Source organism: Hylobates moloch, unplaced genomic scaffold (genome assembly GCF_009828535.3).
Source record: "Hylobates moloch isolate HMO894 unplaced genomic scaffold, HMol_V3 SCAFFOLD_22, whole genome shotgun sequence".
Classification (NCBI taxonomy): Eukaryota; Metazoa; Chordata; class Mammalia; order Primates; family Hylobatidae; genus Hylobates; species Hylobates moloch.
The window spans coordinates 22,943,741-23,015,829 of record NW_026652297.1 but is presented as its reverse complement, the minus strand read 5'-3'; the positions used below and the strand labels follow the sequence as shown (position 1 = coordinate 23,015,829).

General features: G+C 39.5%; 1 long non-coding RNA gene and 2 pseudogenes across 1 annotated transcript; all 3 read left to right on the top strand.

Annotated features, from left to right (window-relative positions):
* The first annotated feature begins 29,165 nt into the window (after nucleotides 1-29,165).
* Nucleotides 29,166-29,883, top strand: LOC116461638 (phosducin-like protein 3; annotated as a pseudogene).
* Nucleotides 29,884-34,415: 4,532 nt separating this feature from the next.
* On the top strand, nucleotides 34,416-35,326 carry LOC116462092 (inorganic pyrophosphatase-like; annotated as a pseudogene).
* A 353-nt stretch (nucleotides 35,327-35,679) lies between these two features.
* LOC131382265 (uncharacterized) lies at nucleotides 35,680-53,670 on the top strand. Its single transcript, XR_009211570.1, has 3 exons — nucleotides 35,680-35,773; nucleotides 40,066-40,166; nucleotides 53,627-53,670. It is a non-coding gene; the product is annotated as an uncharacterized LOC131382265 (long non-coding RNA).
* Nucleotides 53,671-72,089: the final 18,419 nt, after the last annotated feature.

Genomic DNA, 72,089 nt, shown 5'->3' with positions numbered 1-72,089 from the left:
GTCTCTCTTCTTTCTGGGAGCATCAGGCTAACTCAGGCATGTTGTCCTTAAGGCCAAGGCAGAGGCCCAGAAGAGCAACTCCAATTGTGCAAGCATCTTTGAAATTTTTGGTCACATCATTTATGCTAACATTCAATTGGCCAAAGAAAGCTACACAGACAAACTTCAGGGGCAGGGGAATATATTCGACCTCTCTTAGTGGGAGAACTGCAAAGTCCTATGGCAAAGGGATGAAGAATTGGAGCTATTCAGATAATCCACTACAGTCTGATTTCAAGGCCTCACAATTTCTTCTATCCCAACAACCTTCCAAATAAACATTTGCTGGTAGGAGTTTAACAGCAGGAGATGGGCAAACCAAAATTCTGACATAAGAGTGGCATCCAGTGGCCAGGGGTTAATTTGCAATAAGCCACAACTGCAGGCACCCAGATACAACCGTTGCTGGCTAACCACATCCCAGTGGAAGTTCAGCAGACCACAAGAAATGGCAGAAACCAGCCTGAGGTCTGGAAAAGGAGAGAATTCAGCCAACAACAAGGACAGATGGCCACCCTCCTCCTGGAAGAACACAGATGCCTCCTGAGTTTTCTTCACTCTTGGTGTTCACATCCAATCAACTCTATAAAGTCATTATTAGCTCTGTGCCAGTCACTGTGAGATAAGAGAAGCTCAAAGCCACCACTGTTTGTTTGGGGAGATGTATCTAAGACATGTGACATAATTAGAGAATGACAAGATCGCTGAGTAGGGAATTCTGTGATGGTATTGCAAATTGCTGTGATGCTTCATTGCAGTGGTTCTGAAGGTGGACCAGCACATCAGCATTCCCTGGGAATTTGTTAAAAATGCTAGTTCTTGGGCACCACATCAGACGTCCCAAATCAGAAACTCTGAGGGTGGAACCCAGCTATCTGTGTTTTTACAAGCCCTTCAAGTGATTCTGAGAGCCTCTGTTTCCAAATACAGTGAGACCAGAGAGGACATGAGGTTCCACAAGGCAAGTACAACTTCAGCTGGACCTTGAAGGAGCTCGCTAGTGTGAGAGACTTTGCACACTGTCGACCCTGAAGGCAGAGAAGAAGCCATGAGAGTGACTCACTTAAGGACCAGTGAGTTGTATGTCTGGATGGAGGAAAGGGAGATCCTGAGTGGTGGGCAGGGGCAGAAACAAGATCAGCCAGATCAGGAGCAGTGAGGTTGAGGACAGTCTTGAAAAATGAACACAAAAATGCTTGGTCTTGTTGCAATATAAGATTGAAGATTTTTACCCTGAAGAGTGAAAAGGGTAGGGAAGATGAGAAACAGAGAGAACAATTCCCCCGACTACATCCTCCAAGGGTGGGACTTTCTTTCGAAAGGTGTTAGAGGGTATAGTATGAAAGCAAGAGCCAGATGTCCAAAGAACAATTGAAACAACAGTGGTCAGATGGTGAGACCCCAAAAGGAGTCAAAGGATGTCACCTTCCTTAAGGGTCCCATGCCCCTTCCTTGGCCCTTCGTCTCACCCCATCATCTGCCCCATGACACCCCTATCATGGTACAAATCACCAGGGAAGGAACTCAAAGAAAAAAATAAGGCAGCAATATGAAGACTGAATTGTAAGTGTGATCGACATTTCAGTTTTAGAGGAAGCTTCTAAACTTTCCTTTGAAAAAATGTCTGAAATGGCCAAGGAGAAAGAGTAAATTTTTTTTATTTAAATTAAATTTTAAAACCTTCACCAAACCTAAAACAAGGTTTATGGGTGTCAATAGGTTAAATTTCTGTCCCCTGCCCAAATTCAGAACCAACTGAAAAATAGATACAAAATCAGGTAGATGGAGATCAAAATGCCCACTTTATTAATACATATACTTTATACATAGCATTCAATGTTTTTTCTGGTTGTTGTTTGTTTATTTGTTTGTTTGAGATGGAGTCTCGCTCTGTCGCCCAGGCTGGAGTGCAGTGGCGTGATCTCGGCTCACTGCAATCTCTGCATCCCAGGTTCAAGCAATTCTCCTGCCTCAGCCTCCCGAGCAGCTGGGACTACAGACACGTGCCACCATGCCCAGCTAATTTTTGTATTTTTAGTAGAGGCGGGGTTTCACCATGTTGGCCAGGATGGTCTCGATCTCTTGACCTTGTGATCCGCCCACTTTGGCCTCCCAAAGTGCTGGGATTACAAGCATGAGCCACCGCGCCTAGCCATATTCAATCTTTAGCTACTGATAATGCATTCCAGAATTAGATACACTGGTCCACCCATGCCACAAACAGGCAAGACTGAAGAATGACAGGCCTACACAGAATGGAACAGAGAAGCAGGATAGAATGGCCAGTCTCTGCAGACAGGCCCCCAGAGAGAGAGAGAGAAAAGGCTGAGACTCTTCTATCTAGATCAGCAACTGCACTGGTCACCCTTCTCCCTGGAGAGGAATGAATGAGTGGGCAGAGGGAAGCCAGGAGAGTCTCTAATGAAAGCTGCTCCATCTAGAAACTGAAACTGGGGATAAGCATACCCCTGCATAGTGCCAACTACACAGGAATTTCTGCCAGATACAGCCACAGAGAAGACCATACATCCAAATTATTGACTATCATATTGCCATTAATAAAAATAAATGAGGGTTTTCTACTGACTTAGAAAGATTTCCACAAATTAATATTGAATAAGAAATCAAGATGCAAATATTTTATAAATGACTGAAAATCATGAGTGTGTATATTCATATATGTATATTGCTATATGTATTTGTGTAATGATAGCCCAGAAAAAAATAAGGAAGTATACATGGTAGGTTGTTATTGTGGGTTATGTTTAGGAGAAGAGAATAGGAGAGGAGGAGGACAAAGAGGAAGGAAGGAAACAAAGGAGAGAGGGAGGGAGGAAGGAATGAAATGTGCTTGCTATGAGTTCATTTATCCAATTGTTTATATGTGTAAGGAAAATGTTAAAAATAAAAATTTTTAATATTTGCATTTATATTTTCAAACATTGGCAACCAAGGACATGGTATCATGGAAACTGCTGTCTAGGATCCCCACATCCTCTCAGGTCCCTAGATAAGATCATTTTTCAGTCTTGTATCTCCTGCACATCCTCTGAGCCTCATTCCTAGGGAAGTTTAAGATGTATGTACTTGGGTGACTCAAGTAGCTCTGTATGGAGTCAACTTTGCTGCTAGAGCCTGCCTTAAATTTGTACCTCTGTAGTAGGATCAGGGTTCAGCCTTGTATTAAATATTGCCTCCCTTCCTCTTCACCAGATTTTAATAATATGGACCCTATCTTGTTTCTCCTGGGCCACATTCCCTGCCTGGAACCAGCGCCTAAGACACAAGACCCTTGCTTGGTTTAAATAGGAACCATTCCCACGGAACCAGAAAGTTAGACCAAAGTTCCAGTTGACATCAGTATGTTCCAGCCATGCATGATCCCCCAGACTCTTCAATGTCACAACCCAACCAGTGCCAAGAAATCCACCTTACCTCCTGCTGGGCCTCCCTGATGCCATCTTCCTGACAAAGACTGAGCTCTAATCAACAGTGGTGATAACTATCTTATTCACCACCATTTCCCATTCTCTAACCCAGAACTTGGCACATGGTGGACCCAAATACTAATAAACAAATGAATTAATGTATGAATAAGCTATGTAACATCCAACACTCTGAATAACATATCCAAACCCCTGAACATATTCCCCACACCTACCACTAAGCCTGCTCTCCTAAATTCTAACACTACCTCAGTAAACACATCTAGTTTTCACATCTCAGATGCTTCCGATTTGAGCTGATACTCTTTCTTCAGACTTTTCATCTTGAAAGTGAATATAATTATCAGAGAAACTGAGTTGGGGACTTCGGGTGATGGGGAAAAAATGATGGATTTTGTTTGGATCATGTCAAAATACAATAGACATCCAAGTGAAGATGTCCTCTTATCTGGTAGTGAACAGAGAAAAGATAGAAATATAGATTTGGAGGATCTCAAAGATGGCAGAAAAAGTCACAAGGAATCATTGCAATCTCTGACTAGAGACAAAGAAACAAATACTCACCTATGTCTGATTTCTGCATATAGCCCAAAGTCCCAGCTAATCTACTGACAGTGGCTTTGATAAATGCCTATGCTGTTCTCTATAGATTATCTGTTTATAGGTATCTGTTGGCTGTCCAACTCACTGGTCACTCTTCTTGAAACTAATAGAATTTTAAATCCCATGACCTGGCCTTCTTGCCAAACCAAAAGATTGCATTTGAGTATGTTTTTATTTTTGTAACGTCTACTAACATTCACCCTAACCTCTAGAAATCATATTATTTTCACTATATGTAAAAGAAAAAAAATGCATTGACACAGTTGTTAGTACCTGAAATCACACAGAAAAACAGCCTACTAAATGTAATTGCACTTTCTTTGACTCTCTCATGTCTCTTCTGACCTAGCATCTTGAATAACAGTGCTATATCTGTTTCACTTCTCTCTTTCTATACAATAAATCCCTTGCGGGCAGGAAAAACTCCTGCATTGTCTTGTATTGTTAGAGTGCCTGCTTTACTTGCGGGATGGATGAATGGATGAATTTTTTTTAAAAAGATTAGATAGTCACTGGCTTTTATCTCTCAAGCTCTAGAAGAACTACAGATAATTCAATTTTACTAGAGGCAGCAAAGTGTTATTTTAAGAAAAACTGATCTTTGGAGCAGAAGGTTTGGAAATTACACTAGTCTCTTACTAGTTATGTGAACTTGTGCATGTCACCTAATCTCACTGAGCCAAAATTAACTCATCTGTTTAAAAAGGTTAATTATACCTGTACTTTCTACCTTGCAGGGCCATTGTGGGAATAAAATGAGGTAACATGTGGGAAATCATTTTCAAACCTGTGCTATAGCTTTTCTTCCTCCTTGTCTCCCTCCTCTCCTCTCCCCTCATCTTTTGTAAATATGAAGTATTGCTATGTTGCCCAGGCTGGTCTTGAAGTCTTGAGCTCCAGAGATCTGTCCTCCTTGGTCTACCAAAGTGCTGGGATTACAGGCATGAGCCACCATCCCTGGCACATTCATACAGGGTATTGCTATGTTGCCCAGGCTGGTCTTGAATTCCTGGGCTCAAGCAATCCTCCTGCCTCAGCCTCCCAAGTATCTGGGACTTAAAGGTGCATGCCACTGCATTCAGTTCCCATTCATGATTTTAAAAACAATGTCTTCTCAAGCCAGAAAGGGCAGTTCCAAGGGAAGGGCAGTTCCTCAAAATTATAAAGGTCATCTACAAGAAAATCTATAGCTAATATCATACTTAACAATGAAAGACTCGTTTCCACCTAAGGTAAGAAACAAGACAAGGATGTCAATTCTCACCACTCCTACTCAACATTGTCCTGGAGGTCCTAGCCAATGCAATAATGTAAGAAAAAGAAATTAAAAGCATACAGTTTGGACAGAAAGAGATAAAAGTATCCCATTCACCAACAACATAATTGTCTATATAGAAAATTCCAAGAAACTTTTTTTAAAAATAAAAAATAGGCCGGGCGCGGTGGCTCACGCTTGTAATCCCAGCACTTTGGGAGGCCAAGGCGGGCGGATCACGAGGTCAGGAGATCGAGACCATGGTGAAACCCCGTCTCTACTAAAAATACAAAAAATTAGCCGGGCGTGGTGGCGGGCGCCTGTAGTCCCAGCTACTCGGAGAGGCTGAGGCAGGAGAATGGCGTGAACCCGGGAGGCGGAGGTTGCAGTGAGCCGAGATCGTGCCACCGCACTCCAGCCTAGGGGACAGAGCGAGACTCCGTCTCAAAAAAAAAAAATAAAATAAAATAAAATAAAATAAAAATAAAAAATAAAAAGTTTCTATAATTAATAAGTAAACTTAGCAGGATTGCACTATACAAGCTCTACACAAGAAAATCATATTTCTTTTTCTGTAAGCCTCAGTTTTCTCATCTGTAAATTAGAGAAAATAATAAACTTTGCCCTAAAACTTAATTTTAAGAGATAAACAGTTAGTGTATGCAAATCATTCAGCATAGTGCCTTGCATTTGTAAGTGCTTGATAAAAGCTGTCACATCACTATTATTAGATATAGGAAGGCAGATATGAAGGCCTGTGAAGTTGATGTAAACGAGAACTATGGGTTTTGTGAACTAAAATTTCAATATGAGATCAGTAGATCTAGCTAACAAAAATAGCTAAGGCAATCTTAGGACTGCATTCTGAGATCTCCAGAATAAGGACATATTAAGCACACATATAAGACCCTCAACTTGAGTTCTGTGTTCAGTTTTGAATGCCATACCTTAATAGGTACATTGAGAAAACCAGTGGCCTCCTTAAGGAATATGAGCAGGAGGATAAAGGTTTAGGAAACTATGCCATGATGACAGCAAATAAGGCTGAATGGCAATGGCTTATTTCCTTTGGCTTGACAGTTGGCTTGACAGTTACATGATAGCAGCCCACAAATATGCAAAGATCTGTCATATGGTATGAAAATAGACATTCTCCAGGAGACATTCTGTGACCAGAAGGTAGCAAGTATACACTTATTTAAATATAATACTGTAAATAAAAATGAAAGATCCTCCCAGATTGGGCTGGTTACCTTGTGGGATGGGATGAACAGAAATATGATCCCCATATTTATAAATGAGGAAAATTAAGACTAAAATTAGGGAACTTGACCAAAAGCTCAAAGCTAGCCAATATACAACCATGATTTAAATCTTGGTCTTTTGCCTCTGTATCCAAGGATTGTTACAGTCTTCAGCAAGTCAAAGAGAGGGGCTAGGATTGGAGTCCACAGTTTTTGGCTCAGCTATTTAGTTAAGTGGCCTGAGCCTCATGAGTGAGAAAGGTAGAAGCCAAAATGCAACTGTTTTGAAGCAACTTTCTAACTATGTTGGAGTTAGTCCACAGTGCTGAGTTTAAATGCAGAAAGGTGCAGAATTTAACCATCCACCTAGTTAGAGCTATCCACCAAATGAATGTGGGATAGGGTGATGGGGTGTGAGCAGATGCTATTGATGTTTTCTGCGGAGTGTTTGAAAACCCACTATGAATATTGATGCCAAGAGCTTGTTGCTGGCTTTTAAAAACAAACAGAAGATGGAACAGCCATTTTTTTTTCTCAATACAAGATACTGTTAGCCAAATTCAGAATTTCAGTTTGGTTAAGAAACACAGGTCCATCACACATTTACTCCTATTGTCAAAATGTGGTTGTTGATGCTTTGGAGAGTGAACTCTCCTGAAAGTGTCATAGTAACCTCAGCATACAGAGGCCCAGGCAGCCAGGCCATATGTGTGACGATGCTTTGTCCTGACAGCTGAATCAGCCAATGAATGAATTTTTAAATAATTATTCAATCTCTTCCAACAGAAGCTCATTAGCTGCTACCATTGTCACCCTCTATCTTGCCAATGAATTGAGTTTTCAGTTCAGTAAAAGCTTAGAATTTTCCTACTCATGCAGGCAGATTAAAGCTCTCAACTAACTCAGGTGTAACTTATTTAATTCACCATCCAACTAATTACTGCAGATGCAGATAAACCAGGCTAACGGGAAAGAATCCACCTTCTAAAACAAAACAAAGAGCAAGTAAGCATGTTTCTCAATACTCAGCAAAGGCTGTGTCAGACGGCAGACATTTTTTAAAAACAAACAAAAATATGCTCCAATGACTTTGAAAATCAATGAATTACAAAGGGAAAAAAATATAGCATGGTCTTTGTGTGCATTTAGGATCTACTTGGTTCAACTCTGAATGTCATTTAACAACAGAAGTAGAATCAACTGTTTTAGTCAAGTGAAATTTGAATTCTCACACAATTTCATTTTAAACGAAGTATTTTTTATTACCAATGAATAAACTATGCAGACTAGAATGAAGGACATTTTTTAATGTGCACTGTCTGCCCTTCAGAGAAGTTAACTTTGAAATGTGAACTTAATTGCATGTCTTTTACTCTAAGTAACATTAATTGGATGTATTTTATTTTAGTAAAAATGTATGTTTTGAAAGGAGATAACAAAAAAATCAGACTTTGTTTTGACAGGTCATTTTCTCAAAACATATATTCAGGAAATAAGTTATTTGAGCATATGCTCTGAAAACAATAGAGAACCAATCTTAAATGTCCTGTTAATTCATTTTTTCATTTACAAAAGTTATAGACTGAATAAAAGTAAATGGTGCTGGGAAAACTGGCTAGCCATATGTAGAAAGCTGAAACTGGATCCCTTCCTTACACCTTATACAAAAATTAATTCAAGATGGATTAAATACTTAAATGTTGGACTTAAAACCATAAAAACCCTAGAAGAAAACCTAGGCAATACCACTCAGGACATAGGCATGGGCAAGGACTTCATGTCTAAAACACCAAAAGCAATGGCAACAAAACCCAAAATTGACAAATGGGATCTAAGCACACTAAAGAGATTCCGCACAGCAAAAGAAACTACCATCAGTGTGAACAGGAAACCTACAGAATGGGAGAACATTTTTGCAATCTACTCATCTGACAAAGGGCTAATATCCACAATCTACAATGAACTCAAACAAATTTATAAGAAAAAAACAACCCCATCAAAAAGTGGGTGAAGGATATGAACAGACACTTCTCAAAAGAAGACATTTATGCAGCCGAAAGACACATGAAAAAATGCTCATCATCACTGACCATCAGAGAAATGCAAATCAAAACCACAATGAGATACCATCTCACACCAGTTAGAATGGCCATCATTAAAAAAATCAGGAAACAACAGGTGCTGGAGAGGATGTGGAGAAATAGGAACACTTTTACACTGTTGGTGGGACTGTAAACTAGTTCAACCATTGTGGAAGTCAGTGTGGCGATTCCTCAGGGATCTAGAACTAGAAATACCATTTGACCCAGCCATCCCATTACTGGGTATATACCCAAAGGACTATAAATCATGCTGCTATAAAGACACATGCACACGTATGTTTCTTGTGGCACTATTCACAATAGCAAAGACTTGAAACCAACCCAAATGTCTGACAACGATAGACTGGATTAAGAAAATGTGGCACATCTACACCATGGAATACTATGCAGCCATAAAAAATGATGAGTTCATGTCATTTGTAGGGACATGGATGAAGCTGGAAACCATCATTCTCAGCAAACTATTGCAAGGACAAAAAACCAAACACCGCATGTTCTCACTCATAGGTGGGAATTGAACAATGAGAACTCATGGACACAGGAATGGGAACATCACACTCCGGGGACTGTTGTGGGGCGGGGGGAGGGGGGAGGGATAGCATTAGGAGATATACCTAATTCTAAATCACGAGTTAATGGGTGCAGCACACCAACATGGCACATGTATACATATGTAACAAACCTGCACGTTGCGCACATGTACCCTAAAACTTAAAGTATAATAAAAGAAAAAAGTTTTCTAACTTAGCAGAGAATGGTATTCTTGCCTATGCAAGAAAATCTCCACAATATTATTCTATTTTGTTAGTAACTACTACACAGTAACATCACATTCATAATACTCCTAGTAACCTATCACTGTGAAATGATTTTAGAAATATTTTATAGCCTCATTGTACAATAACTACACCCCTTTTTGAGAAGTATGGCCAAGGATAACATCCATGGGCAATAGAGAAAATTTCAAGTACTCGCTCCACCATTCACTCTGTGTGTAACTTCAGAGAATCCCTAACTTTCTAAGCATCAGTTTCTTCATCTGAAAAGTAAGAATATCACTGCCCTTTTCTAACATGTAGCACAACTGAGCAGAAATAAGCCTTGATTACCCAAAATTCCATTAAAATAAGCAGGGTGTTGGAAGACTTGCCATTAAAATCTTGACTCATTATCAGATTATAGAAGCTCATTCCTTCTGGATTTCTACATACCGTAGAACAAAACAAAAGGGGATGCTTGAAATTAGCATTTTGTGATAACCTCAAAATTTTAAACCAGATATCAGCCTCCAATTCTTGAACTCTCTCTCTCTTTCTCTCTCTCTCTTCCTCTCTCTGATTCTATCTGTGTTTTCTTGTGCAGGTAAAGCCAATAGGCTCCCCAGTTATGGGCCAGTGAAAGAGGTGTGTTTTTAAACCCTCTGGTTTAAATTTGCTTCCAGCTTGGAGGAAGAAACCATCAACAACAATTCATTTCCCTGGAACATGGATGCCAGGACCCTTCCTGGAGAACCTAATTTAAAATTTCCTCAGCAACCATAACTCATGATATTTCCCTAAATGTGTTCTCCAAAGTTAAATCCCAAAAGGGAAGCTAAGAGAGAGAGAAAAAGAAAAAAACAAAATAACAGGCAAGAGGCTCAATGATTAAATTGTTTGGAAAACTTTACATTTTTAAAACTTTTTTATGCCCCTCATGGAAATTCTTAGTTCTTCTTAGTTTAAATGAACAAATATTTGCAGAAAATAAATCTGTTTAAATTTGTTTAACCTAGTATTTCCCAAACATATTTGACTTTGTCCTCATGGTAGCTATTTAGAAATCCCAATTTAGAGGAAGGCAAAGCAAGATGGCAGACTAGAAACCTAATGATCATTCCTCCCACAAAAACGCCAAGTTAACAACTGGCTACACAGAAAAAACCACCTTCACAAAAAACAAAAATCAGGTGAACACTGGCAGTACCTGGTTCTAACTTCATATCACTGAAAGAGAGAGCCACTAAAGAGATAGAAAAAAACAGTCCTGAATCGCCAGTGCCATCCCTTCCCAACCCTGGCAGCAGAGGAGTAGTGGGGAGAGTTTCTCTGGGTGCTGCGGGAGAGAGAACACAGCAATTGTGAGGCATTGAACTCAGTTTTGTCCTGTTAGAGCAGAAAGAAAAACTGGACCAAACCCAGCTGACACCTGCCCACAGGCAAGGCATTTAAATTAACTCTAGCCAGAAGGAATTGCCATCCCAGCAGTCCGAACTTGAGTGCCTGCAAACCTCGCCACAGACGGCTGCAACACTCTGTGTCTCCAAGCAAATGTGAAAGGCTGTCTAGGCCATAAAGACTGAAACTCTTAGGTTAGTCCTAGTGCTGAACTAGGCCCAGAGGAAGTGGACTGAGGGGGTACATGACATATGGAGACACCAGCTGGGGCAGCCAAGGGAGTGCTGGTATCACCCCTCCCCTAATCCCAGGCTGTACAGCTCAAGGCTCCAAAACAGACCTCTTCCTTCCACTTGAGGAGAGGAGAGGGAAGAGTAGGGAGGACTTTGTCTTGCATCTAAGATACCAGCTCAGCCACGGCAGGACAGGGCACCATTCAGAGTCTGAGGCCCCCATTCCAGGCCCTAGCTCCCAGATGACATTTCTAAACAAACTCTGGGCCAGAAGAGAACCCATTGCCTTGAAGGAAAGGACACAACCCTGGCAGCATTCATCATCTGCTAACTGAAGAGTCCTTTGTCCCTGAACAACCAGCAACAATACCCAGGTACTACATTGAGGGCCTTGGGTAAGCCTCTGAGACTTGCTGGCTTCAGCACTGTACCAACTGTGGTGGCTGTGGGGCAAAACTTCATCTGCTTGAGAAAAGCAGAGGGAAAAGTAAATGGGATTTTGTCTTGCACCTTAGGTAACAGCACAGCCACAGTGGGGTAGAACACAATGGGCTCTTGGGGTCCCCAATTCCAGGACATGGCTCTTGGATGACATTCCTTGACCTCCCATGGGCCAGAGGGGAGTCTACTGCCCTAAAGGGTGAGTAATGGGCCAGACAGCATTCATGACAAGCTGACTTACGAGACCTTGGGCCTTAAGGGAACATCAGCAGTAGTCTGGCATTACTCCTCATGGCTTAGGGTGGCAGTAGCTACAGGGTGAGGCTCCTTTGCCTATGGAAAGGGGAGGGAAGAGTGGGAAGGAATGCATCTTGTGGTTTTAGTGCCAGCTCAGCCACAATACAATAGAATACCAGGTAAACTTCTAAGTAATTTAACTCTTGTCCCCGACTCCCAGAAGGCACTTCTGGACCCACCCAGGGACTGGGGGTCCTTACCACCGTGAAAGGAAGGACACAGGCCTGGTTGACTTTGCCACCTGCTGACTGTAGAGCCCCAGGGCCTTAAGTGAATATAAGCAGTTGTCATGGAGTGGCTACAGCAGGGCTTGGGTGAGACCCAGTCCTGTGCTGGCTTCAGGTCTGACCCAGTGTAGTCATAGTAGTGGTGGCCATAGGGGTGCTTGTGTCACTTCACCTCCACCTTCAGCTAGCTCAGAACAGAAAGAGAGACTCTGTATGTTTGGGAGAAAGCAAGGGAAGAGAACAAGAGTCTCTGCCTGGTAATGCAGATCTCCCAGATCTTGTCCAAGACTAACAAGACAGTACCTCTACAAGTCTGCAAAAACCACAGTGTTACTGGGCTTGGGGCGCCCCCTAAAGCACAGCTTAGACCACAACACACAAGTCATTTCAAATATCTGGAAAGCCTTCACAAGAAAGGCAGCTATAAATAAGCCCAGACAGTAAAGACTACAATAAATACCAAACTCTTCAATACCCAAACACAAAAGAACATCTACTAGCATCAACACCATTTAGGAAAACATGACCTCATGAAATGCACTAACTAAGTCACCAGGGAACAATCCTGGAGAAACAGGGATATGTGAACTTTCAAACAGAAAATTCAAATAGCTGTCATAAGGAAACTCAGTGAAATTCAAGGTAACACAGAGAAAGAATTCAGAATCATATTAGATACATTTAACAAAGAAATGGAAATAATTAAAAAGAATCAAGTAGAAATTCTAGAGCTGAAAAATACAATTGGCATAGTAAAGAATGCATCAGAATCCTTTAACAGCAGAACTGATCAAGCAGAAGAAAGAATTAGTAAGCTTGAATACAGGCTATTTTAAAATACACAGTCAGAGGAGATAAAAAAAAAAGAATAAAACACAATGAAGCATGCCTACAGGATCTAGAAAATAGCCTCAAGAGGGCAAATCTAAGATTTATTGGCCTTAAAGAGGAGGTAGAGAACAAGATAGGGATAATAACAGAGAACTTCTCAAACCAAGAGAACGATATCAATATCCAAGTACAAGAAAGTTATAGAACACCAGGCAAATTTAATGCAACGGAGACTACCTCAAGATACTTAATAATACAATTCCCAAAGTTCAAGAATAAAGAAAGGATCCTAAAAGCAGAAAGAGAAAATAAATAAATAACATACAATGGAGCTCCAGTACATCTGGCAGCAGACTTTTCGGTGGAAAACTTATAGGCCAGGAGAGAGAGGCATGACATATTTAAAGTGCTGCAGGAAAATAACTTTTACCCTAGAATAGTGTATCGGGTGAAAATATCCTTCAAACTTGAAGGAGAATTAAAGACTTTCCCAGACAAACAAAAGCTGAGGGATTTCATCAATGCCAAGCCTGTCCTACAAGAAATGCTAAAGGGAGAACTCTAATCAGAAAGAAAATGATATCAATAAGCAATAAGTAATCACCTGAAAGTACAAAACTCACTGGTAATGGTAAATACAGAGAAAAATATAGAACATTATAACACTAACTGTGGCGTGTAAACTACTCTTATCCTAAGTAGAAAGACTAAATGAAGAACCAATCAAAAATAATAACTACAACAACTTTTCCAGACGTAGCCAGTACAAAAAGATACAAATAGAAACAATATAAAGTTGAAAAGTGAGGGAGCAAAGTTAAAGCATAGAGTTTTTATTAGTTTTCTTTTTGCTTGTTTATTTCTTTGTTTATGCAAATAGTGTTAAGTTGTTATCAGGTTAAAAAACGGGTTATAAGATAGTATTTGCAAGCCTCATGGTAACCTCAAACCAAAAAACATACAATGGATACACAAAAAATAAAAACCAGGAAGCTGAATCATATCGCCCGAGAAAAATCACCTTCACTAGGGGAAAACAGGAAGGAAAGAAGGAAGAAAGAGAAACCAGAAAACAAATAGGAGCTAAAAATAAAAACAATTGAATTCATGGACATAGACAGCAGAAGGATGGTTACCAGAGACTGGGAATGATAGTGGGGTTGGCAGCGGGCTGCCGCTGAGGAGAAGATGGGGATGGTTAGTGGGTATAAAAACATAGTTAGAATGAATAAGACCTACTATTTTATAGTACGATAGGGATAGGGTGACTATAGTCAATAATAACATAATTGTAAATTTTAAAATAACTTAAAGAGTGTAATTGGATTGTTTGTAACTCAAAGGGCAAATGCTTGAGGGGATACTCAATTCCCTACAATGTGCTTATTTCACATTATCTGTCTGTATCAAAACACTTCATGTACCCCATAAATGTATACACCTATGTACCCACAAAAATGTTAAAAATAGAAAATAAAAACAAAATTTTGAAAAAGAAGTCTCACTTTAGTATTCCACTAAACACATTTAGGAAATTCTTGTTCAATTACTTGGTGCCCAGTATTACTTGAACCACCATCACATAGCCACTATATAGATCAAATGACGGTTCCCAAGGGAAAGAGTTTTTCAAAGTTACAATGTGTTTTGGTGATGATTCAGGGAAATTTAACAAACAAAAGGAAGACAAGCAAGAAAGGAAGTCTACATCAAAATATGAAGACTCTTAGCCACTACTTGCTAAGCCATTACAAGGGATAGGAACCTACCCAAAGAGACTTAAGCAAATAAGGACATGTAGTAGTTCATGTATCTTAAAAATTCAAAGGTAGATTAAGCTTTGTAATGTAAATATTATTACCAAGGCCTCTTATTTGCCTCTGTGTTAGCTTCATTCTCAGTCAAGATCTTTTTCTATGGCAGTCTCTGACCACTTCAAACTAACAGTCTACAAGTTCAGAAGCCCCAGAAGAAAGAGCCCAACTTCCCAAAGGTCTAGCAAAAGTCCCAGATCTGACTTGAATTGAACCAATTTGGATCACCCACCCATTCCTGAATCAATTTCTGTAGCCAGAAGAGATGAAATAAGGGATGGAGGATGGGCCTGGCAAGAAATGATTCCCCAAAGGAATCTTAGGGTGATGTTACCAGAAGAAAGTGGAATAGATGCTGGGTAAACAAAACCACCTGGGTATCCAGAATATCCATCAAAGAAGGCCTACCTGTGTGTATCTCCTTGGTATATACAGACCATAAGACAATACATTATCTACTAAAGCCTCTCTGCCTCATGACGCTGTCCTGTATCCAGGACTGCCTGTGCAGACTTCCACAAGAGGAGAAGCACAGGTTTGCCTAGGATTAAAGGCCATATGAAAGATAGCTATGCCTCTTATTCCAGGCTAGGAGGCCAGAATTAGATGTGTCTATCAGGACACTCATGACGCTTAGTCGTGATTTTTAAGTAATCTGAGCCATGCTTCAGGCATGTTCTGTAGAGGTAAGTGATTTTATTGTCAAAAAAAGTAACCTGCTGACAGACATTAATGACGTGTGTGTGTGTGTGTGTGTGTATTCTTTTGTACCCTTACAATGAATTTTGAACTTCTATCATCCCATGAACCAAAAAGAAAATGACAGATGTTATTTTTTGGATAATCTACTGTTCTGCTGAATGCTTTAGAGATTCTGAAGTTTAATCTTAACGTAGCCGGGCGCGGTGGCTCACGCTTGTAATCCCAGCACTTTGGGAGGCCGAGGCGGGCGGATCACGAGGTCAGGAGATTGAGATCACGATGAAACACTGTCTCTACTAAAAACACAAAAAATTAGCCAGGCGTGGTGGTGGGCGCCTGTAGTCCCAGCTACTCGGAGAGGCTGAGGCAGGAGAATGGCGTGAACCCGGGAGGCGGAGCTTGCAGTGAGCCGAGATTGCGCCACTGCACTCCAGCCTGGGCGACAGAGCAAGACTCCGTCTCAAAAAAAAAAAAAAAAAAATCTTAACGTAAAATATTCTCTTATCATAAGTTTCCAGTAGTAGTAGGGAAGGGTAACTAAGTAATGCTGTGTGGTAAAAGAACACGGACTTTGGAACTAAATATATCTTCATCTACTCATTCAACACATATTTGTTGAGAAATTAAGAGGTGCCAGATATTATTCTGTGTACTATAGATAGATACATCAGCAAACAAAATACAAAAATGCCTGCCCTTGTGTAGATTACATACTGGTGGGACTTGCATTCAAATTTCAGGTCATCAACTTGATCATCAACTAACCATATAAATTTGAATTTTTTTCATCTGTAAAGAGGAAATGATAATCCCTTGCTTTTAGATGAACAGTAAGAACTACATGGGATGATGCAGAGCATGTCTCTAGCATGTCATCTAGGGCACGGGTCCCCAACCCTGGAGCTTCAGACCAGTACCAGTCCTAGGCCTGTTACGAACCTGGATGTACAGCACTAGGTGAGCCGCGGGCAAGCAAGCATTACTGCCTGAGCTCTGCCTCCTGTTAGATCAGCAGTGGCATTAGATTCTCATAGGAGAGTGAACCCTATTGTGAACTGCACATGAGAGGGATCTAGGCTGCACGCTCCACTCCTGATGAGAATCTAATGCTTGATTATCTGAGGTGGAACAGTTTCATCCCCAAACTATCAACCCGAGCTCACCCTGTCTGTGGAAAAATTGTCTTCACAGAACTTGTCCCTGGTGCCAAAAATGTTGGAGATCGCTGATTTAGGACATAGCAAACATGCAATAAATGGCAGCCACTCTTGTAGCTATTATTCTAGTCTGTACAAATAGTTGAGTATCCACCAAAGACCTAATGTTTTTGCAATAAAAAGAGAGTACACAAAATTAGATCTAAAAATCATAAATGAATGTTCCCAGTAGACAAAAAACATTGATAGTCATAATGTTTCTTTACGTTATTGAGATAGTAAAAACAGTGTGCAGAAACAAACGAATGAGAGGCAGAAACAAGAATCATCAGCCATCAATATTCCGGAACATTCACTTTTTAGGACAGTCCTCTGACCTCTGCTTGACCCCACCACTCTTTGCTGTCCCGTGATTTTTCCATATAGTAAATAGCCTGTTATTTTGGTTCTGCCTGGCTGTTCACATCAAGAGTAAATAATCAGAGAACTCAAGGTTTAAAAAATATGGTTACTTTAAAAGAAAAAAAGTGAGAGAGAAAAAAAAATGATACCATAAGAAAACTGTTTTTCATGGCCACATAACCCCAGCAATAGAACACTGATGGTCGTTAAATACTATCCTAATCCTACAAGTGAACAGATTATTGAAAATTTCAAAGTGGCAGCTTTGATTTGAAGATTCACCTCATTGACTATCTAATTCATTCCTAATGACATAATCATTGGTGAACAGTAAACGCAATTCAGAGGGTCAGAACTCTCCTATTAGTCATTAGCTTTTATATCCAGAGTGCTATTTTACTACTGAGCCTTGTATTTTACTATTTAAAAGAAGAAAGTATCACGATTTTTAAGGTGATGATTATTAAAGTGCCGCCACAAACTGCACATGGTTATTATAGCACAAATAGCTATTTGAGACACACACAAAATACATTTAAATCTGTTTCACATGCAAGAAAATTTCTCAAATAAAACTCAGCTAGAGATAAATTAATTACCTTATTATGTTCCACAAGGAAAACAAGTGTTAGATACCCTGCTGCATTGTTTGTGGTAAGCAATCAATATTTTACTGTCTAACCATATTTAACTTTACATGTATATTTAAATCCCTTTCTACTAGGAATTCTAATACAATACTCTAAGCATAACTCATGGCCATATTCAGGTGAATTAAAGATTCCCTGAAATACACAACACGAAGCAAGTAGTATTTCATCTGCATCTGTTTCTCTTATTTATTACCTAATCCTTCAACCCTCAATTCTCCCTACATTTCTTTGTTAATTTAAACAAAATATGTTCAATTGGACCTTTCTTAGCAAGGCACAAATCTGTACACTTACCCTATCACAAACCATTAATAAAGACCAAAAAAATTGTATATAGTGAATACTTATATCAAAATCGGTTTCTAAAATGTTATGAGACTAATTAAAGAATTGTTCTTCTTTGTACTAGGCTCCTTTGAAAGGTTTGCTTATAGATTCAAGCAGCTCAAATATTGATCTGTTTCCTGTATTCTGAAGATGGATGGGACAGAACTGTAGTGTTTGGCTTTGCTACAGTTAACCCGAAAGCCTTTTAAATGTGCCTGAGAAATTGGTAAGTGGCAAGTACAAGAGCTCTTTAAACATGGGAAATGTCATTATACCTACTGTTTGTTTTTTTTTTTTAATTTAAAATTTGTGATCAATGCCTCTATATTTCAAAATCCAATCATGGAGCTAATGCTAAAGAAAGCATAGTGGTGAAACAGAAAACACGCATAATGATGATGCTGGGCCCATATATATACATTAATGTGATGAGTCCTAGGAAAGGGGAGTAAGGGAAACCTGCCTTTTGTGTCAACTTGAAGTTACTGGACTTATTTTGCAGTTTATAAGATTAAAGAGTAATGTTCATTTTGCCCTTACATTTAATGTTTAAATTTAATAAATGTTTTCACCTTTGTGTCCATGTGTCTGCTACTTCCCTTTCTCAAAATTTCAAAGTTGAATATTCTCTTACAGCATATTTCTCAGTAAACTCTAAAATTTACACTAATATTGTATATTTCCAAGGGTTGCCCACAAATTCTCAGAGTAAATGAGTAAGTCAGTGTCCCTTACTGTATCCATCCCAGCTGTGCACAGAACCCTCCCCTATCTCATCTGGAGAGACGCCAAAGAAATGAAAGGCAAGGTTTCCATCTAACGAGGTTGAGTGGACTTGGCACCCCCATATGAATGCAAGCATTTATCCAATCCTATTAGTAAAAATGGACAAGTTATTTGATGAACAAGATAGCTCTGAGCAATGTCATCATATAATATTAATTATCATATTTTATAACCCCCAGAGGCAAAGACTGGCCCTTTTGCAGATTTTTTCCCCAAGGGTTATAAAGTTCTCAATCTAGTGCTTTTTCCAAAAAAATTAAAGATATTTTTATTGGAGGAGTAAAAGAGAAGTGTGGAGTTTAGCCAGGGCGGGAGGTTACTCTTTCTCTTTTTCCATATCTAAAAACATACAGGTACAGATTATGCCAAAAAGCCTTCAGTAATAATTCATTCTCAATCCTAACCTAGGCAATGCTCACAATTATCAGATTTCATATTCAAAAATAACTGTAACATATTACATAGAATTGAGTTCTTCTGAATTCTCAACTACCTAAAATTTTTAGGAGGAAAGTGACCCATCAGCAGTGTTTTTTCACGGCACTTGAAATAATTTCTCAGTCCTTTATCCTTTATTTACAGTAAATTTTTCTTTGTTTGCAATAACTTCAGCAATGAAGATCATGAATAAGGGAAAATGCATACCTTAAATTGGAATCTCTCATCATCTTTTGCCAAAAAGCCTCTAATATCTGACCATATTCTATGGACTTCTCACTTCCCACTGTAACTTTCCCACCATAACTCTCCATCTCTCTATAACTCACCATCTCACTATAGGCTCTCTAATCTATACATAATGGCAACTCTTAATATTTCCTCACCTTGAATTAATCCAATTAACTTTAACCCTTTTGCTGCCCCATCTGGTTTAATCCCACTTTGCTAATAAGTGAGACCCAGATATTGCCTGAAAAGTTATAATGAGTCCCAAGAAATGTCCAGGTAGGGTTCTAACAAATTTAAAATGAGATGAAACTCATTTGAACCATTTTCATAGGGCTCAATAAAAAAAAAATCACATCACAGTCAAAATTGTATCGGTAAGTTATTACTTCAATGCTCCATCCATATCTCTTGGGATCGTTTTTGAAGAAATGCTCTCGAACTACTGAAACACACTTTTGTGCATTCTAATGACCGAGATGTTCTGGAGTATGAAAGTCCAGCTCTTTTGCCATAAGTTTTGGAAAAGCTGCAGTTGTAAAACAAAAATTGGTTGTCATAAAAAGGAATAATCAGAAATAAGAAATTTTGGCAATTAAAAATATAATTGCCATAAAAAATTTGATAGAAAATATGGGGGGTGGAAGAAGAGAAAATATCCAAAAACACTGAGAAAAAAAAAAAAAAAGAAATGGGAAACAAACAAAGAATCAGTTGAGGAGATCCATGAATGAGATACAAGAAAAAACTAAGAAAATAAAGGAAAGAAAACATTGGAGGCAAATTTCCACAGCTGAAAAATGACAGAAGCCATGAGATTAAAGGCAACCACAAAGTGCCTAACAGGATGACTTTAAAAAGAGCCATCTCTAGGGATAATTTGACATTTCAGATCACTGAGGACAATACGAACATCCAAAAATAGTCACCTAAAAAGAACAGGTTGTCTATATAGGAAGGAGAAGCACAAAGGCATCAGACCTCTCATCAGCAACATTAGCTGCTAAAAGACAATGTAGTAACCCTTTAAAGTTATGCGTAGAAATTATTTTGAACATAGAATTCTATTCATGCCAAAATATCAAGTAAAGGCAAAACAAATACATTTTTAGACAAAAACTTTACCTCCATCAGTCCTTTGTAAAAAGTAACTTGCGGCTGTAAACAGAAACACAAGAAACAAGAAGACATGGAATCTAAGAAATATTATTTCTAAAGCAAAAATTCAGTGAACTTATATCCCAGATGGAGAGCTATACAACAGGACTAGAGTACGGTTGTTTCAAAGTAGAATGGGAGGCCAGAAGTATCCAAGAAAAATGTCTTCAAAAAGAAAGTATATTTCATTGCAGTCATTTTAAAATAAAGAAGCAGGTTGAGCTTAGCAATTAAATTCAAACATATGTTTATTTTCTCATGGTGAAGAGGGGGAATGTCAATGGAAGCTCCAAGAAAAATTACTAGTATCAGAAAAAAAATTATTCAAATATTAAACAAGTAAAATATGGCATGAGTTTGAACAATTAAGCTGGGTAAGGACATTAGAGAGAAAATATGTGTAGTGGATATTTTCACTGAGTGGACATTCACTGTATTGGATATTTTCACTAATATTTTCAAGGCTGACTCACTTATCGCCCGGCTGCTGGTAATAGCAGATGCTGACTGCTCACATCTTTGTTCTTGACTGGGAATTTCTCTCAGCCTCAGGGAACCATCTAGCCCCAAGGTTTTGTTCCCTGTAGGATTGTCTAAGATCTCAGTTGCAACCACCTTGCACATCAGCTCCTTCCTCTGCCCAATCCTGCCTTCCTTACAATGTCTCCTTCCTCAATTCCTTACAATCTTTCCTTTATCACTTCTTTGTGAGTGAATCTCCCAAGAGCACTCCCCATGCAATTCTCCATCTCAGAGTCTGTTTTCAGGGAACCCAATCTAAGACACATGTGTAAAGTCACAAAGGTGGAAGGGGCACGGGCATTCATAAGATTGCACACAATTCTCTATGACTGGGCAAAGGATACATGTGGAGAGCTAGAAAGAGAGGAAATTAAAAGACATGTTATTTTTGAAGCAAAAATTCAATGAACACGTATCCCAGGTGGAGAGCTATGCAACAGGACTAGAGAGTAGTTGTTCCAAAATAGAATGGGAGGTCAGGAGGATCCAAGAAAAATATCTTCAAAAAGAAAATATATTCTTTCCTTTTACCAGTGAGTGAAGGCCAGTGAGTGGTGAAGTATGAATACCACACTATGGAATCTGCATGCAAACCTAAGCTGTATGACCCTGATTAGTTAATCTCTCTGAACCTCAGTGTCCTCCTCTGTAAAATGTCCAAAAAATCATCAGCTCTTGTGCGAAAAATGAGATAGTGTCTATAAAAATGCTTTGTGATGAGTTTCAGATGTAAATTATTATTAACAGACATCAGCCTATAATGTTTGAGCATGGTTTCAGGCCTGATAAAGTAGGCTGACTATGAGTGTATTTATAAGAACTAAGAGACCTTTATTCCAAGCGAAAAGGGAATCAGATATGCATGACAGTCTGATAACAGTGGTTATTGGAGGAGGGAGTGATTCTGAGTTATGAGTTGTCACCTGGATTTGCTTACCCTACCCTCACTTTTCTCCACCCCCAGTCTCCATGAAATTCATTTGCGTTTATGGTGATGGGGGATACGGAGAAGGGGAGGGAAAGGAGAAAGAATCGGGGAGGGAAAGGAGAAAGGATCAGGGAGGGAAAGCTATGGATGAGAAAAGGGAGAACTATTGCAGTAGAGCTCTTTAAAACAATTGGCACAAATAGCTCTGCTTCATGGTATAACCCAAAACTGGGAGAGAAACATTCTATCTACTTCTGCCAGGAATATGATGTGGCTCTGGCACCCTAAGGACTTCAGAAAGTATGAGGCCCCATTGCCACCTAAGAACTCCCACGCATCAATGGTAGTGATGCTTAGCAACAAAGGCGGAATCCATAAAGGGCAGCTTGGCTGTGGGCCCAGTGAAACGTCAGAGGGGTGGAGGCCTAAGCAGAAGGAGGCAACGGAAGAAATGGTAAGAATATGGGGGACATATGTAGTACTCATCAGAAACTATGTGAGACTCTCAACAATAAATGCAGGACCTTTTCCAGAAGTGAAGTTCTTGCAATTACAGATGAGAGGAAAACCAAAGAAATATGTGTTGTTACTGTTAATGTCATGCCATTCCAACCAGGACTTATGTCGCCTAGGGAAACATAATAATTACTATTATTATTTACCAGATAATAGCAATCTGTATAAGAAAATGCCCTTCATTTCTTACTTATCATTGCCTAGCCTAATCCCCTGCAAAAATAAATTTATGACTATTTCATTATACCAGGTTTTCCTAAAATTAGAACATAAAAGATATTACATTAAGGCCTCACTAATGGCACATCAGGTTCACTATCAAAGGATGACTAGTGAATTAAGTGAAAGTCCAAAGATGCTGGAATGTCCCAGAAGCACTCAGACATCCATATGTATCATCTATAAATGTATCTAAAAATTCCTCTGGAATTGATAATATTTCCCATCTGCAACATCTCCTTGCGGGGATAAATGTCATATGCTACTACCCTTTGGGTAAACAGCATATCTCTCCCTGAGCCTGTCTGTCTAAAACTCTAAAGAGTGTTATTTATCATCAAGTGTGTCTTTCCACAAGGCATACTGGGTATCCACATTTGCTAATCATTCACAGAATGCCCTGAGCTGCACTAAAACCTGGATCAGTTTCTCCTGTTCAGCTGTAGTGGGTTACAGCTGATGTGGTACTTCCTTCTTACTGATGTTGCTGACAACAATGCGCATTGACCTCTGTTATTAAAAAAAACCAACAAATAAAATGTTGTAATCTAACCATATTCCCTGCAGATTCAGAGAACACATCGAATTATTTATCTCCTTATCAATAAAGTATTTGTCTGTCCCAAGCAGAACTTCTGCCAGTGAAGTCTCATCTGTATTGTTCTTGACTAGACATCAGGATTCACTTGAGTTTGCGGTCACTCTTTTCGAAAGTTCAGATTGAAAAGTAAATAAATAAATCATAAATTTAAGGTTTGGAGGATTGTTTTTGTTTTTAAGGTCTAAGGGGAGCTTTCAAATAATTACATAAACCAAAAATATTTTTTAAAATAACATTTTCTACGTCTTTTCTTTTTAGCTGAGAAAAGTCCTAATTATTAGTTCCCCTTTAACACGTCTTTGCAAAAATATCCGAACTAATTTCTTGCAATAAACACAGCTAAACTCACGGTTTTTTTCAGATTTTTTTTCTCTTGCTAAAAATTTTCTTAAATGTGGAACAATATTATTGTCCTCAACTGTAACACGATCTATTTCTCTGGTGTCTTTTAAGCTGTTTATCATTTGCTTCTCTATTTCAGATGGAATTAACCTTCTAAAAACAGATTACGCTCTAAGGTGTTTTACAGCTAAAAGCTCCATCAAGACTTTTTCACAACTTGTTAATGGAACAGAAAGCAACCAGGTAACTGCATTCCAGGTGCTGTAATAAATGCTTACCACTGCATGCGTTGAAGCCATCAGTGCTGTTTCACAGACATCTAGGAAGCCTTTTTGTTTAATATATCATTGAAATATTCAGGACCTTTTGTATGAGCCAGAGATATTCTTAGAGTGTTTAGCATCAATAACAATGAAAACTGGCATGACAACATCTTAAGCAATCTAAAATATTGTATGGGAGTTCCTGCCTCCCTTTCATTGTAGGGCTACTAAAAATAAATTCATTTCATCGTTCGTCAACCAACACACACACACACACACACACACACACAACCACCACACACACTAATTGCCACCGCTTAGGCAATTTATTACTTTTAGGGCTAAATTCTGCCTTTTTCTTTGACAGAGATACTATAACTAGATTTAATGCATAATGAAAATTTTAAATTTCAATTGACTTACACCCAGTGGATCTAAAACATAAATTAATTGAACATATTATGCATTATGTGTGACTTCAACTCAGAATATTCTACAATGGAGATCCTGCTCAGCGACAGCTTCTTATTGGCAAAATAGGTAAGTTCCTATCAAAAGAAATGAACTTGGCCTTAGTGAGACTCATTTCTCTACTTCAAGTTGATCAGGCCAAGACTCTTGAAATCATCCATAAGTTCTCTCTTTCTTTCACACCAACAGCCCTAGTTTAATATAACCAGACTCCATTGTCTCCCTATCTCAACAGCCGCCATCTGATCCTAGAGTCTTCAAGCTGGTCTCCCACCTTTCCCCTTTACCCCTCCATAAACTATCCTCTACCAAAAGCCAGAATGTTCCTTTAATAACTAAGTCAGAGCCGGATGCAGTGGCTCATGCCTGTAATCCCGGCACCTTGGGAGGCCGAGGTGGGTGGACTGCTTATGGTCAGGAGTTTCGGGCCAGCCTGATCAACACGGTAAAACCCCATCTCTTCTAAAAATACAAAAATTAGCCCAGCATGGGTGGCGTGTGCCTGTAATCCCAGTTACTCAGGAGGCTGAGGCAGGAGAATCGCTTGAACCTGGGAGGCAGAGGTTGCAGTGAGCTGAGATCACTCCACTGCACTCCAGCCTCAGTGACAAAAAGAGAGAGACTCTAGCAAAAAAAAAAAAAAAAAAAAAGGCATACCATGTCACACTTCTGCTTCAATATCTCCAGTGGCTTCCACCTCACTATGAATAAAAAGCCAAAGACCTTATTATGGCCCAGAAAGCCCTTCATGGACTAGGACCCCATTGCCTTTCTGACCTCATCTTCTATCACCCTTTCCCTAATTGATTCCAATGTATCCACACTGGCTTTCTTTCTGCTCCTCAAATACTCTATGATACCGCCTCCTATTCTTTCCTCACAATCTTTGCACTTGAGATACCCTCTGCCAAGAATAAATTTCTGCCAGATATCCATTTGGTTGGCCTTCTCACTTACTTCAGAACTCTGCTCAAGTAGCACCTTATCCGAGAGGTCTGACCACCATAGAAAAGAGCTTATATACCAGATCCAATTTATGTGCCTCCTCAGATTCATTTGTCCTACCTGTTCCCAGACATCAGCCATTTGCCCTACTTCCTAGATGGAGTAGCTCCACCAAATGCAATTAAAGCTCTGCAATTCTTGTGATCAAACCCCTGGCTGACACCTTCATCTGCTTATCTCTTAGCTCTGCTGGCTGAGTCGGCTTTCCCCGTGCAGAGAGAGTCAGCCCTCTATAGCTCCTGAGTCCAGGTCCAAACCAACTTGGCCCATGAAGGTTCTGGCCTCCCCAGTAGCTTCCCAGAGAGACCAGATAACACAAACCAGAAGTGGAACATTGTGTTAGGAAAGCTTTGATCGGTGAGAAACAAAAGATGGGAAGAAAGCAATATAAACTGCCCTCCTTTCCTCCCTCCAGCAGACAGTTTTAAAGCATAAAGCTCCATATAGCCTCTCTTGAAATGTCCTTAGTGACCAAGCAGCCAACTATGCCTTCTGGGGCTGTGACCAAATGCGCCACCTTTTATTTGCTTCTCTGATTTCACTGCTTTATGTTCCCTTTTCCTCTACTTTTGCTGCCCTGGAACCGCATCTCCTAAGATTTTTAGGACATAAGGTGTATCTCAGGCTCTGTGTTTTAGGGAATCTAAGATATGCATACACACACACACACACACACACACACACAATCGAGCTATACTCAAAACCCTGATCCTGCTTTATTTCTCTTCTCTGTTTATCACTTATCTTTGTGTCTATTGCCACCAGTAGAATGTAAACTCCATGAGAGCAGAGACTATTTGTTTTGCTCACTGCTGTTTTCCAATGCCTATAACAGTGACTTGCACATAGTGGGCATTTAATAAATATGTGTTTAGGGTCAGGCACGGTGGCTCACACCAGTAATCCCAGCACCTTGGGAAGCAGAGGCAGGGGGCTTGCTTGAGGCCAGAAGTTTGAGACCAGCCTGAGAAACATAGTGAGACCTCATCTCTACAAAGAAAATTATTTTTAATTAGCTGGGCAGAGTGGCATGCACCTGTAGTCTTAGTTACTCAGGAGGCTGAGATGGGAGCATCACTTGAGCCTGGGAGTTCGAGGCTGTAGTGCGCTATGATCACGTGACTGCACTCTAGCCTTGGTGACAGAGGGAGACCCTGTCTTTAAATGTGTGTGTGTGTGTGTGTGTGTGTGTGTGTGTGTGTGTGTGTGTTTAGACAATGAATAAATGAGAATTTTGTTTGCCTGTGTGGAATTAGGTACCATTTTACATTAAAAAAAAAAAAACAGAAACTTAAGGAGTTCAGGCTTTTATTCATGATCTACTTTTTTATGTCAATGTTTCTACATGGAATATTTCCTGATCTTCTCACTCTCCTGAATTTCACCTAACTTCATTGGTTATCTCTCAACTCAAAGTTCAACTCCTCTTAAAACCCACTTTCCCTAATTAGGCTCCCTAGTGACATAAGTATTTCCTTCCATAACAGTCATTTTTTTCAATCCCCCTAGATAGTGCACGTATACCCTTAGGAGTATACTTTATGCACTTTACCCATTCTCACAGAACTGCATAATATCCTAAAATAGATTCAGAATGTCTTCAGCCCTTTCTCTACCACACACCTCCTCAGAGATACACACAAGGCTGTTCCCTCCCATATCCAAACCCCTCCTGCTAATCCTGTCAATAATACCTACTAATTGTTGAGCACATACAATATAATAGGCAATGTGGTAGGCATTTGATCCTCACAAAAACCCTGAAAAGTATAAAATACCTTAAAACTCACTCATATTAAAGTGTTTGGGTCTTACTATATTCTCCTCTGAGTTATTAGGCTGGATGAAGCTGACTTAGTCAACAGAAATGAGTCAGTCTGGCACAACTTTATTCAACAAGGAGCAAGTGATTCCACGGGAAAAGCAAGCCTGCCTCCTTCCTCATACTCCTCAGTTTACAGTCCTGCCCAAATCAGTGATCCATGGCTTTGTAAGTCTCCTGGAATGGCTTCACGAGAATACATCCTGGCTCTTTATGTAATTTAAAGCTCCTTGAGATCAGACATGTATTTTATTTCTTGGCTGTTTCTGGAAAACTGTATTGTTTCTTGAATCTATTTACTACTCAATCTATTTAGTACCCCTAGTATAAACTCTTGATCAAACGCATTATAAGATAAAGTCAGTAATAAGAAATTGGCCTTAAAAATTCAAAATTGTCTAGAAGACCATTTAAAATATGGATTTAGATATATTTTCATTAACAGTTTCATCCTATGTGTATATTGCATCTTGACATATTGGTTAATGATTATGGTATGCATATACAGAACTGTGCTTTAAAATAATGGTAATGATAACATGAACCAATCACAATTAACAAACTACTTCAAAAATAAGAAAAAAGAGAAATAATGTACCCTAAAACATAGACACAAGCCTGTGCAATTTTTCAAAGATGTTTAAATTAAGTAAAACTCAACCCTTTACTTTAAAAGCTTTCACTAAACACATAAAGTTTCTTTTTTTTTTTTTTTCAGACGAAGTCTCGCTCTTGTCCCCCAGGCTGGAGTGCAATGGCGTAATCTTGGCTGACTGCAACCTCCGCCTCCCAGGTTCAAGCAATTCTCCCGCGTCAGCCTCCTGAGTAGCTGCGATTACAGGCGCCTGCCACCACGCCCGGCTAATTTTTGTATTTTTTAAAGTAGAGACGGGGTTTCACCATGTTGGCCAGGCTGGTCTCAAACTTCTGACCTCAGGTGATCTGCCCACCTTGGCCTCCCAAAGTGCTGGGATTACAGGCATGAGCCACTGCGCCCAACCTTAAAGTTTCCTTTTTACAGTGAAAATCAAAAGGCTACATTTTATTATGAAATTCTAATTTTTTGCTTTGGTGAATGTTAAAATAATACATGCAAAATAATTTGGTACAAACTAAAATGGACACCTTTGTCAACAAATACGGGACTTTTTAACCAGTTTAAAATCTTTCAAACAAGGAAGTTCAGTGGAATTTGAATCCGTTTTCATAAGATTTATAGAAACCATTCCTGAGATTTTATTTTGAATCAAGAATTTGGACAAATTCTACTGTTTTACAAAGTTTGTTATGTAATTTGAATGGGTCCAAATATTTCTTTTTTACCAAGTCTCAGCATATGATTTTCACTAGGTTGTGTTTCAATAATAAAATGTATGAAGAATTGCACTTTTTTCAAACCGCCAAAGGTAAAATATGCAGATAAGATGTATTCCCAGGAGTAAATAACTTCTTTAACAGTAAAGCTGTGTAAGTAACAGAGTGACTCCTTTGACCAAAATTTTAAAAGGATTTGGCTAAGTTTCCTGAGAAAGATCACATGTGACATCCTGCTATATACAGGCAAGCATTTGCAGCTAAGGAATTGGAGCCAGAAGTGCACAAAATACTGCAAGATGTCATCAGTTTAGTTAATTTTATGTTTAAAAAAACTTTAAAATATAGTTAATTTAATTGTTTAGAATAAATTGAGAGAATAAATTAAACTCAATTTATATTTACTTACGGATGTATTTTCTACAGCACAGAGGTTTGCTTGTGGCAAAGTATTAAAAATTAGAACTAAAAACATATATTTACAAAATAGACAAGTGTTCCAAATATGCTAACCTTGTCTGTGATGATAACGGGGCTATCCATAGCATGCATGCTACCTCTCAAGTATTTTTTTAATATTAATAAACATGGTGGAGCAACTGGCTTGAGTGATTGGAAACAAGATGCAGGACCCCAACGCAGACACTGAGTGGAATGACATCTTACCAAAAAGGGTATCTTGCCCCCCAAGGAAAGTCTGAAAGAATTGGAAAAGGAGGTGGAAGAGGAGCAACGCATCCTCCAGCAGTCAGTGGTGATAACATATAAAGATAGAACTTTGAAAGAGCTGGAGGATCATGAAGATGAGTTTAATGAGGAGGATGAATGTGCTATTGAAATGTACACATGGCAGAGACTGGTTGAGTGGAAGCATCTAAACGGAAGAATATATTTGGAGAAGTTTTCGAGATCTCATGGAAGGATCATGTTCAAGAAGTTGCCAAAGCTGATGAGGGCTCGTGGGTCATCTTGCACCTTTACAAACAAGGAATTCCTCTCAGTGCCCTGATAAACCAGCACCTCAGTGGACTTGCCAGGAAGTTTCCTGATGTCAAATTTATCAAAGCCATTTCAACAACCTGCATACCCAATTATCCTGACAGGAATCTGCCCACGATATTTGTTTTCCTGGAAGGAAATATTAAGGCTCAGTTTTATTGTCCTCTGGTGTTTGGCGGCACACACCTGACAAGAGATGAGTTGGAGCGGAAACTGTCTGAATCTGGAGCAATTAAGATGGACCTGGAGGAAAACCCTAAGAAGCCGATTGAAGACATGTTGCTGTCCTCACTGCGGCGCTCTGTCCCCATGAGGAGGGACAGCGATTCCAAGGGTGACTGAGGCTGCAGCTGCTATCACATGCCGAACTGTCTTGTAACAAATTGTCTGGATTTTTTAAAAAAGGAAAAAGCAAGAATGAATCCTTCTGGTTTTTAGCTTTGTATAAATTATGTTTCAAATCTTTACATTTTAGAAATAATCATTGCTGGAACTGTTAAATATTTTGGAACTCTTTTAATTATAGTATTTCCTCTAAAAAATTAAAAACAGCTATTGGTATGGCAAAAATAAAAAATAAAAAATAACTTATCCCTTCAAGGTGAAAGTTAATGTTTCAATAATGAATTAGAAACAATTTTTTTTTTTTTTTTTTTTTTGAGACGGAGTCTCGCTCTGTCGCCCAGGCTGGAGTGCAGTGGCGCAATCTCGGCTCACTGCAACCTCCGTCTCCCGGGTTCATGCCATTCTCCTGCCTCAGCCTCCCGAGTAGCTGGGACTACAGATATGATTTAGATGCAAAAACAAGATAAATGCAATCATCATCAATTTTTTTAAATCTCCTATTAGCACATTCTAAAACGTTGGAAACGATTTTTAAACCAGTTTAAAATTCTTCTAAACAAAAAATTTCAGTGGAATTTGAACCCATTTTGATAACAATAAAACAACCGTAATATTGCCTAATTGTCTGTAAGAACTACTGATTGACATCAAAGAAGATGGAAATCTACTAGCCAAATTTTAACATAAGCATTTTCAAATTTGGTGAATGGGAATTACTTAAAACAGCCAGTAAGGAAATTCTTCCATTTGGATTTATGCGTCTTTGTAAGACATGTTTTTTAGTTGCAAAAACCATTACAACAAAGTGCTGAAAAGCTGAATTGAGAAACACATTTGAATGTTTTAACAGAAGTTAAAGAATTTTTTTAACAAAAGTTTGTAAAATAGTGATGCATACTCAAATATAATTATAATTTTAGTGACAGCAAAAACTTCTGTACTATTAATAATTTAAATAAAAATAAAGCAATGATTATCATTAGCATAGCTTTTTGTTTTGTTTTGTTTTTGTTTGAGACCGAGTCTCGCTCTGTCACCAGGCTGGAGTGCAGTGGCACGATCTCGGCTCACTGCAACCTCCGCCTCCCAGGTTCAAGCAATTCTCCTGCCTCAGCCTCCCGAGTAGCTGGGATTACAGGTGCATGACACAACACCCAGCTAATTTTTGTATTTTTAGTAAAGATGGGGTTTCACCGTGGTGGCCATGATGGTCGCGATCTCTTGACCTCATGATTGGCCCGCCTTGGCCTCCCAAAGTGCTGGGTTCTAGGCATGAGCCACCACACCCAGCCAGCTCAGCCTTTAGGGTTATAATTGGTATAGGTTTTATGATATACATAATAGATATTGACATTGTAGCTTGTCTATAACTTACAAATGAGTAAAAATACATATAGTGAGGATACACACTCAAAATTCTTCTACTAATGGGACATGCAAACAAAACTTTTGGAAGGCAGTGCTATTTGTGATGTATTTTGTGAATCCACAGCATCAGTGTAACATGTGACATTGTTGGAAATGCAAATTCTGGGGCTCCACCCTAAACCTACTGAATCAGAATCTCTGGGAGAGGGGGACAGGAATATGGTTTTTAACAACATCTCAAAGTGATTATCTAAAGCATGATACAGATCTAATCAAGACATTCCTCTTTAAAAGCTGCCTGCTGCTTATGAAATTGAAGCAGCCTTCTCACCATATGATTTAAAGGCTTTCCAAATACAGCGAAGCCTCCCTTAATGGCCTGTGTCTATGACTCCTCACCACTTTGGAAGCCCCAGGTATTCTTGGGTGTACCCTTCTCTTCTCTCCTCTTTTCTTCACCTGGAATTTCTCCCCAGTCCAATTACGTCTGCTTAACCAAAACCTTTACAATATTCAATGCCTACCTCAAAAGTTACCTATTCTAAGAAAATTTGCAGAATCTTAGTAAAAAAAAAAAAAAAACCTACATATTTTTCCCCCTATTCTTTTTTATAATGCCCATGGCATCTTGTTTGTTCATCTCTCCTTGGCCCATATTGCATCATGCATTATAACCATTTGCGTACTTATCTAATTCCTTCTAAAGATTGTAGGCTCCTAGAGAGAGACTTGCTTAATCTTTCTTTATACCCTAGCTTAGCACAGGCCTGGAAGGCTCTAATTGCTAGATACAGAATTGAAATAAAATTCCACAACTGAGCTCAGCCCACACTGTCTTCTTCCTTTATCACTCTACTGGGGACACTACCTCATCATGAAGAACCTGAATTTCTCAAGAACTTTCCACATACTTGGGTAACTCACTGGCTTTCTCTTCCCCTCAGATTGCATTTCTGAGTTGCACAATCTCTTCTGATCACTTAGTCATGATTGCAATTTAAACACTAGAAAGCAAATGATGATTAAAAAAAAAAAAAAGGTTGTCATGTTTGAGGTCTTACCAGTGCCAGGTACTGTACAAAGTGCTTTAGATGATCGCCTCATTCAGTCCTGACAAAACCTCTGCTTGGTGGATATATTACCACTCCCATTTTACCAGATGAGGAAACTGAGGTGCAGAAAGGGCTACTAGAGTAGTAAGGCCAGGATTGGAATCCCGGCTGGCTGACTGCAGAACCTGCAAAATCAACCTCTCCATTACCCTGCTGAGAATAGAAGATACTATTCCACAGCCATCCTTATATTAAATCCAATCCCTAGCCCTCCTAACCACATGAAAAAGCACATGCATTAGAGTCAATCTTGATGACAATATAAAAACTATGATTTTACTATGTAAATTCAATTTAAATCTAGATCAAAGAAATCTAAATTACTCTTCATTTAGGCTGTAATCTTATATTCCAAAGCTTAAATGCTTATAAGAAAGCTTTATCTAATTTAAGATTACTAGCTCAAATATAAGTACAGACTTAATACTACTTTTCCTCTAAAGTAATCAGTACAAAGAGTTCTATTCTTCCCATAGTAAAATATGTCATAGAACTTGAACTACTAGGCAATCACTATCTTTTCTTTATAAGAAAAAAAAAGCTTTTGAAATATGTACCATAACCTCTGAAAAATACAATTATCCTCCCAAAGAAATTAGGCATTTTTTTCTGACAAAAACTATGGGCAATTGATCTATAGTTCTTTTCTTCGTCAAAAAATTATTGTATATTGTGTAATGATCATTATAATTAAAAATTAAGATGGCTTGCAATAATTCCACCATTATTTGATTCAAAATCTTTATAAAATATTGGCATTTTCCAACATTTATTTTTCCTGTCTATGTTCCATTTAAGGCCAAATTTTCAAACCCAGCTGCCAAATTACACATATAATTACTGCATTTGCGCACAAAAATGTGATAATTGCTTACACAATTTCAGAGGCCAGCTTGAGGCTCCTTTCCAAATTTGTTTTACATGTACAGTGCGGTGTATGTAGTTTTATATGAAAATTGGAAAAGTAAAATTCATGGTTTGTCTGGGTGATGTGTGAAAATGGATACAAAATAAAGCCTTTCTATAAATGCCTGGGCCTGTCTTCATATTTTCTCCCAATAGACCTTTATAAAAGTCTTATAGAGCAGCTCAAACTTCAGCTAGTGTTGGAACAATGGCAATGAAAGGGGATTATGCCTGGTATAACGCCTTAAATAGTTCAGGTGCCCATTTTGTTGATCGACATATTGTCATGAGGCATTCTTCTGTCTATAAACTGCTCCCATCAACCTGGGCAAGAAAGATAAAGGTAATATAAGGCCCGCAATCATACAGTTAGCCCAGATGACACCAGCCTCAATAGGGCAGAGTAGTTGAGCACTGGTGGCTGGGGATTTACCCTTCCAGCCTTGCCTGACAGTTGATTTTACAGTTTGGCAAGCATGCACTATGGATATAGCTCACAATGGGTATTCCTAGTGGAAGCTTTGTTTCAAGAAAAGGCAAAGAAACAAGACCTAGCTAGTCATACACATTAGTGAGATGATCTAAGATATTTTTGTTTCAAAACAAAAGTGGGCGGAAAATTATGGCCAGTTGCACATGAACCAATACCTATCCTCAAAAGATCTACTTTCCAGACTCAAGGATTATGAATCTGATCTCTGACTATTACCAAATACCTGACTACAGAACTGACCAGAAGCAATTAGGTCAGAAGCCTATTAAATACTGAAGGAAGTTCTATTTGAGAAATCTCCAGCTATCTTCCATAGAGGTTATACTAATCTACATTCTCACCAACAGTGTAGAAGTATTCCCTTTTCTCAAATAACGAACAACCCCCATCAACACCCCCCACCCGCCACTGGGCATCTACCCAAAGGAAGAGAAATTGTTATATCCAAAAAAATCCTTCACTCTTATGTTTATTGTAGCACTACTCACAATAGCAAAGTCATGGAATCAACCTGTGTATCCATCAACAAATGATTGGATTAAAAAAAAAAAAAAACATGCTATAGAGTGCTCGCAGTGCGCAGGCGCAGGGCTCTCTCCTTGTCAGTCGGCAACGCCTGTGGGCCGGTGGCTCTGTGACAGCGGCGGTGGCTGGACTCTGGCACCATGAGCGGCTTCAGCACCGAGGTGCACGCCACGCCCTTCTCCCTGTAGTACCGAGTCTTCCTCAAAAATGAGAAAGGACAATATATATCTCCATTTCATAATATTCCAATTTATGCAGATAAGGATGTGTTCCACATGGTAGTTGGAAGTACCACGCTGTCTAATGCAAAAATGGAGATTGCTACAAAGGACCCTTTAAACCCCATTAAACAAGATGTGAAAAAAGAAAAACTTCATTATGTTGCGAATTTATTCCCGTATAAAGGATATATCTGGAACTGTGGTGCCATCCCTCAGACTTGGGAAGACCCGGGGCACAATGATGAACATACTGGCTGTTGTGGTGACAATGACCCAATTGATGTGTGTGAAATTGGAAGCAAGGTATGTGCAAGAGATGAAATAATTGGCATGAAAGTTCTAGGCATATTGGCTATGATTGACAAAGGGGAAACCGACTGGAAAATCATTGCCATTAATGTGGATGATCCTAATGCAGCCAATTACAATGATATCAATGATGTCAAATGGCTGAAACCTGGCTACTTAGAAGCTACTGTGGACTGGGTTAGAAGGTATAAGGTTCCTGATGGAAAACCAGAAATGAGTTTGCTTTTAATGCAGAATTTAAAGATAAGGACTTTGCAATTGATATTATTAAAAGCACTCATGACCACTGGAAAGCATTAGTGACTAAGAAAATGAATGGAAAAGGAATCAGTTGCATGAATACAACTGTGTCTGAGAGCCCCTTCAAGTGTGATCCTGATGCTGCCAGAGCCATTGTGGATGCTTTACCACCACCCTGTGAATCTGCCTGCACAGTACCAACAAATGTGGATAAGTGGTTCCATCACCAGAAAAACTTAAGGAGATTTCTCTGGAATACAAGCTGATATTGCTGCATCGTATTCATCTGGATGGGAAAAGTAGTAGATTTTCAAAGCTTTAAATTTGTAGAACTCATCTAACTAAAGTAAATTCTGCTGTGACCAACCCAATATACTCAGAATGTTATCTGTTTAAAGCATTTTTCAAATCTCAACTAAGATAACTTTGAGCACATGCTTAAATATCAAAGCAGTTGTCATTTGGAAGTCATTTGTGAATAGATGTGCAAGGTGAGCACATATTGGATGTATATGTTACCATATGTTAGGAAATAAAATTATTTTGCTGGAAAAAAAGTGGCATATATACATCATGGAATATTATTCATCCATAAAAAATAATAAAATAATGTCTTTTGCAGCAACATGGATGGAGCTGGAGACCACTATCCTAAGCGAAAGAACTCAGAAACAGAAAATCAAGTACCACATGTTCTCACTTATAAGTGGAAGGTAAACAGAGGGTACACATGGGCACAAAGATGGAAATAATAGACACTGGTGAATCCAAAAGAGGGGAGAGTGGGAGGAGGGTGATGGTCAAAAAATTACCTGTTTGATATAATGTCCACTATTCAGGTAATGGCTACACTAGAAGCCCAGACCCTACCATATGCAATACGTCCATGCAACAAACATGCACATGTACCCCCTGAATCTCTAAAAACAAAAAGTAATTGAAGGATGTTCTCCTGCCAAAGGCACCCTGAAAGTATCATATTATCCTCCTCAATGGCTAGTTGAAATAATCATAACTAACATTTCCTGAGCACTCAATATATGTTAAATAATGTTCTAAGAATTTTGCATGCATTCATTTCCTCTTTGCATGCTTACTAATTTTAAGAGGTAAGTACTATTAATGTTTTCGTTTTACATCTGAGAAGACTGAAGCACAAAGAGTTTAAGAAACTTGTTGAATGTCATACAATTAAAAAGTCCCAAATCCAGTATCAGAACCCAGGCATACAATTAAAAAGTAGCAAATCCAGTATTAGAACCCAAGTATACAATTAAAAAGTAGCAAATCCAGCCAGGCACGGTGGCTCACGCCTGTAATCCCAGCACTTTGGGAGGCTGAGGCGAGTGGATCACTTGAGGTCAGGAGTTTGAGACCAGCCTGGCCAATATGGTGAAATCCTGTCTCTACTAAAAATACAAAAATCAGCTGGACATAGTGGCACGTGCCTGTAATCTCAGCTGCTCCGGAGGCTGAGGCAGGGGAATCGCATGAACCTGGGAGGCAGAGGCTGCAGTGAACCGAGACTGTGCCAGTGCACTCCAGCCTGGGTGACAGAGCAAGACTCTGTCTCACAAAAAAAAAAAAAAAAAATAGCAAATCCAGCATTAGAACCTAGGCATTCTGACTCCAAAGCCTTTACTCTTAGCCCTAATAACATACTGCCTCTCAGACGGAGCCAAGGAAAAGAGTGGCCAAAGGATAGCCTCCTAAATAGAAGACCTTGAGCAGCCAGCATGACCATCCAAAGAATTCACTACTGGAATGTAGTCCCCATCGCTTCTGTCCAGCAGGAATGATACTGTCATAGACTAATGGCCACTGTGGGTTGTTTCCCACTCTTCTTTTTTCCAAATGGGATTCTTTTTTTAATTAAAGTTATCCTGTTCTTTCTTCATCCGTTTATATGGATTGTGTTATAGATGGATAACATATTATTAACAAAAGTCCCTAGACTATGAGAAGTTTCAGCCAGACATGAAAAAGAGGATCCCAAGTTACCCAGAGAATCAAAACTTGGAGCTAACACACTAAATCTTGAGTTGTTTCTAGTAGGAAAACATAGATGTTTCTGAGAGTATGGACAGGAAGAAGGATTTGCATGGGTACTGGCCAGCCAGTACCCATTGGTAAATTGGTAATTTATCCAGCAACCTATTCCCCCTTTCTAAAAATATCTACCTCTGTCTCAGATGGTTCATTGGCTTTGGGCACCTGAACCTCATGGCCAGTCCAAGAAATGAATGAGTCCTGATTAGTATGCGAATCAGAATAATCTTACCTTATCCTCACATCGACCTTGACATGACAACTAGCTTAAGAATGGTCAGTAACCCAATCCTACACCAATCAGTACATAGTACCTATTCACCATGATTGGTTCAGTTTAGTCCAAACAATGCAATGAACAAGGATTTTGTTCATTGGTCGGGGGAAAAGGTACCACAAAATCAGTCATGGAATGAAGGTGGACCTGGGTAGTAGAGTGAAAGAGAGAAGAAAAAAATACTAAAACTCGGTCCTTGGTGATATCACTGAACTAGATCAACCAATAATGAAACTCTTCCAACTCCTGGACTTCTGACGATATGAGCCAATAAGTCTCCTTTTCCACTTAAGCTAGTCTGAGTTTCGCTTTGTGTTAATTAATGGGTCCCTGAGTTCAGCAGAGGGTCTCAGGGGCTGAAACCAGACTCCTGAGGGAGCTCCAGCCTCTTCCTAGAGGTGAGTGTCTCTGCAGATGGAGCAACGGAGCACTTCTACAAGTGCTAGAGAAACTATAAACTAAATTTAGTTGCTGCTATAGAAAGGAATTTCTCCTGCCGAGATGAAGTAGCATCATTGGAGTGACGTTCAAAGGAACAAGCAGCAAAACTAGAACAGTAAGAAACAAATCTCTTTTTCCTCCTCCAACCTTGGAGTCACCCTGAAGTGCCTCCTTATTAGCAAAGCTTAACTGGGATCAGCTTGCAAAGCAGAAATGTGGTTTGTAGAGTCCCAATTCTACCATCACAAAGCAAGGGGAAGATTTGGAGCTTAGAGATAATAACCTAAATACTATCACAGAGCAATTCATTTTTACTGTGTGGAGGAGGAACGCATAGTCAGACTCTCAGAGAAGATAAAAATAAAAATAATCCAGTTCCTACGAGACATCTCCCATGCTTCTTACACCACCACCTATAAAAGCTTTTTGAACACTGTGAAGTATCATTTAAGGAAAAGTGCTATGGTTATTATTTCTTCTGGATGACAGATTTGAATAGGTCTTCCCTAACAGCTTGGGTGTGAAGAGCTGACCTGTTGACATCTCAGCAGCCATATTTGTATCTGAACTCTTACTTGCCAGAAACATCATAGTATTTCTGTTCCGACAGAAATGTGAGAATGCTTTTTCATCAAGAAACATCCTAGGCATTGTGATTTTTCTCCATAGATACTTATGGAGCCATCATTTGAACATCTCTATTTTCTCATGGTGCTGAAGGAGAAAATGTTGATTATAGAATATTCTGAAAATCACCCAGTGTGTATAAAGCTAATAAAAAGACATATTGTCATCATAGTAGGAGTTTCAAAGAGGTAATAATTGTGGCTTCACTGTGCCTATATGTTTGGCAGTCTTTCTTTTGTATAAAATGTCTGTTCGCTCCATTGTCCACATCTTTGTTGACTGAGTTAGGACAGATTTAATAAGAAAATTTATATTCTTATACCAATTTTGGCAGCTCTAATGACATAAAAGTCTTTCTGATGTTTTTCCTAGGGCAGTCAAAAGCAGTAGTCAACCAGAAACAGCATTCAGAAACTTCTTTTAACTGCCAGATTGGAAGATCAGCCTTAGACCAGTGATTCAAACTCCAGTATTTCTAAATGAGACGTAAAGGATAGGTATATCATTTAGCATATAACTTGATGGCTTATTCTGGAAAAATTCTTCAGGATCATTGGGGATGTGCAAATCAGAGGGGAAAAGTGACAATCATCTTAGCCTCTCACAAGCCTAGAAGTGACATAAAAGGCAAAAAGAAAAAGAAAGAAGCAAACCTATTTCTAGATCTAAGGGTTAACCTAAACATCTCCCCAAAAAGGAGGGATAATTTAAAGTGGTAAATGCAACTCAGTCACTAAGCAAAGTCATATCACATCCATTCAATGTCCTACACATGTGTAGTTCACAGAATGCAAACATATAATAAACGCCTGAGAATTTAAATTGCTTACATCACAACTATTGCCCAAGTGGCCCATGTTTGGTTGAGAGGTCATTAAACAGGGAGTAATAATTAAAAGTGTGGGCTCTTGGACCGAGTTGCATAAATGCAAAACTGGGTGTTTCTTATTAATAAACTCTATGATATTGGGTAAATTATTCAATTGTTTGTGCCTCAGTTTCTAATTTGTAAAATGGGAGGATAATATGCCTACCTCAAATTAATTGGGGAAAATAGAATGCCACAAAAATACAGTGGCTTAAAGATGATACAAGTTTCTTTCTCATGTGGCAGCCCCCAGTGGATCCAGTAGTGGAGAGGTTCTGCTCTACTCATCCATTCACACACCCAGGTGCCCTCCATCTTGCTACTCTACCTTCCCCTAGGTCATTGTCCTCATCTTCTTTGTGGAGGTTGGGTCATAGAATTCCAGCTCGAAGGAATGGAAGTAGAACACTGGCCCAGGACAAAGGGATTTTCTTTTAAGGAGGTGACCTATAGTTGCACTCACCATTTACACTCACATATTGGCCCTAGCATATTCATGTGCTTCAAAGGAAGCTGGGAAATATAGTGGCTAGTTGGAAGGCCATGTGTCCAGCTGTATTGTTTTGGGAAAAGGGAGAAATGGATTTTAATGGGCAAGGAGAGTCTGTCATCCTACCTCATAAGGTTGCTATGAAATAAATGAGATAAAGCACTTAGAAGAACTTAGACATTTAGTGAGTGTTCTATAATAGCTAAATATTGGTATTGCCAGGTTAACAAGCTCCTCTTTCTCCTTGTTTCAGGTGCAATTCCCTTTTTAATGTTAGCCATTTGACTTTCTTTGGCCAATGAAATGTTCATGGCAGCGACAAGTATCATTTCCGGACAGAAGGATTAATAGTTGGTATGCCATTCACCCTGTTTTTGTGTTTGTTTTGTTTTGCTTTCCCCTGCCATGGTAATCATGGAAGCACTTGTCAGCCTGGATCCCTGAGTAAATATCATGAGAGGGGCCACCTGAAAACTCACAGATATGTAACATGAACAAGAAGTCACTGAGATTCTAGGACTGTTTGTTACTGCAGTATAACCTAGCTCATCTTGACTAATACATGAAGGCTCTGGGACATTTGTCAGAGAAGGAATTTTAGAAGGCTCCTTCACCTTAGAGTTTTGGAACGTCAATTAATATCATTAAAAGTAAACATGAAAACTGGCTGATAAGCTTATGCATCCCTTAGCTACTGTGAAATCATAGTTGATTAAACTGAGATACCATAGGTGTTAATGACTATGTATGCAAGACAAACCAGTCTACATGGGCTTGATATTATACTATAGAAACATGTTCACTGATTGCAAAGGTCTTCCTTCCAAGACTGCATCTGAAAGCAAACTGACATTTAGAATCTTCTGATTCACCTCCCCTGAAATAGAGAAGATTGCCATCTGGCCACAGCTGTGAAAATGCCAACATCAAGGGATAGGTCCTGAATGGAAATTCGGGCCCTGTGAAATTTTTTCACTTCCTTAAATTTGGATTTTAGTATTTCTTCCAGATGAATCCAGTATTAGCAATTCAAAGAATATCATGTAGCTGTTAAAGATTGTATTCACCTGCAAGAACCTACAGAGCAGATAGTGTAAGTGGCTTGTTAGGATGATAGACATAAAACCATTGCAGCTATTACTTATGATCATTTACCACATTAATTAGCGAGGTATTAAGTGTTCTACCCACATAATCTCATTTAATCTTCACATCAGTCTTTTTAAGGCAGATACTACTAGTAGTCCCATTTTACAATTGAGGAAACATGAGCTTAGAAAAGTTACATAGACATTTATTTTCTTGCTCATGTTACATGCCCATGGGTTATGTAAAATGACTAAAGTCAGCAGTCCATGAAAGATGTAATTGGAATGTGAACTCAAGCATGTGACTCCAAAGCCCGTTTGTTGAGCCAATAAGCTGTACCTCCAAGTGAACATAACAAGTGTTAGAACTGAGATTCGTACAAAGATCTGTGGGAGCAAAGAAACAGCAAAGTACGTAGATTAATCAAGGAAAGATTCATTGACAGTTAGATTCCTAGTTGATAGGAATTGGCCACATAGAAAAGGGGGAAGGACATTCTAGCAAAAGAAAAAGTTGTACTTCTTCTAAACAGCTGATTTATTATTAGTATTATAGTCACAGTGACTCTTAAAACTAACCAAGTTTCCACCTTTACATTGGCTGCCAGGGAACTCACGGTCACATTTATAATACTTCTTCAGCAACTATATGGAACCTAATGATATAAGAATTTGTATAGTGACCAAACTTTTATCAGCATTCCACACCCACTTTTTCTCTTTACCCAATTTTTTTATCTTTTTATGTTTTATCCTATATTATTATAAATCTTTTATAAGTATCCTCAGATTCAGATTTTTTTTGGAACAATGAGGCATATAGATAAATAAATTCATTAATAAAAAAATAAATGTTTTTATTTTTCTAACGTCTTCCTCAGATTCATTTTGTAACAATAAAGCAAAAACATAAATAAATACGGACAGACAGACAGACAGTGCTTTTCCCATAACAAGGCCATGAATTCCTAAAATATAGAGCATCCATGTATCAGGCTAGCAAAACTTCAAAATTTAATAATATCCTCTGTTGGTAAGGCTATGGGGAAATAGTCAATCTCATACAGTGCTGGTAGAAATGTAAGTTAATAAACCTATGGAAAGCAATTTGGTAATAGCTATCAAAATTAAAAATTCATAGGACCACTGACCTGGCATTTTCTCATCTAGATATTTATCCTAGAGATACACTGGTAACCATACAAAATGACTATGTACAAAGTTACTCTCTTCAGCCTCATATCTAATAACAAGAGACTGGGAAGCAAAATTAACATCCAATAAAGGAATGGTTAAATAAATTACTTTTTTCAGTTCTCAAACGTTTTTAGATCTTTGAAATGCTCATGGTATATAGACACTGGCCTACAATGTACAATGATCAAATTGGCCCTAACAGAGCCAATAAGCTCCATCTTCATGCCACTTTACCACAGTGCCTTATTATACTGCCAGGTCATTTTCTGCTGCATATAAGGAAAGAAAATAACTTGCCAGTAAATAAATAGCTGCATTGTTTTCATTCATTCAATGCATTCATTCATTATCTATCAAATATTTACAGCACCTACTCTGTGCCAAGTACTCTAGTAGGCATTTTTTAGGTCAGAGATCCAATATGCACATATTTACAGACCACAGTGATTACTGACTGGTAAGAAATGAATCAGAAAATCCATGCTGAGTCAGAGCAAGATGGCCAAATAGAAGCCTCTACCGATTGTCCCCCTTGCAAGAACATCAAATTTAACAACTATCTATACATCATAAGATGTGTAGATGTGTAGCACCATCATAAGAATCAAAAACCAGTTGAACAATCACAGTACCTGGTTTTAACTTGATATCACTGAAAGAGACACTGAAGATGGTAGGAAAAATAATCCTGTATACCAACAACACCACTCCCCCATCTCCCAGTAGCAGCCACATGGCATAGAGAATCTTCTGCACTTGTGGGAGGGAGAGCACAGTGACTGTGGGACTTTGCAATAGAACTCAGTTGGGCCCAGTCACAGCAGAAAGCAACACCAGGCAGAACTCTGCAGACACCTACAGAGGGAGCATTTAGGCTAGCCCTAGCCAGAGGAGAATCGTCCATCCCAGTGGTCAAAACTTAAGTTCTGGCAAGCCTCAACACGATGGGCTAAATGGCTCTAGGGTTCTAAATAAACTTGAAGTCTAGGTCACAAGAACTGCAACTCCTGGGGAGGTCCTAGTGCTGTGCTAGGCTTGGAGTCAGTGGACTTAGGGGGCACATAACCTAGTGAAATACCAGGTGAGGCAGCCAAGAGAGTGCTTGTGCCACCTTTTCTCCAGCCTCAGGTAGTGTAGCTGGCAGTTCCAAAAGATTTTTTCTTCTGCTCGAGGGAAGGAGAGGGAAGAATAGAGAAGATTTTGTCTTTCAACTTGGATACAAGCTCAGTCACAGTAGGATAGGGCATCAGGCAGAGTCCTGAGGCACCCATTCCAGGCCCTCACTCCCAGATGACATTTCTAGACACACCCTAGGCAAGAACGGAACCTGCTGCTTTGAAGGGAAGGACCTAGTCCTGGCAAGATCAATTACCTGCTGACTAAAGAGTCAGCAATGGTAGCTAGGACTCACCATGGGCCTTGGATGAGACTCAGAGATGTGCTGGCTTCAGGTGTGACCCAGCACATTCCCAGTGTGGTGGCTACAGAAAGAGACTCCTGCTGGAGAAAAGCAAAGAGAAGAGTAAAGGGGACCTTGTCTTGCAGCTTAGGTATCAGCTCAGCCACAGTGGGATAGAGCATCAAGTGGGCTCTTGGGGTCCCTGATTCCATGCCTTGGCTCTTGGATGGTATTTCTAGACCTGCCTTGGGCCAGAGGGGAGCCCACTACCCTGAAGAGTGAGTCTGTTAGGCCTGAAAGCATTTACAACAAGATGACCAAAGAGCCCTTGGGCCCTAAGTGATATTCAGTGGTAGCCTGGCAATACTCCCCACAGACCTGTAGTGGTGGTGGCCATAGGGTAAGACTCCACTGCTAATGGAAAGAGGGAGCAAGAGTGGGAAGGACTTCATCTTAGGACTTGTGTGCCAGCTCAGCTGCAATAGAATAGAGCACCAGGTAGATTCTTAAGGTTTCCAACTCCAGGCCCTAGGTCCCAGACAGCATTTCTGGACCCACCTGGGGCCAGGGGGAAGTTTCTACCCTGAAGGGAAGGACACAAGACTGACTGGCTTCGCCACCTGCTGATTGTAGAGACCTAGGGCCTTGAGCAAACACGAGCAGTAGCCATATAGTGGCTACAACGGCCTTTAGTGAGATCCAGTGCTATGCTGGCTTCAGGTATGACCTAGCAGAGTTGCAGTGGTGGTGGCCACAGGGGTGCTTGTGTCGCCCCTCCCCCTAGCTCCAAGAAGCTCAGCACAGAAAGAGACAGACTCTGGTTATTTGGGAAAAACTTAGGGAAGAGAATAAGAGTCTCTGCCTAGTAATCCAGAGAATTCTTCTGGATCTTATCCAAGATCACCAAGGTGGTACCTATGTAAGACTGCAAGAAACATAGCATTACTGGACTTGGGGAGTCCCCTAATGAGGATATGGCTGCAGTGACCAAAAAGATCACAACACCAAACTCCCTTCAAATACCTGGAAAGCCTTCCCAATAAGGATGGGTACAAACAAGCCCAGACTGTGAAGACTACAATAAATATCTAACTCTTCAATGCCCAGACACAGATGAACATCCACAAGCATCAAGATCATTTAGGAAAACATAACCTCACAAAATGAACTAAATAAGTCACCAGGGAACAATCTAGAGAGACAGAGATATGTGACCTTTCAGATAATTCAAAAAAGATGTTTTGAGGAAACACAAAGAAATTCAAGATGACCCAGAGAAGGAATGCAGAATTCTATCAGATAAATTTAACAAAGAGATTGAAATAATTAAAAAGAATAAATCAGAAATTCTGGAGTTAAAAATGCAATTGACATCTTGAAGAATGCATCAGAGTCTCTTAATAGCAGAATTGATGAAGCAGAAAAAAATTAGTGAGCTTGAATACAAGCTATTTGAAAATACACAGACAGAGGAGAGAAGAGAAAATAAAAAAAATAAAAAACAATGAAGCATGCCTACAAACTCTAGAAAATAGCCCCAAAAGGGCAAATCTAACAGATACTGGCCTTAAAGAGGAGGGAGAGAGAGAGAGATAGGGAAAGAAATTTCATCCAAAGGGATAAAAACAAAGAACTTTCCAAATCTAGAGAAAGATATCAATAGCCAAGTACAAGAAAGTTATAGAACACCAAACAGATTTAGCCCAAAGAAAACCACCTCAAGGTATTTAATAATCAATCTCCCAAAGGTCAAGGATAAAGAAAGGATCCTAAAAGCAGGTAGAGAAAAAAAAAAAAACAAATAACATACAATGGAGCTTTAATACATCTGGCAGCAGGCTTTTTAATAGAAACCATACAGGCCAGGAGAGAGTGGTATGACATATTTAAAGTGCTGAAGATAAATAATTTTACCCTACAATAGTATAGTGGGTGAAAATATCCTTCAAACATGAAAGGGAAATACAGACTTCCCAGACAAACAAAAGCTGAGGGATTTCAACAACACCAAACCTGTCCTACAAGAAATACTAAAGAGAATTCTTTAATCTGGAAAAAAAAAAAAAAAAAAGGATTTTATTGAGCAATAAGAAATTATCTAAAGGTAGAAAACTCACTGGTAATAGTAAGTACACAGAAAAACACAGAATAGTATAACACTGTAATTGTGGTGTAAAAACTACATATAGGTAGAATAGAAAGACTAAAAGATGAACTGATAAAAATTAAAGAAGTTAAAACATACAACCGAAGACAATCACCTTCCCCAAAAGGAAGACAGGAATGTAAGAAGGAAGAGGAGACTACAAAACAACCAGAAAACAAATGACAAAAGGGCAAGAGTAAGTCCTTACTTATCAATAATAACATTGAATATAAATGAACTAAACTCTCCAAAGGACATAGAGTACCTAAATGAATTTTTAAAACACTGAGTGATCTGTTGCCGACAAGAAATACATTTCACTTATAAAGACACACATAGGCTGAAAATAAGGGGATGGAAAATAATATTTCATGCGAATGGAAACCAAAAATGAGCAGGAGTAGCTATAGAGTAGCTATACTTATATCATACTAAATAGATTTCAAGACAAAAAATGTAAAAACAGGCAAAGAAGTTCATAATGATAAACTGGTCAATTCAGCAAGAAGATATAATGATTGTAAATATATATTCATCCAACACTGGAGCACCCAGATAGATAAAGCAAATATTATTAGAGTTAAAAAGAGAGATATGCCCAAATACAGTAACAGCTGGAGACTTCAACACCCCACTTTCAGCATTGAACAGATATCCCAGACAGAAAATCAACAAAGAAACATCAGTCTTAATCTGCACTATTGACCAGATGGACCTAATAGATATTTACAGAACATTTCATCCAACTGCTGCAGAATACACATTCTTCTCCTCAGCACATGGATTGTTCTCAAGTATAGACCATATGTTAGGCCACAAAACAAGTCTTACAACATTCAAAAATTTGAAATAATATCAAGTATCTTCTCTGACCACATGGAATAAAAATAGAAATCAATAATAGGAGGAATTTTGAAAACTATACAAATACATGGAAATTAAATAATATGCTCCTGAATGACCAGTGGGTCAATGAATAAATTAAAAAGAAAATTGAAAAATTTCTTGAAACAAATATTAATGGAAATACAACATATCAAAACCTGTGGGATATAGCAAAAGGACTACTAAGAAGTGAGTTTATAACTATTAAGTGCCTACATCAAAAAAAGTAGTAAAACTTCAAATAAACAACCTAATAATGCATCTTAAAGAATTAGAAGAGCAAGAGAAAAATCAAACATCAGTAGAAGAAGATAAATAATATACATCAGAGCAGGAATAAATGAAATTGAAATGAAGAAAATACAAAAGATCAATGAAATGAAAAGTTGGTTATTTGAAAAGATAAAATTGACAAATCTTTAGCCAGAATAACTAAGAAAAAAAGAGAGAAGACCCAAATAAATAAAATCAGAAATGAAAAAGGAGACATTACAGTTGATATTGCAGAAATTCAAAAGACTGTTAAAGGTTACTACGAGCAATTATATGCCAATAAGAAAAACCTAAAAGAAATGGGTAAATTCCTAGACACATACAACTTACCAAGATTGGGCCATGAAGAAATCCAACATGTGAACAGACTAATAACAAGTAAGGAAATCAAAGCTGTAATAAACAAAAATATCCCAGTAAAAAAAAGCCCAGGACCTGATAGCTTCACGGTTGAATTGTACCAAACATTTAATGAAGAACTAATATCAATCCTACTCAAACTATTCCAAAAAATAGAGCAGGAGAGAATACTTCCAAACTCATTCTATGAGGCCAGTATTATACTGATAGAAAAAACAAAGACACATTGAAAAAAGAAAATGAAAGGCCATTATCCACAAATATTGATGCAAAAATCCTCAACAAAATACCAGCAAACTGAATTTAACAACGTATTAAAATGATCATTCATTGTAGCCAAGTGGGATTGATCCCAGGGATGCAAGGATGGTTCAACATATGCAAATCAATCAATGTGATGCATCATATAGGCAGAATGAAGGACAAAAACCACCATGTGATCATTTGAATTGATGCTGAAAAAGCATTTGATAAAGTTCAACATCCGTTCGTGATAAAAAACTGTCAAAAAACTGGATGTAGAAAGAACATGTCTTAACATAATAAAAGCCATATATGACAGACTCACACCTAGTATCATGCCGAATGGGGAAAAGCTGAAAGCCTTTCCTGTAAGATCTGGAACCAACAGGGATGCCTTTTTTCACCACTGTTATTCAACATAGTACTAGAAGTCTTAGCTACAGCAATCAGACAAGAGAAAGAAATAAAGGCATCCAAATTGGAAAGGAAGAAGTCAAATTATCATTGTTTGCAGATGACATGACCTTATATTTGGAAAATCCTAAAGAATCTACAGGAAAACTATTAGAACTAATAAACAAATTCAGTAAAGTTGCAGAATACAGAATCAATGTGCAAAAACCAATAGCATGTCTATATGCCAATGGGAAACAATCTGAAAAAGAAATCAAGAAAGTAATACCAGTAAAATAAAATTAAGTACCTAGGAATTAATTTAACCAAAGAAGTGAAAGATCTCTACAATGAAAACTACAAAGCATTGATGAAAGAAATTGAAGAGAACACCCCAAAAATGAAAAGATATTCTATATTCATAGATTGGAAGAATCAATATTGCTAAAATGTCCATATTACCCAAAACTATCAACAGATTCAATCCAATCCCTATTTTAAAAATGACATTCTTCACAGAAATGGAAAAAACAATCCTAAAATGTATATTAAACCACTGAAGACCCAGAATAGCCAAAGCTATCCTATGCAAAAAGAACAAAACTGGAGAAATCATATTACCTGACTTTAAGGTATACTACAGAGCTATAGTAACCAAAATAGCATGGTACTGGCATAAAAATAGACATATAGACTAGTGGAACAGAATAGAAAACCCAGAAGCAAATCCACACATCCATAGTGCATTCATTCTTTACAAAGGTGCCGAAAACTTACATTGGGCAAAAGGCAATCTCTTCAATAAATGGTGCTAGGAAAACTGGATATCTACATGCTGAAGAATGAAACTGGATCCCTTTCTTTCATCATATACAAAAATAAAATGAAAATGAACTAAAGACATAAATATAAGACCTCAAATCATGAAACTACTACTACAAAAAAAATTTGAGAAAACTCTCCAGGACATTGCACTGGGCAAAGATTTTGTGAGTAATACTCCACAAGCACAGGAAACCAAAGCAAAAATTGACAAATGGGATTACATCAAGTTAAAAAGCTTCTGCACAGCAAAAGAAACATCAACAAAGTGAAGAAACAACCCACAGAATGGGAGAAAATATATGCAAACTATTCATCTGACAAGGGACTAATAGCCAGAATATATAAGGAGTTCAAACAATTCTATCAGAGAAAAATTTAATAATCTGATCAAAAAATGGGCAAAAGATCTAAATAGACATTTCTCAAAAGAAGACATACAAATGGCAAACAGGTATATCAAAAGGTACTCAACATCATTTATCATCAGAGAAATGCAAATCAAAACTGCAATGAGATATCATCTTGCCTCAGTTAAAATGGCTTATATCCAAAAGACAGGCAATAACAAATGCTGGCAAGGAAGTGGTGAAAAGGGAATCCTTGTACACTATTCATGGGAATGTAAATTCATCCAACCCCTATGGAGAACAGATGGGAGGTTCCTCAAAAAACTAAAAATAGAGCTACCATATGATCCAGCAATTCCACTCCTAGGTATATACCCCAAAGAAAGGAAATCAGTATATTGAAGAGATATCAGCACTCCCATGTTTATTGCAGCACTATTCACAATAGCCAAGATTCAGAAGCAACCTAGCTGTCCATCAACAGATGAATGGATGAGAAAAATGTGGCACATATACGCAATAGAGTACTATGCAGCCATAAAAAAAAAGAATGAGATCCTATCATTTGCAACAGCATGGATGAACTGGAGCTCATTAAGTGAAATAAGCCAGGCACAGAAAGACAAACTCCGCATGTTCTCACTTAACTTGTGGGAGCTAAAAATTAAGACAAGTAAAATAATGTGGACAGAAAATAGAGGGATTGTTACCAGAGGCTGGGAAAGATAGTTGGGGGAGGGGAGTAGAGATGGTTAATGGGTTCAAAAATAGAAAGAACGACTAAGATCTGATATTTGATAGCACAACAGAAGGACTACAGTTAATAATTTAATTGTACATTTTAAGATAACTAAAATGATATAATTGGATTGTTTATCACACAAAAGAAAGGGTAATTGCTTAAGGTGATAGATACCCGATTTGCCAGTGATGTGATTATTACACACTGTACGCGTGTATCAAAATATCTCATGTACTCCATGAATATATATATCTATTATGTACCCATAAAAATTAAAAATAAAAAAACATTTTTAAAGAAAATCTGTGGTGTGTACAACTACTAGGCATAAGTTTCAGATGTAAGTCAAGCAAAGGCAGAGAATTAATTCAATCCTTTATTCCTTTCATAAGACTGATGATGTAACTTGAGAAGAATTCAATTTAAACAGTTCAAAATTATGTAATTAATTACATTTGTTTTCAATTTCTATTACCAAGTGATCCAATACCATTATCATAATATTTGGAAGACATGACAATAGTGGGTTTTTGGAAGCTATGTTCCTGATGCTCTATCAGCTCATGGCCCTAGTATAAATTCAACTGATATTGGACAGGAGGTGATTAAACGGAATGTCCCAGTCTACCACTCCCTGCAGAATGTTTGACAGTGTTACAGAAGTGACATGCTTTCCAAATCGAAAAAATTTGTATTCAGTTTATACTCCAGTAAGAAGAGATCTGTTCCTGCAGTAACAATGGTATGTTGCAGAAAGAATACAACCACCAAAGAGTACAGTTTGTAGAGATAGTACATAAGTATCTCTATGAGTGCCTAGGTGGGATTTTGATAGTATTTTGGTGGTATTATCATCTGGCACTCAGGAACTCATTTATTCAGCAAACATTATTGAGTTCCTATTATGTGCCAGGTACTGTGTTTGGCATTAGATCCTACGGGAGTAAACAAAACAAGCATGATCCTTGCCCTTAAGAGTGTGGGAGTCTAATAGCCTGACTCTTTCCCTGCTGGGTGCCCCTACCATGCTGTGATATGCCTGCATCAGCTACACAAAGAAGCAGCCTGTTATTAGCACCTTATTGGTGCCTGATGTCCCAATGCACAGCCTTATAAATGTGGGTTGGACTGCTCAAATGCTGAGATTCTGCCCTGCTTCCAATATGTCTAAGCATTGTACATAACACAATCAAAAACAATAAGGACTACCACAATACTCTGCACTCTATGATAAACCAAAAACAACAGGCTCGTATTATTAGTTATCTACATTATAAATTAACCTGAAATTAAGTAGCTTAACAGAAAACATTTATTTTCTCACAGTTTCTTGGATTTCTCAGAAATCCAAGAGTAGCTTAGGTGAGTGGTTCTGGATCAGGGTCTCTCATGAGGTTGCACTTACATTTTTGTCTGGGGCTGGAGGATCCACTTTCAAGGTGGCTCACTCACATGCCTGATGAGTTAGTGCTGGTTGTAGGAGGTTTCAGTTTCTCACCACATGATCTTCCCATAGGGCTGCTTGAGTGCCCCCTTGACTTGACAGCTGGCTTCCTCCAGAGGTAATGATCCAAGAGCAAACAAGGTGGAAGCTACAATGTTTGTAATGACCTAACATCAAAAGTCACTCACCATCTCTTCTGCCACATTCTATTATTCAGAAGCAATTCATTAAGTCTGGCCCACAATCAATTGAAGAAAAATGAGGCTCCACCATTTGAAAGGATGTTTCAAAGAATTTGTAGACAGATTTTTTTTTTTTTTTTTTTTTGAGACAGGGTCTCACTCTGTCACCCAGGCTGGAGTGCAGTGGCGCAATCTCAGTTCACTGCAACCTCCACCTCCCAGGTTCAAGCGATTCTCCTGCCTCAGCCTCCCAAGCAGCTGGGATCACAGGCATGAACCACCACGTTCAGCTAATTTTTGTATTTTCTTAGCGGAGATGGGATTTCACCATGTTGGCCAGGCCTGGTCTCGAACTCCTGACCTCAAGTGATCCGCCCACCTCAGCCTCCCAAAGTGCTGGGATTATAGGAGTGAGCCACCACGCCCGGCCTGTAGACAGATTTTAAAACCACCATGATCATCTTGTATGCTTCTAGTCCCTAAAATAATAAAGTCTTTAATGGTTCCTGTAAACACGTAACTCTAACAAAAATAATTTTATCTCTAACTTTGCCTAAGCTGGTGTCTAAAGATGTATCATGACCTTTGTGGATATAACCATGTGAGCAAATTGCTTTTTTTGTCATAGATTAATAAATTATTGGTAACTGATAATTTAGCAGTCTTTCCTCTAAGTAATAGTTATGTTTTTCTTATCATTGACTAGTCAGCCAGTCCTTCTGAACTCTGACTCCTTGCACTCTTTGCAAGTTAATTTTCTTTCATTTTCTAAATATCTTGATCTCTGAGCATTCCTTTGGCAATGTGTGAGTAGAGCCTTCCATCTCTAACTTCCATTTCTTCCTACCAGCCACACAGAGGAAGAAAGTTATGAGAAATGAAAAATGAGATGGTCCAAGCGAGAGCAGAGAGTGGCAGGAGTCTTCAGAGGGCAATCTAGGCTGGCCCAGTTCAGAGACTCTTCTAATCACACTGATTTCTCTTAGTGAAGGGAAACTGGGAATTGGACTTAGAACCTATAGTATATACTTTATCATGCATTGGATAAAACAGGATGAGAAAGACATCTATAGTTCTCATTACAAAATTCTCAACAAATCCTCTTGTTGCCTTCAAAGTTAAAAATGCTTCCAAGAAATATTATCTACTGTTGTACATCCCTGGTAGTCCTTCCCCAAGCTAAGATTTTGGCGGTCAGAGGGGGCAAACCACAGGTGATAAATACCAATCATATTCACATATTCATATTCATCTTTTAATAGTCTTTCTGTATTTGGAGGAATTCCCATGTTATGAGTCCCACTTCCCCGATGGAGTCAGAATTCAAATTCCAAGCCTCCCTGCAGTTAAGACACAGGCAAACAACCCAGGCTCCCCCAAGGGTCCACTCAACAGACACTACAACCTTAGATTTCAACTCAGAAGCATTCATGAGGACAGAGGCTCAGTGTGAAACTTCAATTTTGCTGGTACAGTGGTGCTGGAAGCATCTGGTTTTCAGTGGTGGCAGCAGCAGTTTCTAAGTTTTGCAAGATTTAGTGCCTGGCCCAGAAGTAACCTCTATGGAATGGCAGCAGTGATGAAGATGTAGATTCCTCTTTTGCAAATGAGGCAGCAGCAATGGAAGCAGTTTCCTTATCAGGCATATCCTGCAGCATAGTTTTTGTCATTGCTCAATGCTGGCCTAGCCTCAGTCCTGACTCTCCAGCTATCCCAACAATTCTTGGGCAATCCAATCATCTTTTGTTAAGTCACCCTCTAATTGCTTGCAGCTAAGATTTTTAAATGACATACCAGTTGAACAGCCCCTTCAGAATACTTTGCACTCAAAGTATTGTGTAGGTTAATCACTGTCATTTTTCTGAAGGGTCATACTCTGTCAGGTAGGCATTCAGGCTATAACAATGCTGCCCATGTAAAGATTTTTCCCAAGGGAGGAAGCATTTTCTCCACAGGCCATTTACAAGTCTAATTAAATAACTACAAATTCTCTGGATCAATTTGACATTCTTTATTAGCGACATTACAGTTGATACTTTATAATACTTTAATAAGCCCTAAAGAAAGTCTGATATGGTTTGGCTCTGTATCCCCACCCAAATCTCATCTTGAATTGTACTCCCATAATTCCCACGTGTTGTGGGAGGGACCTGGTGGAAGATAAGTGAGCCATGGAAGCAGTTTCTCCCATGCTGTTCTCGTGGATAAGTCTCACAAGATCTGATGGTTTGATAAAGGGATACTTGTTTAACTTGGCTCTCTTTCTCTCTCTTGCCTGCTGCGATGTAAGATATGCCTTTCACCTTCCGCCATGATTGTGAGGCCTCTCCAGCCATGTGGAACAGTAAGTCCAATTAAACCTCTTTCTTTTATAAATTGCTCAGTCTCAGGTATGTCTTTATCAGCAGCATGAAAACAGACTCATACAAAGTCCCAAAGCCTTGAGTGTGAGCCTAAAAAGTACTGGCCAGGTGCTTTCCTCTCCCAACCAGCCCTATCCCCGAGTCCAGAGCACCAATTCCCCAAGTCCCCAGTGGCAAGGGAGGGGACTTTAGTAAGAGTAAAGAGATGGAGTGGGCCCTGCCATGACACTCATCCAGGCAGATATTCAAAATACTTAACCACTGGCATAACTCAGGAACATCCCATTGACACACACCAGAAGTTTTTTGGTTTTGTTTGTTTGTTTGTTTGAGACAGAGTCTTGCTCTGTCACCCAGGCTGGAGTGCAGTGGCGTGATTTTAGCTCACTGCAAGCTCCACCTCCTGGGTTCACGCCATTCTCCTGCCTCAGCCTTCAGAGTAGCTGGGACAGGTGTCCGCCACAACACCCGGCTAATTTTTTGTATTTTTAGTAGAGATGGGGTTTCATCATGTTAGCCAGGATGGTCTCGATCTCCTGACCTCGTGATCCGCCCGCCTTGGCCTCCCAAAGTGCTGGGATTGCAGGTGTGAGCCACCACTCCCAGCCGACTCACACCAGTAGTTTTTAATCCTAAACTCATTTCTTTACCTTATTTATTTGTTTATGGTCTGCTCCTCTCTAGAGTGTAAGCTCCATAAAGGCAGGAATCATGTCCAATACTTGACATAATTCCTGACATATTTATACACCTAATATATAGTTGCTGAATGTATGCATGGATAAATGAATGATTCATTTGTTAACATAATGCTTAAAGTATACAAAACATCTTCCCACCTACAGTTTTCTTTGATCCTCACAGCCTCTCTATGATCCAGAATTATCTTCCCTAATATGCAGAGAACAAACAGAGCCTCTGGGAGGCAAAAAGGTCAGTCTAAGATTATTCAACTACTTAGTGACAGCCCAGCTCTTCTAATTCCCAGCCCCGATCTCTTTTCATTACCATCCTGCCTTTCATTTCAGTTTCCCTTCAGGTTTCTTTTTCCAGCCCAAATGATCTTCTGAAGGGATACCCCAGATTCTTCTGGCTGCAGGCATGTGCTTTCAGCCAAAAGACTTAATAATTTATACAACATGCAGTGGGAAGAGAAGAGGATGGTCAACTGTAAAAATACACATACAGGAGTCATGCATATTTGTCATAGAAATCACTACATAGTCTAAAAACAACTCTCTTCATATCTAATTGCTATGGAGACCCAGAGTGTACGTATTAGTCTGGAAATGATTTGTTTCTGAGTAATAGAAGTTAATCAAACTAATATAGGCAACAACAAAAAAGTTGGTTTTGGATGGACATTGGACATATAATCCATGGAAGGGTTGACCAATCAAGTCACAGATGGGCAGGGGAGTAGGAGCAGCTGAGCCACAGGAAGAAATAAACCAGAGACTCAAGGGCCACCTGGAATCTCTTTTTCTCTTTCTTGTCTCTGCCACTTTCCATTGGCCACCGTCAATCACTGTCACTGTAAAAAGCCTCCCTCTGTATGGCAAGTAACATGGCAATAAAAGCTCCTGTGCTTTCTATTTAAACACCAAGACATTCCATAAGGGTTGGCTCTTGTCCTCAGCCCCAATGTGAAAAATACCAGGGAATTATTCACAGTAATGGATTGAACTTGTTGGCTTCCATTTTTGTTGCCATGGTCTCACAGAGGTAGAGTATAACATCCCCTACTCCCAAGTGATGTTGGGTACTCAGTCATGTATTTGCAGTGGCCAATGAAATGTGGGTGAATGTGACAGTATATGATTGCCAAACCTAAACCTTAAGAATCACCGTGTGTTTCTACTTGCCCTCTTACAGTTCTGCCACTGCTTGGAGAGATGCTTTTCCCAGGTAGCTGCTGCTTCTCCAGCCTGGACCCCAGAATAAGTATGCATTGAACAGAGCCACCTCAGCCATCTGCAGACCTGCAGCATGAAGTAGAGCCAGCCCAACTGACCATCAGACCCATGAGTGAGAATAATTGATTATTATGTTAAGCCACCAAGTTTTATTATAGTTTCGTTAGACTGCAAGATCTAGCTGATAGGCCAAGTTTTGTTAAATGACCACCACCCCACCAATAATCTATGACCAGGCATGTGGTCATGAAAGAAAACTACGTCTTCTGCACAAATCTGGTGTTAAAAAAAAGAAGAAAATGGTTCTTAGAACAAAGTCATGGCAGAAGCAGGGAGGAGAGTGGGCACACAAATCAACAGGGATGTAGAGTCTAGAATTTCTGACCTGCATCTGTTTTTGTCCTTGTATTCAATATACACGCCATCTATGGATCTTTATTTTTTTTCTCACCTGAAATTCTCCTGCTACAATTTGACAAAATGCTTTTCTGCAGTTGTTGAGATTCAAAGAAGACTTCGAGGAGGAGAAAGACTGTGTGGTTTCAAGCAAAGAGTTAATTATCATGAGTGGGAAAATGGAACAAAGAGGTGAGATGGAGGTTGGAAAGGACCGGAAGCCACGAGACTGGGGTAGAGTGACAAGTCATGCATAAACACCTGACCTGAGGCAGCACCCATGCAGTGGTCTAGTCTTTTTCACCTTTGCTGCATCCTGTGGCATACCCTGGAAGAGTTCTTTAAGGAAGAACATTGGAGAACCCATTGAAAATTGTACCAAGAGAAAGCAAGAGGACTGGGGAGCACAAAATGGCAGCATTCACTGATGTTTTTCCTTTTTCTTATAAAACACTTGTATGTCTTTCCTTTCTTCTCACATCACCACTGACAGAACTGAATGGAAATAACAAAAAGAATATCTGGAGATTATATATGTTCTACCCCTCAGTTATAATAGCTTGTTCTTTAAACCAGAAATTTACTGCAACATATTACTAATCATTTGGGGGTTTGAGTCCTCTATTTGAAGTGTGCCACATGTCCTGTCAAAATAACTTCTTATAGCTGTGTAACAATTGTGGGTGGCCTGTGATCACCTTGTCAGGGTGCCTTTACACTCAGAGCCGGTTGCCAGATTCCACATTACTTACTTCCCGGCCCTCCCTCCCCACAACTTATGCTCCTTCTATCATCTCTTTTCTCTCTCATTTTTTTTTTCTGGCAGTTGCTGGGCCGAACAGCAATTTGCAGTTATTTATGCAGCTTAAACCCTATTGTCAACATCCTTATTCTCAATACACAACCATTCCAGTGGTGTGAGTCTAGCTTTTGGGGAGGGAGCTGGGCTGAGGTTAACAGAAGCAAGGCTTCCTGGGCTCCTCAGCCAAAGCACACATTGTTGCTGAGCTGCTTTTTCTCCTTCTTGCCTCTATTTGGGGTGGATTTTCATTTGGAATTAAAAACAGATCACAGCTTGCTGTTTGTTTGCTATTGTCAGGTCAGATCCAGTACTCAGGGAGAGGGTGGTATTACTGTGTGCATAGAATTTTCTTGGCAATTTAATAAAGATGATGGAATTTGTCTGCGTTTGTACAGCACCTTCCCTCCTGGTCTCTCAAAGGCCTCCCAAAACAGAAGTTAATCCTCACAGCAGCTGGAGAGGAAGTCAGGTATGGCATGGGACATTGTCCCCCTCATTGCCTCAAGCCCATTTTGGAGGGTACAGTTCAGGTAGAGCAGGTGAAAGCAAACAAGAGGAGGGAGATGGAGGTTGACACTTCCCTAGAGGATCACAGATGGGATGTGCTGCTTATAAAAAAAGTATCCCCTCTGGGTAGATAAATTTCAAAAACATACCCCTTCCTCTAGACTGACACAGCCCTGTGCCAGGGGACACAGCTTGGTGAGTGGAGTGGAATATGGACTGGATTTAAGTACCCATTCATACCAGGCACTTTTATACATGGCACAGCTGCACAAGTTGGCTCTTATATCCAACGAAGTGAACTAGGTTTTTGTACTTAAGGTCAGAATTTTGTCAAAGCAGCTAGGTATTTCCCCCATTAAACTGCTGACCAACTGAGCAGACCATCGGTGTGTTAACATCTAAGTCTAAATAATGCTTTAGACCTCTAATAGTCTTTGCAAACATCCTCTCATTTTTTAAACAAATATTTATTAAGCCCTTTTATTATGAACAAATCACTAGCCCCCTCTCAGAGGTTAAAGCCCTTTGGGAAGACAATAAAAATTGCAATGAATATCTGTCGATGTGGTAGGCAGCTTTTGACATGGTACCCATTGATCCTCACCCCCTGGTATTGACACTATTGTATAATCTCCTCCCTTTGGGTGTGGACCGGACCTAGTGACTAACACATTCTAGCACATTCTAATGAAGAATACAGCAAAGGTAGTGGGACATCATTTCTGTGATAAGGTTACAAAAAACTGGGTAATTCCATCTTGCTAGTACTCTCTCTCGGTAGAACTTTTCTATCTTGTCTTCTCACTCGCTTGCTCTGATATATCAGTCTGCCATAGTGTGACAGACTCTATGGAGAGGCTCACATAGCGAAGAACCAAGGGAAGCCTCTGGCCAATGGCTTGTGAGACACAGGGGCCTCAGTCCAAGCACCCACGGAGGATTAAATTCTGCCAACAACCACATGAGGAGACTAGGATGTGGATCCTTCCCAATCAAGCCTTGATATGACTGCTGTCTCCTCACAGAGCCAGAAGACCCAGCCAAGCCACACCCAGATTTCCCACTCACAGAAACTTGTGAAATAATAAAATGTGTGTTGAGTCACGACATTTTAGGGTAATTTATTATGCAGCACAAGGCTATAATCACAAGGTTGTAATCGAGGAATTGGCCAGGACTGCAGTCATCTCAAGGCTCCACTTCCTTGAGTGAGGAACTTGAGCACTTCTAAGTTCATTCACTGGTTTATTGGTAGAATTCAGCTCTTTAAAGGTTGTTGAACTGAAAACCTCAGTTTCTTGCTGACTATTGGCCAGGGGAAACCCTCAGTCCTTTTACCACGTGAGCCTCCCTGTAGGACAATCCACAGCATGGAATTTGTCTTCCTTGACAGTGAACAAGTGAGAGTGCGAAAGAGGATGCACAAGACAGAAACCAGGGTCTTTTTGTAACCTAATCTCAAAAATATTATCACATCCCATCACTTTTGCCAAGTAACTAGGTCCAGCCCACGCAATGGGAGAGGATTATACAAAGGCATGAACACCAAGAGGCAAGGATCATTGGAGGCTATCTTTGAAGCTGCCTACCACACCATCTCTACGACTCCTCACCATCCTTCTCCAGGGCCTCACCAGGCCTTGGGGATTCTCTTGGTTCCACCTCCTCCCTGTACACTGTGCTTATCTGTACACAGCCTTTGTAATTCATACTTGAACTGTGGCAAAGCCTCCTAATGAGCCACCTACCTCTTTCTGTTCTCCTAGCTGATACCCAGAAAACTGGTTGATATTTCTAATCACATTGTATTATGTCATTTTCCTATTCAAAAATGCCCACTGGCTCTCAAGTTCCTCTTCTATTTCTCAGTCTAATGGTGTTAGGTCATTTTTGCATTGCTATTAAGAAATACCTAAAGGCTGGGCGTGGCAGCTCACACCTGTAATCCCAGCACTTTGGGAGGCCGAGGCGGGCAGATCACCTAAGGTTGGGAGTTCGAGACCAGCCTGGCCAATGTGGTGAAACCCCATCTCTGCTACAAATACAAAGTTAGCCGGGCGTGGTGGCGCATGTCTGGAATTCCAGCTACTCCGGAGGCTGAGGCAGCAGAATGGCGTGAACTTGGGAGGCGGAGCTTGCAGTGAGCTGAGATTGCGCTGCTGCACTCCAGCATGGGCAACAGAGCGAGGATCCGTCTCAAAAAAAAAGAAAGAAAAAGAAATACCTAAAGACTGGGTAATTTATAAAGAAAAGAAATAATTGAATTGGCTCATGGTTCTGCAGGCTATGAAAGCATGACACCAACATCTGCTTCTGGTGAGGACCTCAAGAAGCTTCCACTCATGGCAGAAGGCAAAGAGGGAGCAGGTACATCACACAACAAGATCAAGAGCAAGAGCAAGAGAGGGAGAAGGGAGCAGTCCCAGACTCTTAAACAACCAGATCTCACATGAACTAACTGACCAGAAACTCATTTATCACCAAGGGAATGGTGCTTAACCATTCATGAGGGATCTGCTCCTATGATCCTATCATCTCCCACCAGACCCCACCTTCAACACTGGGAATCACATTTCAACATAAGATTTGGAGGGGAAAACATCCAAACCATATCAAACTCAATGTACTTTTGCTACGATACTTATCTTACCACTCCCCTCCCAGCCAAACAGGTATACTCACTGTCCCTCAGTCATAGCTAGTTGATATGCATTTCCATGGCTTTGCTCGTGATGTTTCTACCTGGAATATTCTCCCCTTTCATTCCACCTATCAGAATTCTCCCCAGTTGTTATGACCTAACAAGTCCTGTCTCCTTCCTAAAATTTATGATAACAGTGTCCTTGGTATAGTGGTCCTGGGTATAGCTGATAGCTTTGTTTGATTACTCTGGGCCCAAATGTCCTCTTCCTCCTACTGACCCTTTTTTTTTTTTTTTTTTCTTTTTGAGACAGAGTCTTGCTCTATGACCCAGGCTGGAGTGCAGTAGCTCGATCTCAGCTCACCGCAACCTCTGCCTCCCAGGTTCAAGCGAATCTCCTGCCTCAGCCTCCGGAGTAGCTGGGACTACTGGTGCCTGCCACCATGCCCTGCTAATTTTCATCTTTTTTTTTTTTTTTTTTTTTTTTTTTTAGCAGAGACGTGGTTTCACCATGTTGGCCAGGCTGGTCTTGAACTCCTGACCTCACATGTCCACCCACCTCAGCCTCCCAAAGTGCTAGGACTACAAGCATGAGCCACCTCGCCCGGCCCCTACTGATTGTTGAACCACCCCCTACTCATCAAATCCCTGATATGACACTTACCGTAAACTATCATATATCATCTCACATCATAGTTTGCAGTACTAATTTTAAAAATAATGTCATCAATATATGCATATTGAGAGAAAGAATAAAGCAAGTTTAGAGTGAAGGTCCACACTGAGTTGTCTAGTTTGGGGAGAGTAGAATCTACCATAAATCTTGACCACAGTCATGGTATATTCTAGAGGTGTCCTACTAACATTTCCAGGGTTCCATTTCTTATTATCCTGTCTTCAGTGACTCATCATTATTAGCCCAATGAAAGTACTACAATGTACGTTATAAGCATGGAATTCTTAGGCTTCTCAGACACTATTTCTTAGCTTAATGTAGAATGTAGTGGAAAGAGAGCTCCTTTTGAAGTTTAAAAAGAGGGAGGGGTAGGGAAGATTCTAATCCCATCATGATTCTCTGAGACACAAGAGAAAGATGTTAAGAATGGCCATGAATACAGATATGTGTGTGGGTGGACAGTTGTGGCACATGGTAAAGTTGCTGATGGCCTACATATTCTCTGTGATATATATACACTACACACGGAGTCATATAAGAATGAAATAAGAGCTCAAGAAAAGGGGGAATATTTTTGATAAGTTAAATTGGTAAGTAATTAGAGAAATATTCAAAGGCTGAAGTTTCGACCACATACTAACAGACAACAAAAATTAATAATTACTGATCTTCTCCTAAGTACCTTAGATTATGTTATTCTATCTAATCATCATAACAACACATTTTACAAAAGAGAAGATGAAGGCCCAGAGAGGTTAAGTAATATGCCAAAAGTCACACAACCACTGACTGGTGAGACCAAGATTCCAACCCCACCCTGGATGATTCCAAATCCGATGCAATCCCATCTTTGGGGCGTTCAACCTGGGAGATATGGCCTTGCTCATGTTTCGGAGACATCATACTATTTTGAATTTTTATCATTGGATGTAAGGCAGCCTATGCCACTCTCCCTAAAATGATTCTATGATCTTTTAGCAGCTATGCCAATCCAATCTGTACTGGTAGGAAAATCATCCTTCAATACATCTCCAAATGAAATGAAGTGCAGATTAGCCAAACCACCAGGAAAATTTAATTGTAAAGAGAGGTATGGGTGGTAGGATTTGATGGAATCATCCCATACCAGGTGTTCTAATGTCACATTCTTCATTGTCTTGAAGAAAAAGCCTTCAAATAGGTTCTTTTTTTAGACAGGTTGCCTTAAGACCCTGAAAGAGATTTTCAGGAGAAATTTCAGTATTCTATATCAAAAAAGCATGTTTTCTGGAAATGCAAGAGGATATAAGGAACAGCTTCATCTCAAAATTTGCAAAGTTTGCCTCAAAGCTATCTCAAGGCAACTGCTTAATTGGTGCTCTTTCTTGGGCTTTCTAGAACATCCATTAAAAGAATGTCCAATGATAGTGTCTAACTCATGTAATATATTGACAGTAGCCAAGCCTACCTGTCTGACAAAGCTAAGGGTCCAAAGTCAGGATAATGCTGAAACTGCACCAATCAAGGACTGGGAAGTGTGGGCTGGGGAACCGTGAGTGCGGCCTGTGGACAGAGGGGGGCAGCAGAGAGCTGTTGGAGAGGTGCGCATCAGGCAGCTTCCTAGGGGGCAAGTGTTTCTGGTCAACTTGGAGACATTGACAGGAAGATCCAGCTCCAGCGTCAGTAACACAGCTGAGGCATTAGCCCTGCTGAGCTGTCTATCTGGAATCCACAAACAGAACCTACCATTTTCCACACCGTGGTCAGAAGCTTTTATAAACCTGCCCCCGATATGTCATCCCCCTGCTAAAAAGGCTAATCAATGGCTCGCCATTGCTTGAAACAATTTTTCAAGCTTTGATGCGCATCAGCATTACTTGGAAGGCTTGGTAAAACACAGCTCATTGGGCTCACTCCCGGAGTTTCTGATAGGTTAGGTCTTAGGTGGTCCTGAGACTTTGCATTTCTGACATTCCTGGGTGATGCTGATGCTGCCAGTTCCCGCTGGTCCAGAAACCACACCTGACAATCCACTAGCTTAGGTCATACTTAAGCTGCCCACTCTCGCCCTCTCCAGCTTCTCTTCTAGGCACTCACTCCCACGAGCATCCCCCACTCCCTCACACCCTCTGCTGCACCCGGAAACTTCCTTCAGCCCCGCAAGGCAGTTGTGTTTACCTGCGCCCCTCGGCCTATTCACACGTGCTGTCTCTGCTGATACACTCTTACTCCATCTCTTCACCTGGCCAATGATTACTTATCTTTAGGTCCCAAGTAAGAAGCCTCCCTCCTCTGAACTCTCATCATGCCCTGTACCTCTCATCTCACACTGTGTTGTAAATGACCCTTGTGTGTTTGTGTCCCAGCTAGTCTATCAGCCTGGGGAGCAGGGGCTGACACACATCTATACCTTTGGAAATTCAGTCGCTAGGCTCATCTGGATTCTTGACTGTGCACAATAACCATGTTACATTTCTCTGCTTGCCTCCCTCTTCCGCTCTCAAAGACTATTTCAAACCATCTTCATTTTCCTCAAATCTCTAACCTTCACGCCTCCTCTATCACACTCAACAGATGGCCTTGCCTACTCCTTCACAGAGAAAATAGAAGCCACCAGACAGAAACCTCTCAACTTCCCACACCAAACCTACAAACCCACCAGCATCTGCACCCACCCCATCCCCCGACCTCCTGTTACAATAGAGGAGCTGCCTGTACTTTCTATGGCTGTCTGAAGCCAAACTCTCCAGCTATGCCATGGTTTCCTCCTCCTGCTTCCTCAAAATCTCCCACCATCAACACACCCTCTTCACGGTAACTTCTACTTCTTTCTCTCCCCTGATTTTCTCCATCATTTTTTAAACATGTGCAACTCTCTCTTCTATAAATAACCACTCCCCTTAAGCCCTATGTCACCCTGTAACTATCCTCTTATTTCTACTTTGCTAGTGCGCAGCCAAATATGTTTAACCTCACGATTTCCATTTCCTTATTTTCTACTCATTCCACAAGCCACATTTCCTCAAAAACTATTCTCACAAGGGTCAACAAACACCCTTCTTTAGCCAAGTCAAATGGACACCTTTCAGTTCCCATTCTGTTTGATGTAGTTGGCCCCCTCCTACATCTGGACTCTCCCTCTTTCCTTACCTTTTGTGACTTCCCAGCCTGGTCCATCTGGCCAGTCTTCCTTTAAGGCCTGGTCCTCCTATGACTTATAAATGCTGGTGGTTTGTGGGGCTCAATCCTAGACCTTCTTGTCTAAAGTCAGCCTGGATAACTGTATCCACTTCCTTCAGTTCAGTTACTATATGCTTACCAAGCAGTCCTTTTATTGGAGAGGTCTGTCTCTTGCTCTCTGCTGTCCATGTTTATATGACCAACTGCCCAATCTATGTATTTTATTTGACATCCCACAGGTCCCTCATACTCCATTGAACTTAAGATCTTCCCCCAAAACTGCTGCTTCTAGATGCTCTTTATTGAAGCAAACTGCCTCAGAGGACACATCCTTGACATTTCCCTCTGTCTCCTGCCCCATATCTCACCAAGTCCACAATTCTTTAGTTTCACCAGCCTCTCTCCATGTCTTCCAGTACCATAACCCAAGCCACCATTCCATCTCTCCCAGACTGCGGCTACAACTACCGGCCTCCTTGCAGCATCTCTGGTGCCCTCCAATCCATTCCCCCCTCCTTATGCTAGAGGAATCTTTCCTTAAAAAACAACTCACTTCCCATTCTTGCTTAAACCCCTCAGTGGCTGTCCAATACCCCTGGGATAAAGTTCAGTCTTGTCTTGCCCCCTCACCCACACTGGTCTTCTTTCAGCACCTTCAAAGCACCAAGCCCTCACCCATCATGGTATTTACACATGCTCTTCTCTCTCCTATAACATTTGCCCTCACCTTCTTGTTTGGCAACCCCCACTCATCCTTCAGGGCTCAGCTTCAGATTTTCTGGGGGAAATTTCACTGACCCTCTGACGCTCATCACAATTGTGGCTAATTAATTACTTGAAAATCTTTTTATGCCTTTCTCTCCCTCTAAGCATCATATAGGCAAAGAGCAGATCTTCACCTGAACCCCAGAAGTCAAGGCTGCAGTGAGCCACGATCATGCCACTTCACTCCAGCCTGGGCAACAGAGTGAGACTCGGTCTCAAAAAAAAAGATTGGATCTTCTCCTCATTCTCCGCTCTCTGTCATATCTCCACTACATTTCACAATGCCTGGCTTGTAGTTAGCTGACGACGAATCTTTGTTGAAAAAAATAAAGAATAATTGAAGGAAAAAATATACCATAATTTGAGATTTGACATTTCTTAGATTGGATAATAACATAATAACTAATATTTCTCTAATGCTTTCTATTTGTCTGGCACTGTGTCTAGTGTGTTACATTATCACAAAAATCCTGTGAAGTATGATACTATTATTATCCCCCATTCTACAGTAGAGGAAACTGAGGCACAGAGAGTTTACAAATCTTGCCCAAGACACAGACAGAGATAGTAAGTAATAAACTGGGATATAAGTCAAAATAGTTTGATCTACCTACTGTGTTCTTAAACACTGTGATATACTATCTCCAAGATCTCTTTAGTATGTACAAGGAAGACAGCTGTAGGTGTTGGGATGTGTGTTATATTAAGGTTGCTGTTACAGAGAAAAGAAGACCAAAAAAAAAAAAAAAAAAACCCAAACCTCAACACATTAATGGTTCTCAAAATTTAATGCGCATCACAATCACCTACAGAGATTATTAAAGCTCACATTATGGGACCCCACCACCAGACTCAGGAGCTGCGAGGGGTGAAGCCCAAGAATTTTTATTTCTAACAGGCTCCCCAATGATGCTGATGCTGTCAGTCCAGAGACCACACTTTGAGGAGCACTGCAATAAATCGATAAAGGATTTCCACAAGTTTTTTCAATCTTTAAAAATACAAAATACACTTCCCCTGAAATCTGCCCTTCTATAATAATTAAATAGAAAGGAGAACGTGCTCAAGAGAAAATTTTAAAATGCACACAAAATGGAATAGGGTTAAAGTGATGTTTCAGGTTCCTCATCCACTGGACTCGCCTCTTTTTCTCCTTCAGCCCTCTTTACCCACATGCTGTGATATGCACCTCCTTTTGAAGAGATAAAAGTATTTGCCTCTCACGGGTGTGTTACCTAGCTTATCTTGCTTAATGCTCACGACAACTCTGTGAGATCGCTATTATTATGCCCATGTTAGAGATGAAAAAACTGAGACTCCAAGAAAAAAGTTAAATCACTAACCTCCTAACATCCAAAAGAGAAAGTGGCTGAGCCGCAGCTCAAATTTAAGTTGGTGTGACTCCAAATTCCTTATCTTTTCCATTAATTGACACTGCCCTTCATATTTTCACCTACCTTTTCAGTTCTGCTAAACATGCAAATAACAAAAAGCAATTTCTCCCACACTCATATAGAAAATGTCAACTGAAAAACACAGATCTAAATTCATCTTTCCCAAACAATATGCTTTTAATGTCTCTTTTTTCGTTTACTTTTCCTTGGAAGCTGATTGTTATTTATTTCAAATGTAGAGTGAAAAAAAACCTCAAGATCTTAAAGAATTATTAGAACCTCTCTAAGAAGCAGATAGCACCCCAAAACAACCACGGCATGGTTTGTCTTTCTCTAACCACCTGACAGTACTGAATTTTATCACCTTCCTGGCGTGGCTGAAGAAGCCTTTTAAAATTCCACTGCAATGCTGTGAGGCCATACATCCCCCAGGATTAATCACAAATATTTTATAAAGATGAAGTTTCGTTATATCTTTGTTCTTTGTATCTTGGCTTTTGTCAGCGCATTTTAATTAGGATCTGGTATCTGCAATAAACAGTAAACATAAAGAGCTTTGCAAAAATGTATTAGACTGTTTGTTTTCACACTCTAATGCATATTTGCACAATTTTACCATGAAAAAAGGAAAACATGCTAAGCTCTTGGGCTCTATCCCAAATGTCCTGGAATAGAATTCGGAAATTACTAAAAATGCAACCAAACCTCATCATATTCCAGCAATTAACCTAAGAAACAAGGGTCCATTCTCTGTATGAAAAAAACATTTTTGAGGGGAGAAATCTGTGGCGGAGAATGCTTCTCAATAACACACGTATCGCATTCTCCAAACCTGTTTTGAAATTTGGACTATTTCCCTTTCAGGCTAAAAAAGCTTAATAAACAAATTAAGTTGGGTAATGTTTTATTTTTCTCTTTCAGAGTGTTAAGAGAGCCTCTTCTACTAAAAGAAGACAAGAAGGACTGCTAAGCATAAAACAAGGGATAAAATAATCACATGTGGTCTCATTTTTAAAAGTACCTGGGGATTAATAATCTTCCTGCTAAATAGTTGTATGGTAGAATGAATTATTATTACAACAGTAGAATCTCAGAGAATGCTGATGACAAAGAACAGTTTGGGGGGTTTTATTTGAACATATCCTCATCAAAAAGTGGCAAAAACTTTAAAAATCTCCAAATGTGGCTCTTGTGTACAATTATTATTGATGACACCTTGATAGTGTTTGAATGCGACACAAAATCATAAAAGTGCGAGCAATTCCGAGGCATAAAGTGATTTTTCCTTCTGTATCTATCCCTTAATATGTTTCCAAATAAAACATAGGATTAAGTAATTTATTTTGTTGCATGATTTATTTATGGACTGAAACACAGCAAACAACAGATAAAAGGCAAAGTCCCCGGCATCAACTTAAAGGATAAAAATCATTACACTTTATTAGAGGGAGACATATAAAAATGCCAACATGAACTGTAAAGAAAGGAAAAGTGTTAGCTCAGAGGTCCCAAGTCTAAGTTATGCTTGGGGTTTCTAACTCCCCCTTTGGGGGAATAATACGCCTGAATTTAATTAGAAATCTGTTTTTTTAAGATTAAAGTTGTGAAAAAGTTAAAAGGTTGGATCACACAAAAATAAAAATGACTCTGAGGATCTTAGGGAATTTGAACTGGTAAACTTAGATTCTATTTCCTGCCAACTGTTTGCAGGAGGATTAAGAGATGTACAAGAATTATTAGTTTTAGATAAAAGCCAGCATTTTATAAAGCAATTAATTTTTCATTAGTTCCACATAATTTTGGCAAAAATAGTTTTGTTCCAATAAAAGTATTAAATTCCAAGAGGTTAATCTAAAATATAGCCATTAACTTCACATTAATTTAATCAAATTTATAGTAGGCTAAACTACAGGCAGGAAAGCAGTTAAGTTTTTTACAGAATATATTATAATTAAAAGGAAGAAATTATGATGAGAAATAATTTTTTAAAAACAGGTAATAAAACTTCTAAGTTTCTAAGTATGGTTATGCATTTATTTAAAATCATTTTTCTATAATGTTTCTTAAGTATATACAATGAATAAAATAAAGTCTACATTAAATTTTTGCGTAGGGTTATCTTGGAAATACCAGGATGTTGTTTTTATCATAATAAATTTCTCTTAGGCCAGCTGCAGTGGCTCACACGTATAATTCCAACACTTTGGGAGGCCAAAGCAAGAGCATCACTCGAGGCCAAGAGTCCAGGACAAGCCTGGGCAATATAGCAAGACCCAGACTCTATAGAAAACTTACACAATTAGCCATGTCTGGTGGTGAATGGCTGTAGTCTCAGCTACTTGGGAGCCTGAGGCAGGTGGATTACTTGAGCCCAGGACTTGGAGGTTGTAGTGAGCTATGATTGCCCAGCCTGGGCAACAACAGAGCAAGACCCTATCTCTTTTAAAAAGAAAATTTTATTTTATGTTGCAATAAATAAAATATACCACAAAGGTTCAAAAAAACTTACTAGTGGCCTGGCGCAGTGGCTCACGCCTGTAATCCCAGCACTTTGGGAGACTGAGGCAAGTGGATTACCTGAGGTCAGGAGTTTGAGACCAGCCTGACCAACATGGTGAAACCCTGTCTCTACTAAAAATGCAAACATTAGCCTGGTGTGGTGGCAGGCACCTGTAATCCCAGCTAGTCGGGAGGCCGAGGCAGGAGAATCGCTTAAACATGGGAGGTGGAGGTTGCAGTGAGCTGAGATTGTGCCACTGCACTCCAGCCTGGGCAACAAGCGCGAAACTCTGTCTGAAAAAAAAAAAAAAAGAAAAACAAAGACACTTACTAGCACTAAAAACTTTATTCACAGAGTAATAAACCATCTTTCCCAATGCTAGAAGTACCTTTCATGCATCCACAAAATTCCATGCAGATAGATAGTCCATTCACCCAGATTGCTGGAATGTCCTCACTTCCATTTTGAGGACTTCAATCCTTGTCAGAACAACAAAGACATCCAGTTGATTCAGGATAAGGGATGTCAAAGTTCTGGCCAGAATATATTTCTTGTCTAGTCCACCTCCAAATACACCTCAATGGATACCAGTCCCCATCTCCATCATCACCACCCTGCTCCAGCCCAGGATTACCTCTCTCCTGCTCACTGCAATTTCTCCTACCAGTTCTCTCAACTTTCATACTTGTCCCTCAGCCTAATTCAGTTACCAATCTGTGGACAGAAAGTGCTTGTTAAAAATGTATATTGAAACCAGGCACTGTGGCTCACACCTGTGATCCCAGCAGTTTGAGAGGCCAAGGTGGGAGGATTGAGATCAGCCTGGGCAACATAGTGAGATCCCATCTCTGCAAAAATAATTTTTAAATTAGCTGAGTATAGTGGTGCATGCTTGTAGCAGCTTGGGAGGCTGAGGAGGGAGGATCCCTTGAGCCTAGGAATTGGAGGCAGCAGTGAGCTATCATGGCACCACTGCATTCCAATAAACCAGTATATCGGTTCATGTCACTCCAAAGCTGAAAACGTTCCATTGTCTCCCTGGCACCTTGAATAAAATTTAGCTCTGTATCTTGGCCTACAGAATCATGACTTCTATTCTGAGTAACTCTCCTCCTTGCAATCAGATTAGCCCAGCCCTGCAAAGTTCCTTCAAGCATTCTGCAGCTGCTTCCACCCTGAGTCATGCACCAGGCACCAGGTAAATACTGAATTCCTATATCACTACCACTTTGGTTAACACATTTGCCCATGTTCTTGACAAGACTTTCTGTCCATCTTGTTTTCAGATTTACTGTCTGGTTGTATGCCACTCTTTGCCCTTTGGATTGAGTACCTGATTCTCTCTTTATGTAGGATCCTGACTTCCCCTCAAGCACCATCTTATTACATACCCTGCCTGGCTCAGCACAGGCCAGAATACTCTACATGGAGCACTGCTCAAATGGAAGGTACATTTTCCTAGTTTATACTAGCCCCATGTGAGCCCAGGGAAGTAATACACCATCTCTAGCACTAATCTATTCTGTAAAGATTACCTGTAAACTTATATTGCCTCCCCCAGCAGGTCATTAGGTCTTCTGGGGTAAGTAATTTACTTATTTAGATTGTGTTCATGGAGTGCTGAGGACACAGCAGATGTCATATCCAACATGGGTTCAGCTCAGGACATGGTGGAACCTCATGAAGAGTTGGCTCAGAGAGAGATGTTGAAGCAGGACGAGGGAAACAAACTAGAAGGCAGGTAGGTCATTCATTTATTCAATTACTATACACACAGCATCTTCTATATTTTGAGGGCTGTGCTAAATGATGCAAAGACAGAAATGAAGAAAACATAGCTATTTACTATTTATTTCTTTCCAAATTCTTGGCTTCACATCATCCCCTCATTGTACACAGTATGTGCACACACACATAAACACTTTTGTTTCTCTGCTCAGTATCTTTAAGTTTGTTGTAAAAAGAATACTGGATCATTGTCTCTACAGAAAACCCAAGAGACACAATGGAAAACAATGAGAACTAATAATAGAATTCAATTAAGTGGTAGATTCCTGGGAAAATGTACAAAAACCAATTAATTCCCTGCATACAAACAATAATCAAATAGAAATTATTTCCATTCATAACACCAATGAAATGTATACAATGGCTAAGAATAAACCTAATAAGAAATACGTATAAAGAAAACTCAATGAGGCACATAAAAGAAGTCTTGTGTGATTTGAATGGAACACAATGTTGTGGTATCAGAAAACTCATTATTGAGGTATCAAGCGGCCCCAAAATGATTTAGAAATATTATGTAATGCCAAATAAAATTCTCTAAAACTTTTTGGAGTGAGACAAAATCATGGCCATGTCAAAGGATAACTAGAGAACACCCAAAAAAGAACTGAAAAGAAAACTTCTGTTAGTTATCTATTGCTGCGTAATAAATTACCACAAGATTTAGCAGCTTAAAGTAACAAACTTTTATTATTTCAGTTTCCGTGAATCAGAAATACAAGCATCGTTTAGCTTGCTACCTCTAGCTCAAGTTCTCTCACAAGGCTGCAGTCAAAGTATTGGCTTAGGACTGTTGTCTCACCTAAAAGTTCACCTGAGGTAAGATCCATTTCCAAGCTGAAGCTCACATGCATGGTTGTTGGAAGGATTCAATTCCTCCCAAGCTGTTAGACTGAATGCCTCAGTTCCTCACTGGCTGTTGTCACGAGGCCTCCCTTACTTAGCTCCTTGCCACGTGGACTTCTCCACAAAGCAGCTCACAAGGCAGCTGGATTCCCTCAAAGCAAGTGAGAAAATACGAAAGAATAACCAAGATAGAAGCCCTAGTCTCTTTTGTAACTTAACCTCAGGAGTGACATACCATCACCTTTACCACACTTTATTCACTAGAGAGTCACTAAATCCAGCCCACACTTAAGGGAAGATTACCCAAGGACATGAATACCAAGAGTCAGGGATCATACGAGGCTGTTTTAGAGACTGTCTACCCAATAATATAGGGGAATTTGTCCTGGAAGCATCAGAATATACCATGAAGTGAGACTAACTGAAACAGTACCTGATGACAGAACAGACATAATGCAATGGAGCAGAATAGAAACCCCCCCAAAAAATAACAGTACACATAGGTAATTACTACACTAAAATAATGATCTCCAAATCAGTGGGAAAATGATAGATGATTAATCAAATTATGCTGAGAAAATAGGTTATCCATTTGGGGTAAAAATTATTTATTGGATCCTTACCTCATTCCATAACCAAAATAATTTCTAGATATTTAAATAGTTAATTACATGCATTTGGGGAGGGACATAAATGAATCTCCAATTCTATCAGTAACATTCTATTTCTTAAGCTGAGTGGGGATACACGGGTATTTGTTGATAATAGCAAAACTTTTGGCTCACCACACATTGGCACTCTTACTACACATATGTTAATTTAAACTTCAGAATTATCTTATAAAGTCAATTCTATTATTTTCCCCATTGTAAAATAAGGAAATTAAGGCATAAAATCCCACAGCTTGACAATTCATGCCTATTATATTAGTCATGTATTGCTACATGAAACATTACCTCAAAACTTAATACAGTCTTAAACAACGAACATTTATTATGGT